This window comes from Mytilus californianus, unplaced genomic scaffold (genome assembly GCF_021869535.1).
Source record: "Mytilus californianus isolate M0D057914Y unplaced genomic scaffold, xbMytCali1.0.p SCAF_11, whole genome shotgun sequence".
Classification (NCBI taxonomy): domain Eukaryota; kingdom Metazoa; phylum Mollusca; class Bivalvia; order Mytilida; family Mytilidae; genus Mytilus; species Mytilus californianus.
Window position 1 is genome coordinate 36961747 of NW_026262593.1, and position 72089 is coordinate 37033835.

At 33.6% G+C, this 72089-nt stretch overlaps 1 protein-coding gene across 4 annotated transcripts; it reads right to left on the reverse strand.

The window, feature by feature from the left end:
- Positions 1–13965: 13965 nt before the first annotated feature.
- LOC127720017 (globin-like) lies at positions 13966–43808 on the reverse strand. 4 transcript variants are annotated; one of them, XM_052226428.1, is made up of 4 exons: positions 43653–43808; positions 19132–19267; positions 16092–16317; positions 13966–15177 (listed from the first exon to the last, which is right to left on the reverse strand). In XM_052226428.1, the coding sequence occupies exons 2-4, from the start codon at positions 19263–19265 to the stop codon at positions 15040–15042; spliced, it is 498 nt and encodes a 165-aa protein (XP_052082388.1). In that variant the 5' UTR covers positions 19266–19267; positions 43653–43808; the 3' UTR covers positions 13966–15039. The 4 variants fall into 4 exon arrangements, with proteins under 4 accessions (XP_052082388.1, XP_052082389.1, XP_052082386.1 ...); XM_052226429.1 differs by lacking the exon at positions 43653–43808 and adding an exon at positions 27262–27311; XM_052226426.1 differs by lacking the exon at positions 43653–43808 and adding an exon at positions 23065–23345.
- Positions 43809–72089: the final 28281 nt, after the last annotated feature.

Consider the following 72089-nt stretch of genomic DNA (forward strand, 5'->3'; position numbering starts at 1 on the left):
GCAACGTTATATGTAACGTTCCCATTCTGAACTGAAGTGGCTGCGTATTTATACATCTCACACATCCTCCTAGCGAGGGGGTAGTACCGATCAGACATATAAATTCGGGCCATATGAACAAGAACAACAATTGATGCTGTTCTGGAATATGATAATGCATTTTCAACTGTATTTTTTTTTTATTCCAGTTGTATTACAATTAATGTAACAAGTACCTGTGTTACATATATATAAAGCTACAATACTCACTTTCTCAGTATTAAGGCTGGTTTTGTAAACCTCATATGATCGGAATTAATGCTTTAAAAAAAGAAAGGAGGTTGATGATGGATTTTCCCAAAAAAAAAAGAAAAAAAAAGAAAAAAATTGATACATGTTTCAAAGATGGAAATCGAGTCATCATTTGGTACCTGAGAGTTAAAAGAACTGTGATATTTTCAGATTTTGTTTTACTCAAAATGGACCTAAATGTATATGTCCCTTAGTCTGTTATGCTCTTAAACATTACAAATTTCATCCTTCTTTGTTGGACAGCGGTGGAGACTGTATGATGTAACAGCAAGCGACAATAACACAAGTAATAAAAACAGCAAGGAATAAACAGATTTCTATATATACATGTACCTTGTACTCAAATGTCCAAACACACAGATATCAGAAAAAAATGATAAAAAAACGTCCATGTGGATTTTGATCCCCCCCCCCCTTTTAGTACCAGTAGGCAAGGTTGTGATATACCATATTTAACGTTAATCCATCTCAACATAGAGATTTAATAAAGTATGTCTTTTAAAAACATGATGAGAAATTCTTCAATAAAACTCAGTGATAGATTGTTTGGTTATCTAATATTAATTCAACCTTTGACCTATATCCTTACGAAGACATGCCTTTGGGATTAGTAGTTTTATTTTGCATAAATGATATAACCTAAGTGTGTTGTAAATCAAAATTATTGCATGTAGACATGCCTTTAGGATAAGCAATTTCATTTTGCATATTACCTGTGTTGTAATCAAATATATTTTCCCTCGAAACCAAATGTTAAAAATTTGATAAATATATATTTATATGCAAGAATTAATCAGATTTGTAAATTTAGAATTTTGATTTCTTATATGTATTAGCTACAGTCTTCTCATATCTGAGTGGCGTCAGCAGCCACTCAGATATGAGACAACTACATGTACATATTATTTACATAGAAGTAATAGGTAATTATTTGATCTTATATCTTAAATTATTATTCTAAAAAGAGCAATTTTGTTTGGCAATTTAAATCGTTGTTATGTCTTGTCTTTTTCTGGTTTAATTGCCACAACCTGATTTATTGGGTCGATACCGCTGTTGGTGGACTGTGAGTCCCCAGCTTGGTTGTCAGTGCATCTGTACTGACATGATTGATAACATGCTATTCTTAAATTCTCCATTGAAAGATTAAGAAATAATTTAAAAACTAAGGTTCCAACTCACTCAAACAAATTTGACCTCAGCTTTGGGCGATATAAAAATGTAAACAATAACATGTGTTTTGTAGGGTAGGGAGTTTAATATATATTAAACAGATAATGGACATTTTAATAGTCGTGGGAACGGAATTTATAAAAGTGGAAATCTACTTGTTTAACAATCTTTAAAGTGAATTGTACTTTGTATACATGCATGTATTTACAAATAAAAAATATTGTTAAAAATAAAAGTAAAAAAGACACAAGCTTATTAATTTACAATTATTCAAAATATTGTTATTTAGAGCGAAATTGTGGATTCTTGATACCAATAAACACATTTACTCGATAAATGAAACCGCCTCGGTGGTCTCGTGGTAGTGTGTTCGCCTCGAGTGCGGGAGGTCGTGGGTTCGAACCCCGGCCGGGTCAAACCAAAGACTTTAAAATTGGTATTTGCTGCTTCACCGCTTAGCACGCGGCATTATAGAGTAAGAGCAAAGACTGGTCGGCTCGGAGTCAAAATAATGTGTCCGGGTAAGGTGACATGTCTTCCTACAGACTGTTACCTTGTGAACTAGCATGTTAAAAATCTGGCTCAGCGTGTCGGTCTTGTACAAAGCAGGGTAAATTTTCATATCATATTAACATGTTCTCGTCCTGAACATGCATATTAACTTGCCGCTGGACGATAAGCAGCCATCCATCATCAGCATCATCGACAAATGGTTCTGTTATAGGATTTGTTTTCTCTATTTCACTTTAAATCATTCAAGTAAGCTGTACACGTGTGCGGCTAGTTAAACAAGATATGAGTTTTTCCTAGATTTTGTTGAGATTCATGAACCAGGCTGAAGCTGGCGAACAATAAGGCGATATATCTAAAAACCGGCAAAATAACAACAGACAGCAACGACTGTTTGAAAAGCAGAAAATTCCGTCCAGAAATTCCAATTTACAGCTCTGTCTTTAAAATGGGATTTACGAAATCTATTACTGAAACAAGCTCAATCCTTAGTTTTCCGTGTATTGTTATGCGTCATTTTATCCTTTTTCTTTTTTGTCATACTATTGTCTGTTTTTCTTTTTTTTTCTCGTGTTTTATCTGTTTTTATTTGACTTATGGAGTTTTTATTGCCGCATTTGTATCTTCTCCCTCTTATTTGTAGATATCGTTTACAAATAACGGTCAGAGAACTTCATAAAGTTGTTGGTCAATGAGAAAGCCGTTTCAAGCAAACATAAAAATTAAAATCAAGGTGCTATTTAACAGAAAAACTACCACATTGTAACCTTCTGGGTTACTAACATTTGAACTCATAAATCGATCTGAATTATTCAAAGGAGCGTAGCGAAAAGTATGATGATCATAATTTATTCTTGACGGAAATCTTAAATATTTATTTTGACCCATTTTTATTTTTTATGGAGGTATTTATTATAGGATCATAATTTCCATCCATGCATTGTAATATTTTTCTATTAACAAACATGTACCTAACCATTCAGATTTTAAGAACTGCAAGTGGATTGTTCATAAAAAAAACAATTCAGTAAGAAATTTAAAATATGAAAATAAAATCACCTCAAACACCGATTCGATAAGTTTTCGTTACAAGATGTGAAACATATAAATTCAGGTTAACTGACATCATTTTAGTTTCTTTACATGAAAAGATATTTCAAATAATACGTGTAAAAAAAATCGATCATTTAGACACAAAAAGAAAATGCAATGTAGGAGATTCCAATACAACTTAATTTTCATTTAAGATTTTCGAGGTTTTCATTTGGCGTTCAAACTTTGTCCTTGAAGCAGTGCCCTTGTAAAGGTTTTCTTTCGTAACCAATGCGGATGCAATAGTGTACACAATGCTCATTTCTTTTGTAAATTGATCAAATGTGTTTACTCAGAGCTTCTCAAACTGATCTGGAGTATATCTTAATATTAAATACTTCAAAATCCAATTGAATATTTGAATTAAACTGTTCGTCTACTCACCGTTGTAGCATTAAATTTAGTACAAGTATGTAATTAATATAATTCAGCACCACATTTTTAATATAAGATAAAGTCGCCAGTCTTATTGACACTTTTATGTATATATGTTCACACACGACACATGTCCTGTAGTTGCTCATATACACCAAGTAAAAAAAAATGCCAATGAATGATCATAATCGGATCTTAATCAGTGCATGTACCTGTTGCAACTAAGAATTTCCGGTTCGGTCTGAAAGGCTAAAAGAAAGTAGTACATATTTTAAACGAAATAGTTCCTACGCATAGATGTAACTTTGATGCTTTGGCATATTGCATCGATAAAATCAAAGGTTCTACTACAAAAGGCAGCTGAAATCTGGAAAGCTGAAATCAAAGCGCTTGTTTGTAGATGCTTGTGTTTAATCAAGAAAAAGACCGAAATTCGAAAGCACACATTCTCGTCTCTGTTTTAAAAGCCAATATCAAATTTTGAATAGATGGAATTTGATATAATAAGTATGAAATTTGATATAATAAGTATGAAATTTGATATCATAAAACGTTTATTCCCGGTCAGAATTTGGACGTTATGTTCGATACCTCATGCTTTTGAGTGAGAGTTTTTGTCAAGCATAAACTCCAGCAATACGTCGTTAAGGGTTACATCTGCTACTTGTCCAGTGTCATCCTTGATATTAGTGACCCACTTTGGAGAACCTTCTTAACTATATATAAAGTAAAGAGATGTGGTATGATTGCCAATAAGACACCTATCTACCAGAGTCCAAAATGACGCGGATATACATGTACAGTATATTTAATAAGATCTTCTCCTGAATAGTCATGAATACAATTGGGCCCGAAGTAAAGAAATTTTTTTTGGATAAGAACATGGTTAATATTTGTGTTACACAATAAATAACAAATCTTTAACTAACAGGGAGAAAGTTTGCATTTTGTAAATAGTTGGATGCAGGTTTGGCATTGATGATATAGTGTAAATAGTTAGATACAGGACTATTTGTAAAACGGAGGAAAAGCTCTCTTTGTATTTTAGAAAAATTCCGGTAATTCAAGAGAGCCGAAAGATACCAAAGGGACATTCAGACTCATAATATATAGATATAAGAAGATGTGGTATGAGTGACAATGAGACAACTCTCCATTCATATCACAATTTGTAAAAGTAAACCATTATAGGTCGAAGTACGGCCTTCAACACGAAGCCTTGGCTCACACCAAACAGCAAGCTATAAAGGGCCCCAAAAATGACTAGTGTAAAACCATTCAAACAGGCAAAACCAACGGTCTAATCTATATAAAAAACGAGAAACACTTATGAACCACATCAACAAACGACAACCACTGAACATAAGTCTAAAACAAAATTGACAACGCCATGGCTTAAAAGAAAAAGACAGACAAACAAACAAACAACAATACACAAACACAGCATAGAAAACTAAAGACTGAGCAACACGAACCCCACAAAAACTGGGGGTGATCTCAGATGTTCCGGGAGGGTAAGCAGCTCCTGCTCCACATGTGACACCCGTCGTGTTGCTCATGTCAGTACAAACCCGGTGATAAGTCAAATCCCGTAGATCACAAGACGGTGATGGGAATTTTAAATTTCAATAAAATAGAGAATTGAAATGGGGAATGTGTAAAAGAGACAACAAGCCGACCAAAGAGTAAAAAACACAGCCGAAGGCCACCAATGGATCTTCAACACAGCGAGAAAATCCCGCACCCGGAATCGGACTTCAGCTGTCCCCTAAACAAAAATGTGTACTAGTTCCGTGAAAATGGACGTCATACTAAACTTCTTGACATATAAATGAACTAAAATTAAAAAAAAACATACAAGGCTAACAAAGTGGTTGCTTATTACCATTACTGCATACATGCACAGAAAACGAACATGAAAACAATTTGAGACACATTTGAAAGATCACAGAGAAGTGTGCATAATTATGTAGGTGATGTTCATATCTTAAAGGTATGATCTGAATTAATTTTAGATAGTCAAACCTGCTATAAATGTCACCTCCATAATTATGTAGACAATTTCATCTATTATATTTTTGTTTTTAAAATATATTTAGGATTAAATAACTTCAACTAGGTAACTTTTAATGAGAGAGTCTTTAGTTTGTTTGACAGTGCAGCATGTATAAATACGTAGTAACGCCAAGCATGGTTAAGAACTAAATAAAAGGTACGCAGTTAACAGCAACGTCATAAACAATACTAGAAGACAGAAAATAAATTTTAATGCATGTCCACTATGGATAATCTAAAATTTGCGGTCAGTTAATATCTGTTCAGTCCTTTTATTCCTGTATGATCAGCTGCTGTCATTTAGAAATATGTGCTAAACTATAGATATTTGATTATTTGAAAAATAACTTATATAATAAACTCTTAAACAGTATAAAAAAGAAAAAAAGAAGAAAAACATATTGTCAGATTATTCCGTTTACGCTATAAACTGTGCGGGATACATTTTGCCAATGTGGCGTCATTATTTATTTGTGTATATGAACGAGAGGAAAAATGAAAAGATTTTTATAGCATTTATTCATAGCACAGTTTCCGTATACATAAGCAAAGCTATTAGAAGACTTAATATTGTGTTTTTGTCCCTATAAAGAATGATATATTATGTAATATATAGGTTTTTGACAAGTTCACGTAGATTTTTATTTGAAACATAAATATCAAATTCTGTACTATTATTCAAATTATATGAAATTAAATATATTAGAATAATTTACATGTTAGTGTTTTTTTAAAAAGAAGTAATCTAAAACTGCGGTGAAGATAAACATGAATAAGAAGGAATACCGTAATGTTACATCTAACATGTGTCCAATGTTGCCTGGAAAGTCGATTGATGGGGAAATTTCCGTAGTATATAAACAATTCGGAGTCAAATATTTTCTGCAGTTATTTTTTCAGTTTCTTTATAAGTTGAAGCGTAAATTCTTGGTCTTAAGGATGTACTTGGGGGAGGTTTAGGAATTTTTGTCAGATGTTCGGACTCCTTGGTTTTTATCCTATGATACAGGGTAAAATATTTTGCCCCATAACACCAATTTTTCTTTTCATATAAGACTTCAATAGCTCATAAAAGGTCATTAACCAAAATTTAAGCAAATTCTAGATTTCCTTTCTTTTGATTTGAGACCAAAATAATACCAATGCAAATATAAGGTAAAAGTCCGAGTCAGTCTTTTCCGCCATTTAAAAAAAATTGAATACCTCGAAAAGGAGCTCCATAACCTACCAATATTTTTGGCTTATTTTGTTCCTTAACTAATGCTCTTCTGACTTATAGTATCAATTTTAGATTCTAGATTTGTTTAATTTCACCTAAGTACATCCTTAAATACTCACAGTCAAGCTGTCATTTCTCCTAGAGTCAATCGAATAGACCCCTCAAAAGAATAATTCAAGCTGACCCGTTATCGAAATTTTCGATGATTAGGTTTATCATCTTTTTGGCACCTAATTAGTGACCTCCATTGCAAGGTCAATATCATGTTTAACCGATCTGGATCTATTTGACTTTTTCTTTTAATATCCATTCTCACAGGGCCTAGTTCGTCATTACAAAGTTCCATGGACTTTCCCAGTCCGACAGTAAAACCCAAGCTGCGGAGAAGGGGATTGTGTCTGATTGGCCGTGAAGGATTTACAAGTACGAAGTCACATTTGGTTCGAATTGGGACGTTTAATCCGATATCTCGTGTTCAGAAATCTGACGCTCTCTGCACGTTAAAAGTTTTGGAGAGAACTTTGATGGTCCCTATTAGCCTGTTTTATAGGAAGTTTCCGCTGATCAGGTAATCCCTTTTTTATCAGTTGCAATCCGAATATCCTGCCTTATTACCGGTCGACCCATTTTGCTTTACCTACTTATTCGATTTGTTGTTTAATTTGTTCTTGTCCTGAACATTCATGAAATATTTGTCACTGGACGTTAACCAAGAAACAGTTAATCAATCCAAACAAGATCATCATTTTTCTGTGAAAAAGTAAAATACCAGGTCTACCAATTACCAAATGCCCATTCAAATACGTGTAGGTTGTACAATATCCTCTTAATTCATTTCCACTTACAGAACTCATAGTTGTAGTTTTGTATTACAAAGAATGATATATTGTATAATACATATGATTTTTGACACGTTCATGTAAATTTAATCATAAATATCAAATTCTTTACTATTATTCAAACAGTTTGAAATCAGATATATTCGAGTAGTTCTAAAAAATGTCTGTTTTGTAAAAAAGAGGTCAACTAATTTGCGGTGAAGATTCACCTGAAAAAGAATGAATGCTGTAATGTTACTACTAAAATGTAACTAAATAAATGTTGTCTAGATTAAGAAAGTCGTTTGTTGGGGACTTTCAGAAGTATTTAATCAATTAAGAGTCAAACATGATCAGCAGTTATTTCTTAAATTTTCTATCAAGTTGAAGCGTTAGTACATATACACACAAGCTTTCATTTCTCCTTGAGTGTATCGAGTAGACCCCAAAAAGAAAAGAATAATTTAGCATGGCCCGTTATCGAAGTTTTCATTAACTAGTGCTGCGTTCACACGTAATTTGAATTCGATTCGCATTAACTAATTTGCATTTCGTCTGGACGTTAGTTTTAATACGAATTGCAATGCGTGTCAAATTCGCTTTACTGTCCGAACGACGACGTTAACTTTTAATTCGCATTATCAATAATTATTAATTTCATTATTTTTTAATCTAAACCAAAACAACCATTTTAGAGCCAAAAACATCTCCAAACTTGATCTGATATGGCATTTATCAGAATCATTTTTCCTTCTCATTTCAATAGCAGGGCTAGGGTTTTCCTATTATTTCCAAGAACATTGTTTTCTTGTTATTTTGAACAAACCGTTGTTAAACGAAAAAAAAATCTTTTGGTTTGTCTTACTCATACTCACCATTCACAGTCACGTCTCAGTCCTTACAGCTGAAAGAACGTGCTGGATCAGCTCCTGGTTATCCGTTAACTACAACATGTTACGCTGCTCAGATGGTTCAACGACAAACTAGTTTTTGAGGCTTTCGTACAGTAAACCCGCGTTAGCGACACTCTGAAACCCATTGTGGATGGGTGAGTGTCACATGCTGCCCTGACGTCCGAGGGCTATACGTATTGAAGTTTTATTGCAATTTGCAGTCATCTACAGGCGGAAACCCAGTTGAAATAGAACAAAAGAATCGAAGCTCTTTGTTAGAGAAGGCGATAAATGCTTACTGTAATGTTTACTATAGTAACAAAATTTTCAAAAGTTAATAGAAACAAATAAAATGACAGTTTTCGGCTAAATTACGAAGTATTTTATCATAAAAACACAATTTGCATAAGTTTTCAATTTATCTATTACATAATTAAGCAGAAAAATTAGATATCAAGTCGACGACATGGGTGTCTATTCAGTTGGATCTAAAAAATGCATAACCTCCGATTTTTATTTTTGTTTTACCACGGACGGAGAACATATCAATCTATGTGTTCCTTAATTTTCGTTTCTGCCCTTCCATTATTTAACTCAAGAAAAAGTTCAAAAAAATGGGTAACAATTGCATCGAAAAGATAAAATCGAGTGCACCTTTTTATGTTAGGGCGTGTTTGAGTTCAATATTTTGTCTTGAAAACGTATAAAGCAAAAGTATTTGATACATCATCTCGCTTCAGATTGACTTTATAACATCAAAAGTTCACAGTACTAAACAATTAAATATATGGGTCAAGTGAAATACCTTTCTAATGAATCACAAAAACGGGGTAGGTGTGTTCGAATAGCAAATTTTTACTAAAAGTACTTGACGACTGACTTTTAAGTTGGATCTTAAAAATGCATATCTTCGAAAAAACTTCATTTTTTGTGTGTGATAATTAGGGTTTATAGTCTTCAACCACTGAAAATGTTTAGTCTGCCCTTCCACGAAATATTTAATTAGAATTTTTTTTAAATGTTTATGAATTTCCGAAAATTCGACCTGACAACCGATCCGACAATAGTTTTAAGTTGACTGAATGCAGACAAGTACATTAACTGATGCTCATTAGCTAGTAGATACATTTGTCTTTTAAAATACACCTGGCATATAAGGATCGTAATGGTGCTATGTGGATAAATTTAACGGTTTTCAAGAGCTAAATTGGAAGCGCGTCATCCCTACAATGGCTTCCATTTTTTACGATTGTAAAAATGAATTGGCGTAATGGGGAGATAATTTTGACGAAGTAAAATCGTGACTGTCTACTACTGAGTCAATGATTCATCTACCAGCAACACATCGTCGAGGTTAGCGGGCTGCCCAGCTGATCAACCTGGCCTTGAAAGCAGCCGTTGTGGAGTCCAGATTGCAAAGAAAACATCAAAATAGTAAATAATCAAACCAAAACATCTCACGTAAACCAAGATGGCCGCCTACCAAAATGGCGCCTTTCACCTATTCCTGACCAACTACAACAGAAAATATTCAATGCTCAACAACCGCCTCCGGGCACGAGCCGACCATGCGAGGGCTGTATAGCCAGTCAAGGTCGTTAAAAACTCCTATCATCAACAATGAAACATGTAGATTTAATCATAAATTTCATATTCTTAACTGTTATTCAAACAATGTGATATCAGATATACTCGAATAGTTTTTCATGTCAGTGTTGTGTAAAAAGAGGTCAAATAAATAACTGCAGTGAAGATCAATAATAATTTACTCCTACTTCCCAAATGTGTCAAATGATGTCGTCAAGAAAGCCGTTTGTGGGGCAAATTTTCATTGTATAAAAAACATGTTTTTAACTTATTTGTTTTTAATTTTCCTTAATTCGGAACGTTATAACACACAATCTGTCATTTCTCCTTGAGTTTATCGAGTAGACCCTAAATGAGAATAGTTCAGGATAACCGATATAAAGTTTTCATTAACTAGGTTTGTCATCTTTCTGTCACAGAATAAGTGACCTCCATAGCAAGGAGAATATAATTTATAACACATGCGGAGTTTTTTTTATCTTTTTTTTTCGATTTTCATTCTCCCTGGGCCTGACTTTCCAAACTACTTCGTCATAAAAATTAGATTAATGGACTTCTCGATCCCGTTCTTTATTAAAAAAATTACTCTTTGGATATCTCCTAATGATTTTGATTCACTTATTTTCGTGGGTACCAATTTTCGTGGATTGATTTCAACGTTTTGCTTAAATCAGCATATGTTCCTATAGAATATTTGTAATTCGTTGAACATTTAAATTCTTGGTTTTCTCGTACTAACGAAGTCAACGAAAATTGGTATCCAACAATTTATAACGAATACATAGTAGTCCATGAAAGGAGTACTTTATTTGTATAAGAGTATACCACTCTCCAGGGGCCAACACGGGGTTATCAGATTTATGTACAGATCAGATACAGCAATTGTGAATGGCTATTTTGATATCTCCTAATAGTTGATGAAAGGGGTACTTCATTTGCATAAGAGTATACCACTCTCCAGTGACCAACACGGGGTTATAAGATTTATGTACAGATCTGACACAGCAATTGTGAAATATTCAGTGAATGTCAACAATTTTGCTTTATCATCTCAAGTTGACTGTTTTGATGTTGTATCTTGTTAGTATTAATTTTATCTCAAAACATGACAAGACGCATATGTAAGTTTTTATTTACATTGTATTTTTATCATTTCAGAGATCAGGGATAAACTATTTTTATCTACTTTGTACCTGAATGACCAATGGTACTCATGTTTGTCAAGTTGAAAAATGAGACGATTTCTAAATATGTCTAAAATATAAGGTTAATTGCGTTATTTTCATATAATTACGTTAAGTGGTTCTTTATTAACAAAAGTGGAATGAAATTGTTGCTTGGTGGGAGAAGAATTTCACAAATAATACATCAGGTATATGTCATACGTGTTAGAATACACTTTTGTTTATATTAATCAAACTTCATACAAAGGAATGCAGTACTCTGAATGAGGGGTCCTTCAATTCTGACTCTTTAATTTTTTAAGCCATTTTTCTCTATTCTTTGTAATTTTCCCCCATTATTCTCTTTTGTTTTTATTTCCGCGCCATAGAATTTAACGTCCCCATTTCAGTCGGACGTGAATGCGTACATGTATTTATACATCCCATACACGAATGCGTATTTATACATCCCACACAGGTAAACGGACACCTCTTCATCATGCATATATGAGGGTCTGGGTTTTGGAGGGAGAGGTCCTTCATTTCTGTATTCTTTAATTATTTAGGTCATATTTCTTTATTCTATTTTTGCCCATTATTCTCTATTCTTTATATTTTAGCACTTCATTATTCTCATTCTTTATTTATTTTGGTCCATTATTCTCTATTCTTTATAGTTTTTGCCACTTAATCTCTATTCGGTAAACCCCCATCTACACCCTCATATATTCTGTTTTTAAATCAGTAAAAGAGTTCAAAATTTTTCAAGGTGAGTACTCGTCAAAGAGCCCGTCATATTAAAATCGTAATTTGAATTCATATTTAGAGGAGATATCGTTCGATTCCTTAAACAGTTCATACAAACTTTATTGTCTAGAAATTCAATATGGATGCACTTGCTTTTTATACCCCAACCACTAAAATATAATTATCTTGGTATTATTTCTGTTTCCACCAATCTTGACTATGACTTCAAATTGATTGAACATTTGTTCGCTTAGTGTTAATAAATGTATATGGTATAAAGTGTGAGGACGATTGCTTTTATAATTCGTATTCAAGTGTTTGGTTTTCTCTGAATGTCATATATACTTGAAGATGTAAACACTGATTCCAATTTTAGAAATGACCGCTGATTGAATGATGCATGCTTAACGTCCAGTAGCAAATGTTTCATGAATATTCATGATGAGAACCTAGATATCAAACAAACAAAAATACAAAAATACCTCAAGCAAACACAATTAAAAATACCCGTTGAAAAAAGACACGAAAAGTAATTTATGACTTCCTAGGATACAAGTTTGTACTTTTAAGTGAATATTACACTTTAGTATAGCAAGAATAAATTATGCATTTTTTAAAAGGTACACTTGAAATATACAAATAAAAAACTAGCTAAAGGATGTATATCTCATAAATCTTTTCGTTCGTAATTATGCTAATGTATGTATTTTATATTTCAAAGCATTATTAGATAGTTTGAAATAGGAGATAGACATACTCAAATCTAAATAACGGTGTATTTTTAATTTCGGATTTCATTTTGTATATATAAGAAGAAACAGAAAGTCATGAGAAAATTTGTGAACAAGATATGCAAGTCTTAAAAAGAAACAATTTATGTACACGGCGTTTAAAAATTCCATTTTAAGTCTATTATCAATTCAGCGAACGCACATTGTAGTTGTATTATTGCAACTTACTCTGTTTGTAAGGTTGAACTTAGTCTAGCTTCAATTTGCCGTAATTAGTAGTCATATGTTCTATTGATCTCAATTTCACGTATCTCTATTTACCTCAATTTCACGTATCTCTATTGATCTCAATTTCACGTGTCTCTATGAAACATCTATAAAGTAACAGTGAACAATTTATAAATTCCTCAATTATCACCATTGAGAATAGAAACTAATCATCATGATCAAAATAATAAATGTTAAATATTGCTTCAGAAATGACTGACTTTGAGAGCCGATATGTAACTAGTAGTGCCTTCAGTTTCTATTTTTGCACTAGTGTGGCCAGGGCTGAATTGCAATCACGTTGTTCGTCCGTCCGTTCTTCGAAGGAGTTATTTTGCAACACGTTTCTAAGAGACTACAGAACAGAAATATTTTGTCAGCAGCTTGACAGTGAGGGGTTGTAACGTGTGATCATTTTTTGTATCTGTCGGATACCTATACTTCCTGTTTGCCGATACTTTGAACGTTTTAATATGCTGAATGAGCAAAAAATATCGTCAGACATTTCTCCAATACTACTGAACAGAATGACTTCATAGTTGATCAGCAGCTCAACATTGATGAGTTATAACACGTGTTTGCTTTTCAGACATGTCAGACACCTACTTTTTGTGTTCTGATACTTTGAATTACGAATAGGGGTATTCTTGGTACGACAACACGCGCATTCTTGTTTTAATCGGAGTAAAGTTAAAAAAAAAAAGATATGAATATTTAAGGAATGACTATAATATTTTTTTTTGTCTATGAAGAAATAACATCAAAAATGTGGTGTACACTGAATGATCCGCGTAGCGTGTTATTTAAAAGTGTGCACCACATTTATTTAGGTTATTTCGAATAGACAGAAAAAATATTTCAGTCATTTCTTATAATTTGATTCTGAATTCCATTTTAAGGAGTAAATCATGATAAAACAACTGTTGATGACGTCACGGTCACATGACAAAATTATGTCTATGAGCTGATAAACAAAAACTTTCAGCCAATCAAAAGACGTGTTGCATCCAAAATTAAATTATTCACTGATAATGTATGAGCAAATTAACGATAATATATTGATTTATTTCCAAAGTCATATAAAATATTGTTAATACAACATATCAATAACAAATATAATATAATACATTCATATAAAACATATCTCATTTACACATTATATATACAAGAGGTAATTATAATAAAAATATCAAATATGCCAGTTTCCATAATGACCAGTTCAATAGTACATTATCCGTTTTGTTCATATGACAATAATTATTATGTTATGTTCATTATATGGGATGATTATGCCAACCTTTGTTTGTAGCATTAATCGTAGATGTACAACGTTTGAGATTTTTTGTTATTTTCTCATTTTGACTCTTGAGAGTTCCCGATGAATTTTGCAACAGGTGTTGCGTAAAAAGAAATAAATCCAATGTTATATGTTTAAGTCTTATTTCATTGATGGACGTTATGGCAACAAACAGGTTTATAAACGTATAAATTCGTGTCATGACGTCACGTGTATGCATTATTATTCAAACAAAATGTTCTGTAACTGTTCATGAAATATTTGAGTTGACATAATTTTTTGAGCATTTCTTGGGGAATTATTAGTAACGTTTATATGATTTTTGGGAGTTTATTGATGTAAAAACTTTTACTCCCAAACTTAACATTAATAAAGGTTCTCTAGACATCATTGATTTCGGTTGCGAGTGAGTCTGCCGAGTTTATAAATAGATAAACTCCTGTAAGATAACCTTATTACTTAAAAGTCCAATATAATAAAACAAAGCCGGAAGTCAGAGGCCAATAAAACAACGACGCATATAATCAATCACAAACAAACAAACAAAACAGACTAATACAAACAGAACACATTATCGGTAGCTATGGATAATACGATTATACTGCTTTGAACGCGACTCATATGCATTATAGTGCAATTTTAGTAAAATCTCCTTGTTTATTTTTCATCGATTGGCATAATTGATTTACGCAAACCTTCACCTTTCACCCTGAATTAATTACAGGAGTCGTTCAACCGTCACATTCAGTTATCATATTCGGTTAATGTCTAGGAACCTGAAAAACTTTAACACTACATACAAAATGCAGCTATTTATCTGTTTATTTTGCTTTTTCAACTTCTTCATCTGATATTGAGGCAATGACATCAAATACTTTTGTCCATGCAGTTTTATGTAGTTCTGTCACTTTTCCATTCGTCTTTTCTTCAAGAAGTTCAACGAATGGAGGAACAAGCCACTGAAAAATATATCATCATGAATCGAAATGTTCATAATAAATCGATACATTTTCATATAAATCGATACATTTTCATATAAATCAATATAAATCGATTCATTTTCATATAAATCAATATAAATCGATTCATTTCCATATAAATCAATATAAATCGATATATTTTCATATAAGTCGATACATTGTTTTACACCCAAATATGTTGTCAACAAAATTGAAATTAACAAACACGAACATAGATTTGAACCATTTGTAAATGTTAAATGCTGCTCACTTACTGATATATGCAACCGTTCACTCAATATCTACTTTTCTGTGTAGTGTTTTGTGTTTTGTTGTTGTTATTCGTTTTTTAGCCATGTTGTTTTCTTGTGACTTATGACTCTCTATGATCCCTTGAAATCTTATCCCTTTGTTTGATTTTTGAAGTATTTGCTAGTACTGGTGTCGTGAAATCGATTTATCCTGTCGATATTTTATCTTGTAAATTCCTGAACAAAATCTGGAGTATGCCAATCGTTTGTTAATTGTTTTTTTTTTGTTGTATTTGAAATATATTAAGTATACATGAGAAAATCCCAAGAGAAAAGTTGTTCCCCACCAAAATATTGGATGAGCAAAGAAAATAGAATCGGTTTACCACACTGCCTATTTTGGGGTTCTCTTCGCGGTTCTCGTTTAAGCCATGTCGATTTCTTTGAAAATCAAGACAACTTAATTTTAAAATGTTAAAGTGTCAAAATTAAATTGAAGGATAAAACATAATATGTACATTGTCGGGAAACATAAAATGTATTTGTACTCGTTACAAATTAGGAGAAAAGCTCAGCGAGCCTCGCATTTCGTCCTGTTTCTAAAGTTCGTACAAATGAATGATATATTTGCCAACAATGTAAAGATATTGTTTATGTACTCACCTTCACTTCTTTTCCACCAACATTTCTATCTACATGATTCCGCGCATTCTTCCGAATTAACTCTGTCAGCGTTTCGAGATCATCTAGATGGTCAATATATGATTTTATAGCATAGAAAACCGATAACGCATGCGCACGTAATTTTTTATGTGCTTTCACTTCTTCAATTGTTAATCCTTTGAAGTCTTTGAATTTATCTTGTGCTTCAGGAAATTGGGTGAAAAATCTGAAAAATAAAAATATCTTATTGTATATGCAACAGTACTATTATAACATTTTATGAAGAATTGTTGTAGTTTTCAGCATTACTGACTGAGGTATATTAGCCGATGAATTTTGTGTGTCATCATCATTAAACGAATTGACAAAAAAAAAGACAAAACAGCAAAGAATACTACGAAAATCTCTTTACATTACAATTAAAATACTTTTTTGTACGTACTGATGATGTCATGTTCTAGAAACTATGATATTCGATAGAATATATATTCCGTACCTCCTCTATGTTTCTTTTGATTTCCGAACGGTATTTTAATATTGCTTTATATACAATTGCGGTTTGACTTTTTTTCGTTTTGGTTAACTGTTCTATCACGTCCATATGCAATTATGCTTTGCTATTATTTAACTTGATGAATTTTATAACAATTAAAGACAAGTGTCGGATTTATGGATGCAGAAGGTTGTTGCACTAATTAAAGAAATTTATTTCCACACGAAATCATATATTAAAACATTCATAACGGGTTCCGCGGAACCCTGTGTCTCGCCTGCGATAGCTGCTGTCAGTGTTAAAGTGTAATGTCGACTTAAAAAGTGAGTCAATTTATCAGTAAAATACAGAATTTATAAAAAAATTCAAACTTTTTCTTTAGATGCTATCTTTTGGTCTTGAAGATGAGCTTCTGTACAAGTTTTATAACAATCCATTAAGGTTTACAAATTTACTGTCGACTGTAAAAAATGAAGTCCATCTATCAGAAAAATGAAAAAAAAAAATTTCTAAGCTTTGCTTCAGACTTTACAAATCTCTTAATCGTTAAGAAGCTACTGCCAAAGTTTCATAAAACTCTATGAAGGTTTGACAAAGTAATTTATGTGTAACAAACTTTAACCACAGACTGTACCTACTTGACAATGTTAACTGTAAAAAAACTAAGTCCATTTATCAGTAAAATACGGAAAAATGAAAATAAATAGTTGCAAAGTTTTGCTCTGGATACTGTATTTTTGTCATAAACAAGCTTCTGTCCAAACTTTATAAAATTCAATGAAGGTTTGACAAAGTTATTGATGACTGAAAAACTTTAACCTCAGACAAAATCTGAAGTTAACTGTAAAAAAAACTAAGTCCTTTTAATAGTAAAATACGGAAAAATGAAAATAAATGTTTTCAAAATTTTGCCATGGATACTGTATTTTGGTCATAAACAAGCTTCTGTCCCAATTTCATAAAATTCCATGTATGTTTGACAAAGTTATTGATGTCCAAAAAACTTTAACCACAGACTGGTCCTAAATGTTGACGCCGCAGAGTCCACGCCGACGACAGAATCTAAGATCGCTATGTCTCGCTTTCGCGTAATAAATTTCGCAAGATCGACAAAAAACCATCATTATCATTGTGACATTTGCCTCGTTCGCCTTGGTACCTTTTTTACCATGATGCAGTCACAAATCCTTGTGCGCATTTCTGCGCGCACGACACGTGTTTATAAAATAACCTGGTTTGGTCGAGAAAAATTTCGAAAGCTAAAAATATAAAAGATTTTAGAGCATACGAATCAAAAGATTCATAACGTTAGAGGTGAATTTTCCTGAGGAAGTTAGGATTTTTTAGCTATACTTTTCTTATCATATATCTCTTTTTCAATGACAGCCAGAACTTTAAAAAGTAAATCTGTTTTTCCTATACGCGTTTCTGTAACTGTCATCTAGGCACGAACAAGGTGTATTTAAATAAATGTGGTTTATAAAATGTCAGCATTGTTTATACTTATCGGTATATATTTGAAATATTGGGCTGTGGTTCAATGCGAAAAGGATTACATTACGTTTAACAAAGACCTCTGTCATAAAAATCTCTCTCATAACTATCTTGATTCTTTACCAGCTTGGAGTTGTAGTATACCATATTTAAGTAGACTTTTTTAATTTGGTGGATATCATGTTTGAAAAATTATTCTAGACAGTTGGGTCAAATCTAACAAAGATAACGATATGAATAATTTTATAGTTAGTTGGAAATGCGATATTGGGTGTTAGTTTAGATTGGTTTTGTCAAAGCGTTTATATTACATCATTAATTCTACCTTGTCGGGCAAAGCTCCAACAACCATGCAACTCAAGGCTTACTTTAACCCAACATTTTCTTCGTAAAATGCATGTACCAGTCAGGAATATGACAGTTATTTCCCATTCGTTCAGTTCATTGATAAAGTCTAACGTTTGATTCTGTCAGTTTTTATGGACTTCCCACTTTATGAATTTACGTGTTGGAGTTCGGTATTTTTGTTATACTTTTTTATTATATTTAAGAAAAGGACAACTCTAATAATGTTATTAATATAATACCTTCATACGAACGTACTATACAAAAAACGGTGAATAGTGTCTCACAGACACCCTTTTGAATATAGAACGTGCCTTGCTTTATAAGTAGTCATATCAGGTTAAACTTATAATAGCTGTAACTTCCAGAATATGTCAAATATTTGGGTATTTTGGGTACTTTATGAAAGATTAAAAGGACTTGGGTTCACTGTCAAACCTTTGCTGCGTTGTTTATTTTGAATGATAGCAAATGTATGCAGTTAATATAATGGGAATATTTTTCGTGTTTTTCATATCATTACTTTCTTCAGAACATCCGGCAACCAGTGCGTTCTTAATGTGTATGTTCAAGTTAAGTTCTATGGACGACCGTATCATTATGATAATTTATAGTCTTAATAAGTTTTGCGAAAGTGCGACATGTAACCCTTTCATTATCCGCTTACATAAAATTACAGTTAAAAAGGAATTTATTCTGAAATCTTACTTTACAAAAAATTCTATTCCATTATTTTTCTTGTCACTCCAAACAAGGGCCCAAGTCTCATGAATGGCATTAACTTCCTCTTTAGTCAGCGGTGAATCGGAATCAGATCCATTTGTTGATCCGTTCTCTGTCATTTCTACCTGAAAGAATAAAATTATGTTTAAAACAAGAATGTGTCCATAGTACACGGATGCCCCACTCGCACTATCATTTTCTATGTTCAGTTGACCGTGAATTGGGGGTAAACACTCTAATTTGGTATTAAAATTAGAAAGATCATATCATAGGGAAGATGTGTACTAAGTTTCAAGTTGATTGGACTTCAACTTCATCAAAAACTATCTTGATCAAAGACTTTAACCTGAAGCGGGACAGGCGGACGGACGAACGAACGGACGCACAGACCAGAAAACATAATGCCCCTACTACTATCGTAGGTGGGGCATAAAAATAACATCTAGAAGGCAACATACAGTAAGTGGGGCATAAAAATGTTTAAATAATGTTGATTTCTATATAAGAACAAGGAGATGGTGTATTACTGCCAATAAAGTAACTACCCATAAATGAACAAATATAAAAAAATGTCAGCAATATCAAGTGACTTTAGCAATGAGCAAACTCATAGCAATTAAAGGCCTCGGAACGACAATATGTTAAACGGATCAAAAGTAAAAATTGATCACCTGATTGATGCTGCAACACTAAACAATCGTGTCAGACAGAAACCAACCACTATAACACAGGATTCTGATCTGCATGAAAAACGCAAATAGAATGTGATTGTGAGCGATCAAACCTCTCCTAACCTGAGACAGTTGATGTAACAAAATTGCATAAGAACAAACTGTAAAAAATCAATCGGAAAGACATATACTCATCAGAACGGTACTAAGCCAAAAAACAAATAACAAAAAGACTAAAGGCACAAAGTACCAATCTTGGAGTACTCGGAGTTACTGAAAGCTAGTTCAAAGACCAATCTCACTCCTGTTTTTTCTCAGTATCACTGATATGTTTTAGTCTATTGGTAGCAAAGCAAACCTAACTTCTATTATATAGAAACATAACCGAATATCTGCAACAGTTGGCTATCAATAGGTGTCAAATCAGTTAGCTTTTGGTCATTTAAATTGGTCAACTTGTATAAACGGAGATAACTCTTTAAAATCAGTGACGCGTTTGTAATATCCAGTTTCATGGATGCTTTTTAAGCATTCAATAAAACAGAATTAAGATAGTCTGTGTTACTTTAAAGCTTGTAATATACCAGTGATTTTAAAGAGTAATGTTCGTTACCAAAGTCTATCCTTTTTTGGTGTGGATAAAAAGTCAATTTCGTGCGTTACCCGCAATCACTTTATCCTTTCCGCAAAAAGTTCACGTAAAGTTGTTGAATCTTTTGACAAATTTATGCGAAAGTCTACAAAAAGGATTATAATGACATGATACACTTTAAGAGCTTGGAGTATGATTCTAAGTAGCAGGTGGAAGTTAACCGTGGATGACAAATTGTCCATATTATTCATTAAATGTCATTTGTTCTTTAAGAAGTAAATATGCTTTTATATACATGTCTAACATAACATATAGAGATAAGTCAGATAATGCGCGGGAAAAATTCCTGTACAAAATGAAAATAGTGTACATTATAGTCAGTATAATACTAGTAAAATCAGGTCAGTGCGTTTATTTTAGACCGTCAACACACATTATGTTTAACGCGGAAATATATAAGCATGCGTAGCAACTGATGAAAATAAATACTTTAGTAGTCAATCCACAAAAAAAAAACTCCTGGCCTATCCAAAATATCAAATGGTCATCCCCTTATATATTTTGAAAATCATACAACTCTAAGGTGAATCATAATTGCTTAAAATTATCATGAGAAGTTCATGGATCTGCGCGGATTTTCTTTGGTCGCGTTTCTATGGTTCAATTTGTGTTGGTTTATTGGTAGAAATGTCGTTTAAATAGTATGCATACAAGAAAACCTCGATTAGGTCTACCACAAAACAAGCAACTACGAGTACATTCAATTTTTAAAACTTTATTTAATCACATAAATGAGATTTCAACGGTTTTTTTAAATGCGATGTGAAAGTAATGTTTTCTCAAAGAATACAATACAGACCAGAAAAAAAGACACAGTCCACTACAAGTATATTGTACTTGCACGGTGTGCATACGTTGCTTTTCAAAAGTAAACGTAATATCCTATTATTATACTGGGGTTGTAAGTGTCATTTAAAGTTATATAAAGTAATGTTATTTTAGACATCCTTTTATTGACAAAGCTAATTGAAATAATTTGAAATTCATTTTCATCTTTATACCTCATTATCATGACATATCTAATAACGAGATCTGACGAAGATAAAATCTTCAAATTTAAATAAAGTTTGGTATACATTTATCATAATATCTAAAGAATAAAAACCTAATTGTAGTATATACACGTACAAGCAATATATATTATTGATGAATAAAGATAAATAAAATAATGAGCTTCAATAATCAGAAAATTATTCCTAAAGCCGTGTTGTGTGCGATTAAAATATTTGACAATATTAAAATAAGAAGTTTATATTATGTTAGTGCCTATGATATAAGAAATCTTACTTGTTTGAAATATATAATAAAAGATTACCAAAACCGACTAACAGTCAATACATTTATTAGAATATTTGAAAATTCGAAAATTTTGACAACATCCGAAATGCACTTTTAGATGGAAAAATGTCAAGAACTCAAACAACATAAAAAGATCAAAACAGCGGATACGTACAAAAAAATGAAAAAAAAATCAATTAAAACTCCAAAAATGTAATGATAAGAAATACAGGTAGTATAATATAATTTATCAAATACCAGCAATTGGGTTGCACGTATGTTCAAGATTACTCTCATAGTTAACTTCCAATATACATTCCAGAGATCATACATTAAAGGAGTCATTCGAAATTGTGATTATCCATTCCCCAAAAATTTAAAAGACCACCAGACGTGAAATATATTAGATAAAATCGTTTGTCGAAAGGCGTACCGGATAATTGATACAATGATTGTATTAATAAGTGTTCCATAATTCACATACGGGCCAGCCTCTGCAGCGCACTTACATGTTCCAGATCAGTATCATCAAAAATAATAAGATTCTTTATACGAAAACCATTTTCTGGCAATATGATCATAGCTAGTTTTAAACCATTCAATATTTAAGAGTACATATTAGGTAAACAATACTGAAACTCGATTTAAAAAGACACCTGTGGATAAGTCCAACTGTAATATGTATATTAAACAAAAGAATCAAGATTTGGAAACGGCACACATGTTGTGTCTAAGATAATATCTGGTGTAATTTTAAAGTCTTTTATGACGATCATTCAATGGTGAAAAGTTTAAAAAAAATACTTACAAGCGAACATAGTAGTACTATAGAATGCATAGACAACTTGACAGTACAAATGGTATGAAAAGAGCGATGTCATTGAGGAAGTATCCAAGTATTTCTACATCATATATAATGATAACAAGATGATTTTGTTCGTTTTTATCTAAAAAGAATGTTAACAAAGCTTCAAGATATTTTAAATGGTGTTTTTGTGTTTTAAACGTTTAATATTATCTGAGTGAAGAAAAACTGCTTTCTTTACAATATAACATGATTTTTAAAATTAGATTGCAAGATTGCATTTAAAATAAACCTTTAATTTAAAAAAAAAGGCTTTTTAAAACATGCACATTACAAGTACGGAAAACTCGAAAAAAAAACCTGAACACATCAATCATTAAAACTTTCATGACTATTATTTTTAACATCTTGTCAAATACACTTTATAAAACAAGATAACCTCAACCATGCATGTAAGATAAACACAATGTAAATGGAAATAGAAAAATATAAAACAATAAATTAAGACTTACCCGATTAGAGATAATCCTGGTTAGTTATATATACAATGGTGATAGTTAAGCCGAGTGTACAAGATTTTTTTAGGTTAACCACCCTCTTATATGTCCCTCTTATACGTATCAGTAAAACTAAATAGCCTATGGACAGGTAGCTTTGACAGTAATCTGATCGCACCGCAATGTTTGGGAGATCTTTTGTAAGGAGATACAATTTGTTAGGTAGTCGGCATAGAATGGATGTGAAGGGTTATATTCACAAACCACCACAAATTACCCACTAAATTACAATGAAATGTTGGTGAGAAAATTGATATATTAACATAGTACTATAAAATTATATATAGTCATACCTATCACATGTATAGTATACTAAGTAGGTAAAAAACGCGTAAACATATGTTATCAGTTCAGAGTAATTAAATACATTATTCTCTTATTTGAAATTCAATTTTACAAGAAACTCTGAATAAATGCATCTTATTTTTTCCTGAAATAATTGACCGTCAAAAAAGACTTTACGCTAAAAATCACAAGTAAGCACAGTTAGTCATTTCCTATTAATAGAGCGCAGAAAATAAAAAAAAACTCTCCAAAATACTAGTATTTGAATGTTTCTGATCCGCATGAAGCACCGGGCGAGTTATTCGTTAAAAACAATTATAATGGTATGTGACCCAATAACAGAAAACGGGAAAATCCGTACGGATTACAAAATATAGTGTTTTTGGGTAATATTGGTATCTTTTTATAGCTGATTCATTAGTATATGGTATGGGTTTGCACTTTGATGAAGGCCTTGCGGTGACCTATAATTGCTTGAAATAAAATTATTTGGACTCCGTTGGAAAGTTATCTCATTGGCAATTTGGCGACATCTTCTTATTCTATATACGAGAATTGAAATAGAAAAACCACACACACACACACACACAGATAAAAAACAAAGAAAATTTGAAAATTCGTTTTTTTTAGAGAATCGAATATAATACCCTGAAATCTCTGCATATTTTTCGTGACAATAGAACTGAGTTATGATTTTTCAAAACAGAAAAATTAATATAGATAACTAGATATAAGAATATGTGGTATGAGTGCCAATGAGACAACTATCCATCCAAGTCACAATTTTTAAAAGTAAACCATTATAGGTCAAAGTACTGCATTCAACACGGAGCTATGGCTCACACCGAACAGCAAGCTATAAAGGGTCCCAAAAATGACTAGTGTAAAACCATTCAAACAGGAAAACCAACGGTCTAATCTATATAAAAAACGAGAAACGAGAAACGCTTATGAACCACATCAACAAACGACAACCACTGAACATCAGGTTCCTGACTTAGGACAGGTGCAAACAAGTTTGTATTTACGAAACAATGCTAAACATACGCAAGTATAGAAAATAGTTAAACAATTCACGTTTGTTCATTGTCATTTTTTGATCGTTGCTCAGTATACTATGTAACAGTGCATTGTTTATGTTGGAATATGAAAGATGAAATAGATCATATTGTTATTATAGGCAGAAACTTGTAATATTTACAACTATATTAATAACCCGGTATTCACCTGTGCATTTCATTTCGCCATTAATCATAACATTATTTTAGGGTTACAAAGGTCAAGGACATATTAAAAGACATAAGAATTCACCTGTGCATTTCATTTCGCCATTAATCACATCATTATTTTAGAGTTAGAAAGGTCAAGGACATATTAAAAGACATAATATTGATGAAAAGATTCAGTTTGCCTAAAATCTACCGGAGGATTAATATTTTGTTTGTTTGTTTTTTTATACTGATTTTTAGTTTTTAAATATTATATAAAGTACAACTTTTATAGGATTTTAAGTGCATGTGGTTAATAAGAATATCTCATAAATACTTTAAAAACTCAGTAATTTAAGTGGAATCCAGTGTATTAAACAAATGCCCGTAATGAATTTGTCATTTATACTTTTTTTCATTTTTGGTTTCGTTTAAATTGTTACTCTTTCGATTTATATTTCTTATCATTCCTTGTTTTGTCAAAATCCGAAGTTTTAGATAAGAAACTATAGTAACGAATGTAACTAGGACAAGAATGGTGACCTTAACACATATCAACTACTCCACCGTCATTGGCTGTCTGGGGCTTGGTCAGTTAATCTGATTTCATAGTTATTAACAGTGATGATAAATCCATTATTGACTAAGGATGTTCGCTGATCTTGATTTTGACTTTTTGTCAGATATTTGGATTCCGCTGGTTTTATCCATGTAGTTGTTTTAGCGATATTTTTTAACATTGTCATAAAGCGGGAGGTTTGGCATGCCATGAAACCAGGTTCAACCCACCATTTTTTCTTAAAATGTCCTGTACCAAGTCATATATGGCAGTTGTTATCAAATAGTTCGTTTATATGTGTGTTGGCGTTTGTTTTTGTTGCACTACGGTGTTCCTGTTGTTCTTTTGTTTTCCTCTTATAGCTGATGTGTTTCCCTCAGTTTTGGTTTGTAATCAGGATTTGTTTTCTCTCAATCGATTTGACTTTTGAACACCGGCATACTACTGTTGCCTTTATATATAGTATAAACAGCCTTTTTAAAAAATCTTATCAAATTCTTGTTATTGTTTGTTAGTTTTTGAAAGATAAAAGGTGCAAATGTTACATGTAAAAAAATCTACAGAAAATCTTTTCCCGCCAAATTTTCAATGGTATATATATCTCTGAAACGAGGACTCAGACGCTCATTTTTTCTGCTCTTTTATTAGTTTTGTTATATTTAGATAGTCAATTTGATATAAAAATCTTTCAAAAAGCTTGTTATTTTGAAACAGGGCAGCGAACATCCTTTAACCAGATTTTGAAAAAAAGGACAAGGATGTGTTTTCTCTCACAGACAATTCTAGAGAAAGGAGTGCATAGTGTAACACAATAAAGAAGAAATATCAAAAACGAGTCTTCTCTCTTCTGTGTTAAGTTTAATTATTGTTTTTAATAATTTTTTTTTAGAAAGTTGACAATTAAACATTTTTTAAAGTTTAATTGAAACATAAGAAAAATTCTTATAAATATTACATATCATATTGTTTTATTAGTAACCATTGCTATTTACCTAATTATAAGCAATATCACGAGTTCTCCAGCTACTAATAAAGAGATCTGTGGATATTTTGAAGTATTGGAGACTTTGTGATAATAACGCTTTACCGACAGTGAGTTCTAAACTACAGCTGTTCAGGACATTGACCAAGAAACGGATTAATGTTTAATCCTTAAGATTTCTCTCCAGTTTACACAACATGTTTCATTCAATAGATTGCATTCACAGTTTATCTATCTTCAATGTAATAGTAGATATGCGCCAATACATACTATTATTTGTATAATCATACTTGATAAAGTTTATATATATCACCTTATATGTCGTGTGCCAATAATAACATTTGTTAAATTGTACGTCAATGAATGAGTTTATGCATGCACAAGTTTTTACACGTGAATAAATTTGTTATTATACTGGCGGGATTTATAACTAAATTAATAAAAAAAAAAGGGGGGGGGGCTGCATGGGAATCAAGGAGAAAACAATATTTTTCATCTGTATTTTGTCATGAGAAAAATAGAAAGTATCTTAACGATTATTGAACCTGCAAGATTGGTAGTACTTCCTAGTATGTCCATTTCAAATTCATTTGTGTGTAAAGAACAATTTTTGAATACATGGAATTCTTCGTTAACAACCAAGATTGATAAATGAAACTGGCAGCACTCTACATTTTAACATATGTTTACAACGGTAACAATGATAAAATGGCTAATGTAGCCAGAGTTCCAACTCCCTTGAAGGCAAAGTTAACCCTGGGAACAGTAAATCTAACATATATGTTCCTGGTTAACCTTAGATAAATTTGACAATTCTTTTTATGTACTTTTTAAAGTCATATAGTTCCTAACATGTCTACTTATTTGTACACCCCTGGCTTTCACGGTAAATCCAGAGAAACGCTTCGGAAGCACTAAATTAATCATGTGTTATTTTCTTAATCTAATACAATCCATTCAATTCTTACTTATTTTTAAATCATTCGCTGAACGTCCACTGTGATTTACAATGTTGCTTTGTTACAGAAAAAAAATGTAAAAAAGGATAACCGAGCAATTGAAATACAACAATAAGACTAGTAGCCATTATGAATAAGCAATCTAAACTTTATTAACACCTACCTATCTTGTTGTTCACAGAATTGACCAGGTGGTTCTGTTTATGAGTATTTCGGTTTGTAGATTTTTGTCCAATACACATCACACATTTCATAAGATAGATTAAATCTTCATTTTATCACCCTTAATGAAATAATTCACTGTGTACAATACAATGTTTATCACAATTGATAAAATTGTATACAATTTAACCCTCTATGAGGCCAGTGACATTAATAAACGTTAAATTGCTGGCTATTTCATATTGAATTAGTTACTAGCAATGTTTACTAATATGCTTAATTATTTTGCATAATCAATATCTTTTATTTTAATATAAACTGACAACTTTCAAAATGTTCATAACTCTTACATAATTTTTTTAAAAATCTTTATTTTCAAGGGACAAAATGATTACAGAGTAAAGTATATATTCACCGTATCAAAAAAGAAAAGCCTATCAAAATCAGTAAATAAAAATCTGACTACAAAATCCTGCCACCATCAAGATACCATGAGGAGAAGACTCTATGTGAACATGTCAAACAAAGACTACAAAATACCAGACATCATCACGACACCATGGAAGAAGACACTTTGTGAACAAGTCAAACATAGACTACAAAATACTAGCCACCATTACGATACAATGAAGAAAAGACACTATGTGAACATGTCAAACAAAGACTACAAAATACTAGCCATCATCACAATACCATGAAGTGAAGACACTTTGTAAACATGTCAAACACAAACTACAAAATTCTAGCCATCTTCACGATTCCATGAAGAGAATACACTATGTGAACATGTCAAACAAAAACTTCAAAATACAAAAATGTACTAGCTATCATCACGATACAATGAAGAAAAGACACTATGTGAATATGTCAAACAAAGGCTACAAAATACTAGCCATCATCACGATACCATGAAGAGAAGAAATTATGTGAACATTTCAAACAAAGACTACAAAATACTAGCCATCATCATAATACCACGAAGAGACACTATGTGATATGTCAAACAAAGACTACAAAATGTCAGCCATCATCATGGTACCACGAAGAAAAAAATACTAGCCATCATCACGATACCATGAAGAGAAGACACTATTTGAAAACATTAAAAATAACTACAAAATACCTGCCATCTTCAAAATTCCATGAAGAGACACTATGTGAACATGTCAAACAAAGACTACAAAATACCAGTCATCATCACGATACCATGAAGAGAAGACACTATGTGAACATGTCAAACAAAGACTACAAAATACCTGTCATCACCAAGATACCACGAAGAGACACTATGTGAACATGTCAAACAAAGACTACAAAATACCACCCATCATCACGATACGACGAGGAGAAGACACTATGTGAACATGTCAAACAAAGACTACAAAATACCTGCCATCATCACGGTACCATGAAGAGACACTATGTGAACATGTCAAATAAAGACTACAAAATACAAGCCACCATCATTAAACCACAAAAAGACACTGTGTGAACATATAAAACAAAGACTATAAAATACCAGCCATCATCACGATACCATGAAGAGACACTATGTGAACATGTCAAACAAAGACTACAAAATGTCAGCCATCAGCACCATACCATAGAAAGACAAAACAATTAAAATATCAAATTAAAGACTAAAACATATCAACCATTAGCACTATATCTTGTGAAGATGATTTGTGGATATATCAAACAAAGACTACAAAATATCAGCCATCATCACCATACCGTTTAAAGCCACTCTGTGTATACGTAAAAAAAAAAACAACAAAAAAACTACCAAATATCAGCACTTTACCGTGTAAAGACAATCTGTTAATACTTAAAAAAAAAATTGCAAAATAATCCATAAGCGCTGTACCATGTAAAGACACTGAGTGAGTATATAACACAAAGAAAAATAGACTACAAAATACAAGCAATGAGGGTTATACCGTACAATGACAATCTAAATATAATAATACAAAGGAAAGACTACAAAATATCATCCATCGGCAATCGTTTTTAATCAAGTTTTGATCTGAAACGGTAATTTTGGTCGGAACAGCTCTTAAAACGCTGAACAATCATGTCATTTTCAGTCTTTGTTTCTATTTCCAAACATATCCACCGCGGTAAGTTCAGTACTGTTCAGACAATTCGGTTGCAGTCAATAAAGATCTGCTCAGTCTTTGTTCAAACTGTTCAGTAGTTGTTATTTACCTGTACACACCAACACCATACAACATTATCTGAATTTACCGCAGTAGATTTGTCTGAAAAATTACCGAAATAAAATTGAGAATGGAAATGGGGAATATGTCAAAGAGACAACAACCCGACCAAAGAGCAGATAACAGACAAAGGCCACCAATGAGTCTTCAACGCAGCGAGAAAATCCCGCACCCGGAGATGGTCCTCATCTGGCCACTAAATAAAATTGTGTGCTGGTTCAGTGAAAATGGACGTCACACTAAACTCCAAAACATATAAAGGAACTAAAATTAAAAAAACATACAAGACTAACAAAGGCCAGAGACAAAGAATGAACATGACTCAATAATTTATTGTTCAGACTTTTCAGATGATGTTGAGATCAAAATGACCGTTTAAGAATAAAATTAATTTACTAGTGACTACACCATGTAAATAAAATGTGTGTATATATAAAACAAAGACGACAAAATGTCAGCAATCATTACTGTATCGTGAAAAGACAATACGTGAATATATAAAAAAGAAAGACTACAAAATATCTGTTATCAGAACCATAAAGAATATCAGTTATCAGAACCATAAGTGTAGACGCTGTTTAATTAAATTAATCAAAGACTACATAAAAGCTGCCATCAGCACTAAAGCGTGTAAAGATTATGTGAGAATATAAAAAAACAATGACTACAAAACGTCAGCTATCATCACCATACCGTGTAAAGACACAATCATGTGTTTGGTATTTACAGAATCAAACTGGCCCACATGTGTTTGGTATTTACAAAATCAAACTGGTCAACATATGTTTGATATTTACAGAATCGAGCTGTTCCATATGTGTTAAGTATTTACAGAATCAATCTGGTCCACATGAGTTTAGTTTTTACAGAATCAAACTGGTCCACATGTCTTTGGTATTTACAGAATCGAACTGTTCCACATGTGTTTGATATTTACAGAATCAAACTGTTTCACATGGGTTTGGTACTTACAGAATCGAACTGTTTCACATGGGTTTGGTATTTACAGAATCAAACTGATCCACATGTGTTTGGTATTTACAAAATCAAACTGGTCCACATGTGTTTGGTATTTACAGAATCAAACTGGTCCACATGTGTTTTGTATTTACAAAATCAAACTGGTCCACATGTGTTTGGTATTTACAGAATCAAACTGGTCAACAAGTGTTTGATATTTACAGAATCGAACTGTTCCATATGTGTTAAGTATTTACAGAATCAATCTGGTCCACGGTAGTTTGGTATTTACAGAATCAAACTGGTCCACATGTCTTTGGTATTTACAGAATCGAACTGTTCCACATGTGTTTAGTATTTACAGAATCAAACTGTTTCACATGGGTTTGGTATTTACAATATCAAACTGTTTCACATGGGTTTGGTATTTACAGAATCAAAATGATCCATATGGGTTTGGTAATTACAAAATCAAACTGGTCCACATGTGTTTGGTATTTACAGAACCAAACTGATTTGCATGTGTTTAGTATTTACAGAATCAAACTGTTTCACATGGGTTTGGAATTTACAATATCAAACTGTTTCACATGGGTTTAGTATTTACAGAATCAAAATGATCCACATGGGTTTGGTAATTACAAAATCAAACTGGTCCACATGTGTTTGGTATTTACAGAATCAAACTGATTTGCATGTGTTTAGTATATACAGAATCAAACTGTTTCACATGGGTTCGAAATTTACAATATCAAACTGTTTCACATGTGTGTGGTATTTACAGAATCAAACTGATTTGCATGTGTTTGGTATTTACAGAATCAAACTGGTCAACAAGTGTTTGATATTTACAGAATCGAACTGTTCCATATGTGTTAAGTATTTACAGAATCAATCTGGTCCACGGTAGTTTGGTATTTACAGAATCAAACTGGTCCACATGTCTTTGGTATTTACAGAATCGAACTGTTCCACATGTGTTTAGTATTTACAGAATCAAACTGTTTCACATGGGTTTGGTATTTACAATATCAAACTGTCTCACATGGGTTTAGTATTTACAGAATCAAAATGATCCACATGGGTTTGGTAATTACAAAATCAAACTGGTCCACATGTGTTTGGTATTTACAGAATCAAACTGATTTGCATGTGTTTGGTATTTACAGAATCAAACTGGTCCACATGTGTTAAGTATTTACAAAATTAAACTGGTCCACATGAGTTTGGTATTTACAGAATCAAACTGATACACATTTGTTTGGTATTTACAGAATCAAACTGGTCCACATGTGTTTGGTATTTACAAAATCAAACTGGTCCACATGACTTTGTGTTTGGTATTTACAGAATCAAACTGGTCAACATTTGTTTAATATTTACAGAATCAAACTAGTCCACATGTCTTTGGTATTTACAGAATCGAACTGTTCCACATGTGTTTAGTATTTACAGAATCAAACTGTTTCACATGGGTTTAGTATTTACAGAATCAAAATGATCTACATGGGTTTGGTAATTACAGAATCAAACTGGTCCACATGTGTTTGGTATTTACAGAATCAAACGGGTCCACATGTGTTTAATATTTACAGAATCAAAATGATCCACATGTGTTTAATATTTACAGAATAAAAATGGTTCACATGGGTTTAGTATTGACAGAATCAAACTGGTCCACATGTGTTTAATATTTACAGAATCAAAATGATCTTATGTGTTTAATATTAACAGAATCAAAATGATCTTATGTGTTTAATATTTACAGAATCAAACTGGTCCACATGTGTTTAATATTTACAGAATCAAACTGGTTCACATATGTTTAATATTTACAGAATCAAACTGGTTCACATGTGCTTAATATTTACAGAATCAAACTGGTTCACATGGGTTTAGTATTGACAGAATCAAACTGGTTCACATGTGTTTAATATTTACAGAATCAAAATGATCTTATGTGTTTAATATTTACAGAATCAAAATGATCTTATGTGTTTAATATATACAGAATCAAACTGGTCCACATGTGTTTAATATTTACAGAATCAAACTGGTTCACATGTGTTTAATATTTACAGAATTAAAATGATCCACATGTGTTTAATATTAACAGAATCAAAATGATCCACATGGGTTTAGTATTTACAGAATCAAACTGGTTCACATGGGTTTAGTATTTACATGATCAAAATGATCCACATATCTATTATTTGTTTGGGATTTGGAGAATAAAAGTGGAACTACTGTCCTTTATATATTTTACATTTACACCTGTCACCATCAAACTAGTGCGCATTACACGCATTTCTTAGTACAGTCCTAAATATGTATACAACATTCGTCACTATACGCTGAACTAACAAAAAAAAAAAAACCAAAACAATACAATCAACAATATTTATTAATCTTTGTTAAGCATATTCGAATTGTTTAAAGTATGAATCAAGTGTTACTATAAATGAGTATTTCGGTCGGTGGATTTTGTCCAATTCACATTACACGTTTCATAAAATAGATTAAATCTTCATTTTATCACCTTAAATATATAATTCACTGCGTATAATACAATGTTTATCACAATTGACACTTTATCCCACTTTGCCCCGTGACAATAATAACACTTATTATATTGAACAGATATATCATGTTAAGGAGGGGTATTTGCGAAAAATACCAGTCGAGAGAATGTTAAATATCGCGAGCCGTAAGGCGAGGGAAATTCATTCTCAAGACTGGTATTTTTCGCAAATACCCCTCAAGAACATGCTATATCTGTTTAATTACACCGAATGTTAACGTACAAAACGCATTGATGATCGTGACATTACAAGCGTCCAGTCGGATAGAGTATTTTTTGGCAAATACCACGGCAGAGAGGGTAAAAAAGGCATATCCTTTTTGCATATACCCCGGCACTGTTTGAAAATGAACGATATTCATTTGATAAAAGTGAATTGGTGAAAAATACAAAGGCTATCAACCAATCAAAACCCAGGATTCTTACATAAGGTGTAATTATGCTGGTAATTTCACATTGAATTAGTTTTAAATGTTTACTTGTAATACATGTATGCTAATTCATTTTGCATAAACATATAGCTGCATTTTTTGCATAAAAAATTGTACATTTTATCTTTTATATGTAAAAGATACTTGAGTATACACGTAAGATAATTTCCCCGAGGGAGGGTATCACTAGCCAAGTAGTCAGCACTTTTGTGTTGCCAGGGAATATTGAGGTATTCATTGTATGTGAATTTTCTCTTTGTCAGGAAGAAAAGATCAGAATCAAATGTTTAAAAGGCAAAAAATTCAGAAACCTTAATCTAAAAAATAAGACCCACTTTTAAACATAGTCTTATCAGTTTTCAGCAAATGTCAGGTTTTAAAAAGAATCGTTAAAAAAGTATTAAAGCAATATACCGATATTTTTTTCGAAAATTAGAAAAAAAACAGTGTACTGTCCTACAGTGAAACTTGTCATGTAACATATGACTACGCATTTTCTTTGACTATACTACGTTTTCAGGCTGGTTCTTTTCGTCCTTCTTTATTATTGAAATGCGAGGTCATATCGGACATGGCAATTTCCTATATAGCACTTTCCGCCCTTCCGCGATGATTTCAAGGCGGAAAGAAAATCCCTCAAATTAAATATCTACCAAGTATTTCAAAATTTTATTTCTTACAAACCAGGCACACAACTGTGCAACATAAGCAAACACAGTTTATTGTAATATACAGTATACAAAAAGCATTACAATCTATAATACACAGAGTAGATAGTAAAAGCATGGGGATAGAGAAGATACAGAAAGAGTCCAGGTTTAAAACTGTAGACTATTTTTTTATATACAAAAACAAGTTTGTAAGTTACTGTAACTCTGTATGACAAAGCATTACATGGATTATTTACATAATATTGTGGAATGTATCTTTTTCGGAGGTCCACTATCTTGCCATTTTGACAAATAAAAAGATAGTGGAACCCATTTCCAACTAAACCAAATGCGCATTTTTTGAATATTTCTCCAACGACCAGTTTCAATCGGGAATTTGAGATTTGACTATCTCAATTTAGTGATATATGTTCTCTGATACAAATTAAGTCGTAATAAACATGGTTCTATAATAAATTCTGTTTTGAATGATAGGTGGAAACGACCCCTAGAAGTGTTTGTCAATTCTGCATTCCACTTCTGAATAAACTGATCTCGAAGTATTTTTTTTACATATAACTTTAGCAATTCAGTGCTTACATGTAACTGGTCTGAGAAAATAAAACTGAGCCCAATTTCGTCAAAAGTAGACTTGATAAAATATATCCGCTTCTTTACATGCGTATCGTCCGAAAATAATCTAAAAATTAAAGTAGTAAATTTGGGCGATAGTTTGTTGGAGGATTAAAGACTATTCCAGTATGTTAATATTCTACCTTTTATATTAATTGTCAAAGAAAAACGTCCCAATTCTCTATACACTAAATCATTTGGTGTGGTGGTTTGTACTTTTAGTATTCTCTTTAAAAATTGTAATTGTACCTTTTCAATATTACATTTTCTCAAAACCAATAACTTCACAAGAATAAAGTAAAAATAGGTGAGACTAGTTAGTTAAATATCTTCAACTGTAAACCTATAGGAATATCTATTTTTCAGTACCAGTAATGCGATAAAGTTTTTCAATTTTTGCAAAATATTTATAATTTAGAAAACACTGATATATAGTACAATTTTAAGTTAACGGAGAACCAGAATTTAAAAATTTCTTAAAAAATAAATATTTTATCCATACTAAATGGAGATTTATGTTGAGATAAATTCAATTATCTTGATTTAATTGCCAAAATAATTTGATTTGGTCATTATTATATAATATTCAATGTGATAAATTTTCGGATTTTGCTACGAGAAAAAAACCCAAATGATTTTTAATAAGACCTCGGATTCGGCAATCGTTATCTTCCGAATATAATGTTGAATATATAAAATATGAACCCAATGTCCTATCAAAATAGGACTAAAATTTATGTAAACCTATACCCTTCAAGAATAATGATTGTGTTATAATTTGTCAGGAACTGTTGTTCCTTTACACATTGGTATATTTCCGATATATACACCAACGGATTGGTTCTAGACAAGGTTAAATGAATTAACTTTGTATGAGGATGAATTTTATCGATACAGTATTTTTATTGTGTATCCCCGGACTGTGAAGTCAGTTCAGGAAGAGATCCATTGTAGATGTGATCAGACTGAAGTTGATAATATCTTTGTAATTGCCCACATCAAACGGTAAATTAGATTCTTTACAGAATTTAGGTCCCTTTCTGTCATATATAGCTCTATACGTGTTTCGGCACTTGTACATCCCGGACTTTCAATTGTTTGGCTATGAGCGTTCCTGATGATGGTAAATCCAAAAAAGTGCTTCAGACACATGACATTTATTAAGTGCTATTCTAACTTTTTTACAGACAGCATGACGACATCAGTATACTTCAATGAGAAGGGAAGCTGAATAGCTGATATATTAAAAGATCAACGTTTGTGTTGCAATTAAACCATAACATTTAGAATGCTTATTATTTTTTTCAAATCATTGTCAAATATTATTTTTTTTTTATCGAAATGTTTCATATTTTGAACTTTGTAAATGCCATATAGATATTGAAAAAACGTATCTAGTACATACTACAATTGGTCTAAAAACAAATATGCGTAAAATAAGTAAATATATATAATTTGACAATAAATTCGTCCTTAAATGCTTCGTTTGTTAGACGCGCCGTCTATCAGCACCCAACATGATGCCACCAGATAACAGCAATTAGATATTTTATTAGACCAATTTACAGATAAAGAACCATTAAAGCTATGATTGAACAATCAATGAAATTGGTTTACATATGAGGCTACCCAAGCATATATATTGACATAGGTCATGTATATATTGGACAATGTCCAATAAAATGTCATGTGAACAAAACATATTACAAGTTGAAGAAATTTACATACAATTGTTCTCAGAACGGTTGAACAGTTTAGAGCTTGTGCAGAACTTGTCTATTGTTTGCGATTGTATGTGAACCTCTAAGTTTTGATCATTTGGATTCTTGTTTCATTTATTTAGATCAACAAATCCTTTAATTCAATCCTTAGATGTCTTTTCATGTTTTGTGTCGATGGCAGCTGGCTGTTTCATTGATGTTAACCCCGCATATCCTTTAACCCTACAGTGCATCTCATTTTATCAATTCCTTCAGAGATGTCTTTTGGTTTCTTGTTTCGTTAGGTTGTTGTCTTGTTCATATATCATTACTACATCTCTAATTCAATCCTTAGATGTTTTTTTCGGTTTTTGTGTCGCTGGGTTTTTGTCTCATCGATGTATACCCTGTATCTCCTTATACGTTTATGTATTTTTTTGTTTCCTTGTGTTTTTTTCTCTGGGCTACCTCTTATCTACTTTAATCTCTAGATGTATTTAGGAATTTTATTTATCTGTATGTATTGTGATAGAAAACAAAGGATATACCCCACATCTGTTATTTACATTATTATCAGTAGAAACAGGAGTTCAAATGAAGTGGATGTACTAGTTAATATTGTATTTTAAGTGCAGATTTGTAAACCGGTTTTGGGTTGCTCAGTGTAATGACCTAGTTAATGGATAAATATTTAATCCACTACATTGTTCTGACTTTAATTCAAGATAACGTACTTTGTGTCAGAGGTTATTTTCACTGTTTATCTTTCATTAATGTAATATCAGACAAAACTACCGTTTGTGTTATCGTAATGAAAAAATCATTTCACATAACCTTTTATGGTATACATTTAGAACCACTTTTTCGAGCCCGGTCAGAAACTGGTACACACCAAACAAAATATTTCTATGCATAGCTGTAACATACAAAATATGTAAACAATTTGAGTAATTTGGTATAACTTGAAAGCTTTAGGACCTGGGATCACTGTTGAATCCTTATTGAAAGTTTAATTTGAAAACTAAAGATTGGGTATGAAGATAAAACAGAAAGACAAAGTGTGCCTGTTTCACAGATCAGAAGTAGGTGCCTTTTTGTACTTCAGAAACTTCCAGGAACCAGTGGCGGATCCAGAAATTTTCATAAAGGTGGGGGGGGGGGGGGGGGGGGGGTGGGGGGGGGGGGAAGGGGGGGGGGGCAGTGACTGCCATAAGAGGGGGCCCGCTCCCTTAAATCCACCTCTGCACTCCTACATGCATATATTTGAGCATAAGCTAGACTAAGGTATTGTTCCGATATGAAATGACTTACTTTATTTAAATAAAGAAGAAATGATTATGTATGCAGGAAATTAAAGAATTTAACATAGAAAGCAATGGGGACATAAACAAGGGGTTGTATACCTTACATTGCATGTCAATGAAAAAAATAACATTAATCTTTATTTTAATATATAGATAATTCATTCTACTTCAAACTGTTATGACTATCAATTCTTTTATGCAATTATGGTATACAGGTGTTAAAGTTCAACATTATTGATTTGGTGTTCTGAAATATTGCATTGTCATAAGATAAATGTTTATCAAATTAGATCAAATATGATATCAGTATGCTATTTGTGGTGATATAACTGGTTATTTTTAAGCGGTGAAAGTTGTGTATTTTGGTTTTGACTGTTCCTGTTAATGCTTTTAACTATGGCGTTGTCTGCTATTCTTCAACGTTTGGTTTTTCGAATGCCCTTTGTTTTCCCCCCTTGTTTTTCATACGAAATATTTATGGAGAAATATGTATGTGATGCTGTCTGAAGAGTTAAATTACAAAAAAAAAAAAAGAAAAAAAAAAAAAAAAATAGGAAGAAGCAAGGATTTTGGAAGATTTGTATAATTTAAGGTATACCATTTGGACTGATATATGTTAACATTACTAACAGTGGTGGTTGCCGATCCTGATGGACTAATGATACCATTCACCCAGTAAGCTTTAGAGGATATTTTGATAGCACATGTTCAGTTATTATATTTTAAAAATTCAATTGCAGTATTGCACACACTGTTAACAATTTCTCCACTGGCACATGTATATCAGAGAAGGTCCTTATTTTATTAGTTCAGGGAATCTTCAGTTAGATAAACAACTAGTAATTACCCATTACAAAATGAGCCTCCTCATGGGGTTTTTGATTATGTGATTACTTGGCCGTTTTTATAGTGATTATTTGATTACAGACCAAATATTTCATGATTATTTGATTATTTGATAATCTAGGACTGTACTTGATTATCTTGTTTAAAAAAATAATTAATGATTATGTGATTATACTGGCAAAAAATTTGTGATTATGTGATTACTTGGACACCCCCATGAGGGCATCCAAAATATCAAAACAACATCTATTATTTAATATGGCCTCCGTGGTTGTCATTTGTTGATGTGGTTCATAAGTGTTTCTCGTTTTTTATATAGATTAGATCGTTGGTTTTCCTGTTTGAATGGTTTTACACTAGTCATTTTTTGGGCTCTTTATAGCTTGCTGTTCGGTGTATGCCAAGGCTCCGTGTTGAGGACCGTACTTTGACCTATAATTGTTTACCTTTACAAATTGTGACTTGGATGGAGAGTTGTCTCATTGGCACTTATACCACATCTTCTTATATCTATTGTTTAAATATATATAATAATATTATCTAGCGTTATTGAATTTGGTTAACTAATAGTTAATAAATTTGGATAATTAATCGTTTATAACTTTGGTGATTGTTCCTAAACTATGACTAGAATACTTCACTCGAAGGTGGCCATGGAATACTTTGGTTGTTCTGTTTAAGCCTTTTTAGTGAAATAGTTTCAAAAAATGAGTCTCGAGTATACCTGTCGAACAAGACTTAGTATCCTACTAACTGAAATGACAAATAAGCTTAATGTCCTACACACTGAAATATCGAATAAGACTAAGTGTCCTACGCACTGAAATGTTAAACAAGACTTTGTGTTCTACCCACTGAAATGTTGAACAAGATTAAGTGGCATACGCACTGAAATGTTAATCAAGACTTTAGTACCATACGCAGTGAATTATCGACAATATAATGTCCTACGCACTGAAATGTTAAACAATACTTCGTGTTCTACGCACTGAAATGTTGAACAAGATTAAGTGTCTTACACATTGAAATGTTAAACAAGACTTAGTGTCCTACGCACTGAAATGTTGAACAAGACTAAGTGTCCTACGCACTATTACAGAAATGTTGGTCAAGACTAAGTGTCCTACTCACTGAAATATTAAACAAGACTCAGTGTCCTGCGCACGAGTACTGAAATGTTGGACAAGACTAAGTGCCCTATGCGCTGAATGGTGTACAAGACTTAGTGTCCTAAGTACTGACATTGGTATAAACATGCACCTTTATATTTATTTGAAAGGAAAATCTGAGTAGTAGCACATTACATTAACGATCTGTGAAATATAACGATACACTGAGAAATGTTCAAGTAATACAATTATCTAATTTGCATATTTATCTTAATATGAAAAATAAGGAGATGTAGTATAATTACCGATGAGAGAAATATCCACCACAGTCCAAATGACTTGGAGGTGAGCAATTATAGATCACCTTCAAAATGAGGAAAAAACCATACCGTATAATTTTTGATCGAGTTAAGCCATTTCAATAGATATTTCATTGTTTTTTTTATGTTGTAATGTTATACCACTGTTTCAGGTTAGGGTGAAGGTTGGCGCCTGTTAAAACGTTTAAACCCGCTGCATTTTTATGCACTTGTCCTAAGTCAGGAGCCTGTTGTTCAGTGGTTGTCGTTTGTTGGTGTGGTTCATAAGTGTTTCTCGTTTCTCGTTTTTTATATAGATTAGATCGTTGGTTTTCCTGTTTGAATGGTTTTACACTAGTCACTTTTGGGGCCCTTTTTTGCTTGTTGTTCGGTGTTAGCCAAGGCTCCGTGTTGAAGGCCGTACTTTGACCTATTATTGTTTACTTTTTACACATTGTGACTTGGATGGAGAGTTGTCTCATTGGCACTCATACCACATCTTCTTATTTATATTGACATGAAAAAATGTTTAAAAATTCAAAGGTAAAAAACAACGGCCTAATTAAAATAAAATCAATAAACGTAAAACGAAAGCTAAATTAAAACCAATTAATACTTATAAATAATTTATATTTTCCCATATTGAAATTTCAATCAGTAAACAATCAACATATTAAGTACAGATACGCCATTTACAGTCTGAGAAAAGCACTAAATTGTACAAGTCAAAAATGAGTATCGACAGGATATAAGGTCATAAACACAGGCACTTGTCGCTGAAAAAATTACCTATCTACTTTAATTTAACACAAGGTACCAAACTCGAATATTTGAGAAATGTCAACCAATCGCAAACTTCTGTTACATTTCGATTTTGCGGTTGTCTATTCCACTGAAACTTGTTACCCCGTAAATCTACATTGAATTATCTACAAAATGGTGTATAACACGCCTATTTCTATTATCGGAATCATTCGTAATAGGCCTTCCGAGTATGTCAACCGTATTTATTCCGTCTTTGAGCAGTGAAAGATTAATTATAAAAAGTATTTCCCAAAAACCTGTTAGTTTTTCTTTAAATAGAACTTATCATCCAGATAGTAAACTTGTAAAAGATTCTTTGAACAAATCTAATAAGTGTTATTTGTGATGTCTAATGATTTACTTTCTATATTTATACACAAATTTTCCCATCCCATCAATGTCTTTCATACTTTCTCTGGACTTTACATATAAAATTAAGATAACTCAAAAAACATTAATTTTTACCAATAAGATTTGACCAATAGGAAACAGAGATATGTATAAGAGAGGGGAAAGATACCAAAGGGACAATTATAATTAACCATTTACTGCGAGATTATTATTTCCAAAGAGCTGTGAGAAGACGAAATAATTACGGTTGACATACTTGGGAGGCCTGCTACGAATGATTCCGAAATCAAAGGTAGGCATGTCATACACCATTGTGTAGATAAATCAATGTAGATTTACGGCATAACAAGTTCAACTTGGGGTAGACAACCGAGGAATCGAAATATAACGAAAGTTCGCGACCGATTGTCATTTTTCAAAAATGCAAGTTAAGTACCTTGTATTATATTAAGATATATAGGAAAAAAAGTTTCAGAGACAAGTGCCTGTGGTCATAAATGTTCATAACATCATAGCAATAGTTTAGTTTTAGTAATAAAACAATTACTGTTAGAACAGATAAAGATAATATTCATAGATCTCACCACAGTTTTGAATTTATAACATTTTAAAGAATAGTTTAATCCAAGCATCAATACGTTTACACGGATCCTATTTGAATTTACAAGCTCTATTAATAACATTACCCGAAAATATAGGATGTGGTACCAAATGATTTACCAGTTAAAATACATAGGTTTCGTTCATAGAAATCTAAAACGGCACTACATATTTGTTTTTCAACGTTATATATATAAAAATAAGAAGATGTGGTATGATTGGTATGATTGCCAATAAGACAACTCTCCACAAGAGACCAAAATTTTTAATGATATAGAAATAAACAACTATAGATCACCGTGCGACCTTCAACAATGAGAAAAAGGCCCCGAAATGACAAATGTAAAACACTTCAAACGAGAAAACTAACGGCCTGATTTATGTACAAAATAATGAACGAAAAGCAAATATGATATATAGCAACAGACGAAAAACACCGACTTACAGGCCCCTGATTTGGGACAGGTACATACAGAAAATGGCGGGGTTAAACTAGTTTGAAGGCGCCAACCCTCCTCCTAACCTGGGACAGTGGTGTAACAGTACAGCATAAGAACAAACTATAAAAATCAGTTGAAAAGGGCTTAACTCATCAGATCGATACAAAGCAGAAATACATCTAACAAAACCACAGACCGGACGTGGCAGGGTACTTATACATCCCCAAAACAAAAAAGACACCAAGTACAGATCTGAGAGTATTCACAGTTACTGACAGCTAGTTCAAAGCCAATAACAACTAAATTAAAAAATCAGTCATCTAACACTAAAATATTCATTCAATTTGGTTGAAAGAATTCATACAAAAAGCTATAATTCATAGTAAATTAACAATAAAAACAACTGTATACACCGTATTGCTTATAGGTCCTTCTTACATTTACAAAATGTAAATTGTGATGGATTGTCTTTTTTTTTATGAAATTCACATGTTTAATAAACCTATCTGTTTGAGCAGATGCTTTCCTCTTTTGTTGCTAATTTAAATTAGCGACATTGTGGTATTTATTATGTGTTGTATTTCTAAACACATCCCCGTAATAAATAAAAACGGGGAAAAGACGAGTAAATGAAGGAAATAACAAATAAAAGAGGAACAAGACATGGCAAACTCTTTATCTGTAACAACATAGGATTAAAGCATGAACTGAAATCAAATGCCTTGATCATATTATAGTTTATTGTTACATTTCAAAAAGAAAAACAATAGAAGGAAATGACGAAAAGAGAACGATTTTCAGTTATTTTTACTGTATCAAAATATTATGAAAATAAATTAGCGACATTTTGGTATTAAAAAACAACAGCATAAAAGCGAAATAAGATAAAAAAAAAAACAAAGAGAACACAAAATCACAGATTTTGCAAGACATCCATAGAACAACAGTAAAGCCATTATGTATAAACACAACAATAAAAATCTATTATCAAAATCTAAAAACAATAACAAAATGTAGAAGGTTATAAATGCACACGTACAAGAAAAAACACTTATTTAGAACGTGTATAAAGGCACGTTTTAACTTTAAAAAAAAGGATATGAGATGTGATATGATTGACAACGAGGCAACTAACCGTCAGATACAAAAGGACGAGGATTAAAGTTAAACTAATGAGCAAAACCCATAATGTATTATAAACTCAATTATTTGGTTATCGAAAGTAAATTTATTTGTACTCGATAGCGAATAGATGTTTTTATCAAACCAGTGAGTTTGACATCTGTTGATAATTAACAGACTCCCCCCCCCCCCCCCCAAAAAAAAAAAAAAAACAAAAAAAACAAAAAAACAACACACAATTCGGTTAATCCTACGAGTGCCTAGAGATACAACTTATTTTCAGATAAAGAAATTCAACTGGTATTTTCACACGCTATGTATTTATTCAATCAGTATCACCTACCTGCCTTTATTCCTGCTTTTCAATTGTAATACGTAATAGTAGTTCGTAAGTCTGGGATCCCATTCACATAATACGTCTCAATAAATCATTTAAATCCACACTTTATCTCATCAAATAGTTTAAATCCACACGTTATCACCCGTTCATGAAAAAGTTCACACCTGCCAATGTAGCTTCCTTTTATTACAACCTGTAAAATATTATGTACTTTGACCCAGTACATTTCTATTGAGTAATAACACTTTTTCAATCGCTGGTCATTTTAAGTTTAATTAGTTCTAAGTGTTTATTTTTAAGATATTTTATTGTGTATGATTAAAATGTTGTTCGATTTTTCCTCCCTTTATAATATTTATACAAGACAAAGTTTTTTAACCATGTTAACCGTTCTAATATAATTCCAACGATTTTTTTATTCCTTAGTAATTCGATTCCATTGTGGACCTCGTAAAGCTTAAAAAATTACCATTTAATTGGCTTTCCTATAACGGATTAGTTTCTTTCACCCAACATAAGTTCGATGATTTTTTTCTTCTTCCAAAGTCGGGTAGAAATTATTTAAAGATAGTTTGAAAAGAGCTTTTTTGCATCTGTATAAAAATTGACTTATCATAATATTCGTTTCAATATCTGTTTCACCTTGGTGTACTTTTTGTGATTTCACTAGTGTATTATGTAGCTATGGTGTACTGTTTGTGGTTGTATTAGTGTTTTATGAACATTAAGTATACTGTCTGGGGTTGTATTAGTGTTTTATGAACATTAAGTATACTGTCTGGTGTTGCACTAGTGTAATATGGAACTTTTGTGACCTCTATGTGGTTGCACTAGTGTATTATGTAGCTATGGTGTACTGTTTGTGGTTGTATTAGTGTTTTATGAACATTAAGTATACTGTCTGGGGTTGTATTAGTGTTTTATGAACATTAAGTATACTGTCTGGTGTTGCACTAGTGTAATATGGAACTTTTGTGACCTCTATGTGGTTGCACTAGTGTATTATGGAGCTTTGGTGTACTGTTTGTGGTTGTATTAGTGTTTTATGAACATTAAGTATACTGTCTGGGGTTGTATTAGTGTTTTATGAACATTAAGTATACTGTCTGGGGTTGTATTAGTGTTTTATGAACATTAAGTATACTGTCTGGGGTTGTATTAGTGTTTTATGAACATTAAGTATACTGTCTGGGGTTGTATTAGTGTTTTATGAACATTAAGTATACTGTCTGGTGTTGCACTAGTGTAATATGGAACTTTTGTGACATCTATGTGGTTGCACTAGTGTATTATGGAGCTTTGGTGTACTGTTTGTGGTTGCAATAGTGTAATATGGAGATTTGGTGTACTGTTTGTGGTTGCACTAGTGTATTATGGAGCTTTAGTTTACTGTGTGTGGAGGAACTATAGTGTATCTTGGAGTTTTGGTGCTTTATATGTGGTCATACTAGTGTATTTTGGAGCTTTTGTATACTTTTTGTGGTGGAACTAGTGTATCATGAAGCATTGGTGTACTGTTTGTGGTTGCACTTGTGTATTATGGAGCTTTCTTTGATTAAGGGGAGGGTTTGGCGCCTGCAAACATGTTTAATCCCGCCGAATTTTGTATGTACTTGTCACAAGTCAGGAGTCTGTAATTCAGTGGTTTTTGTTATTTGCTGTATATCATGTTTGTTTTTCGTTTATTTTGCACATAAATCATGCGGTTAGTTTTCTCGTTTGACTTGTCTTAAATTTGTCATTTCGGGCAATTCGAGGCCTTTTATAGCTTGCTGTGCGTTACGGGTTTTGCTCATTGTTGAAGGCCGTCTCATTAGTAATCATATTCCATCTTCTTATTTTTGCATTCGGTGCTCTGTATGTGGCTGCATTAGTGTATTATGGTACATTGATGGATTGTGTGTGGTTATACTGGCGTATAATGAATTTATAGTTTACTATTTATGGTTGCATGAGTGTAGTATGGTACATTGATGGATTGTGTGTGGTTATACTGGCGTATAATGAACTTATAGTTTACTGTTTATGGTTGCATGAGTGTAGTATGGTACATTGATGGATTGTGTGTGGTTATACTGGCGTATAATGAATTTATAGTTTACTATTTATGGTTGCATGAGTGTAGTATGGTACATTGATGGATTGTGTGTGGTTATACTGGCGTATAATGAACTTATAGTTTACTGTTTATGGCTGCATTAGTGTATTATGGTACATTGATGGATTGTGTGTGGTTATACTGGCGTATAATTTATAGTTTACTGTTTATGGTTGCATGAGTGTAGTATGGTACATTGGTATGGAACGCCACAGCTGCCTTATGATGACGATAATCATATCATTAAGGGTTGAGATATAACATGAATATTTTATACTATTACGCATGAGTGTAGTATGGTACATTGATATGGAACGCCACCGCTGCCTTATGATGACGATAATCATATCATTAAGGGTTGAGATATAACATGAATATTTTATACTATTACGCATGAGTGTAGTATGGTACATTGATATGGAACGCCACCGCTGCCTTATGATGACGATAATCATATCATTAAGGGTTGAGATATAACATGAATATTTTATACTATTACGCATGAGTGTAGTATGGTACATTGATATGGAACGCCACCGCTGCCTTATGATGACGATAATCATATCATTAAGGGTTGAGATATAACATGAATATTTTATACTATTACGCATGAGTGTAGTATGGTACATTGATATGGAACGCCACAGCTGCCTTATGATGACGATAATCATATCATTAAGGGTTGAGATATAACATGAATATTTTATACTATTACGCATGAGTGTAGTATGGTACATTGGTATGGAACGCCACAGCTGCCTTATGATGACGATAATCATATCATTAAGGGTTGAGATATAACATGAATATTTTATACTATTACAACATTTGACTATACTACTCTCAGACTGTCAATTTTCTATATCACTAAGATTAATTTATATACTATAAAGACGTTTTGATATAACATGGAGCTACCTTTTCATACTATTCTGTCATTTTACTTTGTCATGAAGTACTATGAATACATCTTGATATAACTTGGAGCTACCTTTTCATACCATTTTACCAGTTTACTATACTATTATGCGATATTACTTTATCATAAAGATACATTTTATACTATAAAGACATCTTTATATAACATTGAGCAACTTTTTCATATTATTTTGTCACCTCACTATACTATTATGTCATGTTACTATCTTATAACGATACATTTGTATACTATACAATCATCTCCATATAATATGGAGCAACTTTTTCAAACTATTATGTAAGATTACTATCTTATGAAAACATACTTTAATATCAAGCTACCAATTTCTTATACCAGGAGGTGTCATTTATATACCAGAAGACTATTTGATTACACTACAAGACCACTTCATCGTACTATCAGAACACAATATAATATTTCATATTTTTCAATTATTTTGTATTTTAAGTTAGGTCCAGTAAGGCCACATCAAGTTAATTTGTAGATGATCATCCACATGTTTTAAGCAAGTGAGGGGGATGGGGAAATTCTATTAATTTTTAATTCTTAACAATTTCTAGGAGGTTTACATTATTTCTCCAAAATACAAATTAGAAAATTGAAGAAAGTGTTCATGGGACATAGATGCCCCGCCCCTGCTTCCACATAAGTTCTAAAGGGGCGTAACTCTTGAACGGTAACAGTTACAATACCCAAATTCGAACTTGATCTGTATATAGTGGTAATAAGCATTGTGTATAAGTTTCAAATAATCGGCCAAGGCTAAGTAAAGTTAGAGCACGGAAACCACAAAAATAAAAAAAGTGAAAGTTTTCAAGGGATGTAACTCGTGAGCCGTAAAAGATGCAAAACCCAAATTCGAACTGGATCAATATCTTTTGTGGTTATAAGCATTGTGTATAAGTTTCAAATCATTTGGTCAAGCCAAACTAAAGTTCAAGCATAGAAACCAATTTCAAGACATATGTACGTGCGTACGGACGGACGGATGGACAGGGGTAACACTTAATACCCCCTTCGCCTAGCGACAGGGGCATACAAATAATATTTACTCTAAACAAAGTTGGGCGGTTGAAGATGTACGGGCAGCGAGATGGCTATTAATCAAAGCATCATGGATGTTGTGATCCAGCCAATTTTATAGCTAGTTTTTCTGACCTTTCACAAATCCTTAAATAAACAAATTATTTGACATAAAGACATATTTAAGTCTTAGATGCATGATTTTTTTCATTAGTTGTTATTGGCTTTAGTCTAGCTGTCAGCAACTGCGAGTACTCTCAGCTCTGTACTTAGTGTCTTTCTGTTGCGTGGATGTATAAGTACCCGTCCAGGTCCACTCTGTGTTTTTGTTAGATGAATTTCTATTTGTATCCATCTCATGAGTAAGTCTTTTTCAACTGATTTTTATAGTTCTTATTTTGTACTGTTACACCACTGTCCCAGTTAGGGAGAGGGTTTGGCGCCAACAAACTAGTTTAACCCAGCCACATTCTGTATGTTTCTGTCCCAAGTCAAGAACCTGTAAATCAGTGATAGTTGTTTGTTTCTGTGTAACATATTTGTTTTTCGTTCATTATTTTGTACATACATTATGCCGTTAGTTTTCTCGTTTGAATTGTTTTACATTTATCATTTCGGGGCCTTTTAAAGCTGACTATGCGGTATGGGCTTTGCTCATTGTTGAAGGCCGCACGGTGACCTATAATTGTTAATTTCTGTGTCATTTGGTCTCTGGTGGAAAGTTGTCTCATTGGCAATCATACCACATCTTCTATTTTTATACATAACAATTGATGAACTTCAGTGAGCGTAAACCTCAGTTTTGATTTGAAGTGGTTCTGACAAGAAATCGAGACGACATCCAGGCGATATCAATTTTTATGTGCAATTTTACAAGACCCCCTTCCAAAAAAAGAGGTTCCTCATTTCAGATTTTTCTGAAAATCGAGCTCAACGCAGGTTTCCATGAGAGTGAACCTCAGTTTGAATTTAAAAAGGCTTGGACAAGAAATAGAGACATCAATTTTTACAAGTCCCCCTCCCCCAACAGTGGTCCCCCATTTCAGATTTTAGAAAACGGACAGGAGCAAAATACCAAACAAGAAGGCTGCTAGGACCGCCTAAGGACCATTGCTGCCAAGTTTGGTTTGAATTGGTCTAGTGGTTTCAAAGGAGAATATCTTTAAGTAAATTGTTGACAGACGGACGGACGGACGGACTGACGGACTGATGACGGACGCCAAGTGATGACTAAAGCTCACATGAACTTTGAGGTCAGGTAAGCTAAAATTTGACTCAAAAAAAAAGAAAAAGCAAATTGAAAGAAATATAGAACTTATTAGCATTTTCCAACTTGTTATTTATTTAAGTTCATAAAAATTACTCGTAAAAGCATAGTCATAAATTTGAAAGAGATCCCCATCAACTGTTAATGTTGCATTTTGGGATGGAAGGGAATTCTTTTAAATGAACAGATGCATGTATTTGCAGTTGGTAAGAAGGATGTCTCAACTTCTGAAAACTCAATGCATGGATGCATCTTAAACCCCATTATGGGCTCTTCTGTTTTTCCGGTCGCAAACTGTAACACTTTCTCCGATGTCATAGGATTTCTGAAAAAAGAATAATAATTGTCAACTTACATTGTTTCTCATTTCTGCTGGCCAACTATTCAGTGGTTTATTATTCCTATTAAGGAGGAAGAGCAATAACTCGTCTGCTCTAAGAGTAGGAAAAATGCGTCCTGGAAGTGTGAAATATCGTCTTTGTTCCTTGTGCACTTAACAAGTATAAAATCCATATCAGCGTGTCTGTCTTGTACAAAATAAGGTTCATATTTAAAACACCAGAACCTGCGTCTGTTTCGATATGCATGTAATATTTGTAACTGAACGTTAAACACTTATTCGTCACTTTCATCCAAGTTTTTCTAATTAACAATCCAGTCTAAGACTTAAAATGCAACGGGAGATAATATATATATTTCGTTTCGTTGTTATAATATATATACGATTAATTTTTATTTCGGTTTCTTTTTATTTCATTTCGTTTCGTTGATTTCGGTTTCTTTTGATTTCGTTTCTATTTCGTTTCGCACTTTATAGGCACCCCATTGTATCGTACCTGTCTGATGTTGGTACGGGGATTACCGTTCGGTTGGGGTACGGGGATCAAAGATGAACACTTCTTTTTTAAAACACCTTCCAATCTTAAAAAATCAATACACAAATGCTTTAAATGTGTTGTCACCTTGGGGGTTGGGTGGGGTGGGGTGGGGAGGGGGGACTTTCTATATACAAGGTTATAGGACGTGCTGCTTGAATAGGTCACATTTTCTAGCTTAAATATATGTGAATAGTTAGGGGAAAACATCAGAAATATATGATAAGGTCAAACAAATTCCCATTACTTGTTGAATGAAAACCCCGGTACATTTTTGAACAGCCGAAAGTCTGGGTGTTCAAGGCTATGTTGTTATCCACACATTTTCCCTCTTCGACACTTTGGTATTCCACTATTCCAACACACCACACGAAACCCAACCAATATGGAAAAAGGTTAATTTTTATATACGCAATCTAAATTATATGAAAAGGGTCGGTTATCAGAACCCCAACGGCACTGCTATCAATTAAGTATTGAAGTGCCCCCTCCCCCCGCCGAGGTTATATATGTCAACCGCGAGATAAATTCGTAAAATTTGGATATGAAAAGAAAGAATTGTCAATTTTAAGCATTGATTTGTTAACTTTATTTTACACATTAGTATGATTTTAACAAAAATGTCATTTCAAACATCTGCCAATATGGACTATCTTTCAGCTTTAAGTTCCCCATAATATTCAAGAATACGGATAAAATGTGATTTTGATACGGGTTACCCATTTTGTACCGTACCGGTAAACAAGATTTGCAAACTCGTGCTTTAAGTAAATTATCTAGAGAACAGTTTTTTTTTTATTTCTTGAAAAGAATATACTTAGTAGGCCATCTTTTTGTATTATGTTTGTATGTTATTTTGTTTGTTTGTTTACTTTTTTAGGGGGTACTAACCTGTATTTGTCGCCTATCGTTTCGACACCAAGTCATTTCAACTCCATATTGCTGAGGGTAAACGTAACATTACAGTCGATCGATTCTTTCATCTTGAAAGCGGTTCACTAAGGTCTGCAAACAGATTTCCTCCAGGGCTTTTTTTATCACGTCGTTATCACAATCGATGTTGGTGATGAATTTTCGCGGAATTTTTGCCGTATTTTTAGAATTGTTTTCTGATAGTGCGATGAATTGGTCTTATAGTGTAATCAAATAGCCTACTGGTGTATAAATGACACCTCGTGGTATAAGAAATTGGTAGCTTGATATTGAAATATGTCTTCATAAGATAGTAATATGACAGAATAGTATGAAAAAGTTGCTCCATGTTATATCGAGATGATTGTATAGTATACACATTTATCGTAATAAGATAGTAACATGACATAATAATATAGTGAGGTGACAAAATAGTATGAAAAAGTTGCTTAATGTTATATTACGATGTCTTTATAGTTTAAAATGTATATTTATGATATAGCGATATCACATTAATAGTAGTAAAATGACAAATCAGTATGAAAAGGTAGCTCAATGTTATATCAAGATGTCTTCATAGTATGAAAGAATATCTTCATGACAAAGTAAAATGACAGAATAGTATGAAAAAGTAACTCCATGTTATATCAAAACGTCCTTATAGTATATAAATGTATCTTAGTGATATAGCAAATTGACAGAGTATAGTATAGTAAAATGTCGTTATAGTATAGAACATTTGCTTCATGATATATCTCAACCCTTAATGATACGATTATTGATATCATAAGGCAGCTGTGGCGTTCCATACATTGGTGTATTTTTTGTGGTAGCAATAGCTAGTATTTTATGGAACTTTGGTGCACTGTATATGGTTGCATTAGTGTATCATGGAACATTGGTGTATTGTGTGTGGTTATATTGGAGTATAATAGATATCTAGTTTACTTTAGTGGTTGCATTAGTGCAGATTGGTGTACTGTATGTGGTTGCATTAGTGTGTTATTGAACATTGGTGTACTATGTGCGGTTACATTGGTGTATAATAGAAATAAGGTATACTGTATGTGGTTGCGTTAGTATAAACATTCTGTGCTGTTTGTGGTTGTATTAGTGCATTACAAAACTTTTGTGAACTGTTTTTGGTTGCAGAAGTGTGTAACAGAACTATTGTATTCTGTATGTGGTTGCATTAGTTGACTATGGTGTGAGTCAGATCTTAATGTTCATACAATTATGTATATTTTTTTTCAATTATTTCGAGTGCTGTATGATATCTTTTGTTTTACTCTATTGATTTTCGAATAACTGATTTTACATTTCCTTAAAATGAAAATAGCAAGAATATGTCCATAGTACACGGATGCCCCACTCGCACTATCATTTTCTGTGCTCAGTGGACCGTGAAATTGGGATCAAAACTCTAATTTGGCATTAAAACTAGAAAGATCATATCATAGGGAACATATGTACTAAGTTTCAAGTTGATTGGACCTCAACTTCATCAAAAACTACCTTGACCAAAAACTTTAACCTGAAGCGGGACAGACGGGCGAACGGACGGACGGACGGACGAACGAACGTACGCACAGACCAAAAAACATAATGCCCCTCTACTATCGTAGGTGGGGCATACAAATTTACAAAGTTGGCTCGTCCGAAGCGCTTTTATTGGTTTACCTTCATCGGGAACGTTCAAAACTAACTAGAATCATGTGCAAAACAGTGTAGCCGAGACCATTGATTGGCGCGCTAAAATATCCCATTGACTGGGTCAGATTAGGTGAACGTTCGTCTGTAACGCCCACAACTCACGACGTATTTATTATAGACATTTAAACTGTGGGGTCACCAAAGGGTCTCAACGCCTAAATAAAATAATCCGAAAAACTAATCAGGAATAACCTTTGTGTTTTGATTTATATTGAATACTTAAACGTTCTTTACTTGTGTTTTTGTTATGTTTTGATAATGAATTTTTATGATATCGGACGTTCTTTCAGCAAAAAAGGATTTAACTGGCTTTAAAAGTTACAATGGATGTGTTGATTATTATCTTTTTTTCGGACGTCAAAGCGATTTAACAATTGCGGTTGTCCAATTATGTCATCTTTTAACTTTTATCTGGTCAAAATTTTATTTTAGAACGAATGCATGATCAACTTTAAAAAGTGTGCAAACACAAAACATATAGACAAAATATACTTCTTTCCTGTCTTTTTCATACTTGCAAGTTATTAGACAGTAAAAAGGCTATTTGGATCAAGCCTTGTGAAATTTGCATTTACGTTTTTGAATAGGTACACTGAAATGCAGTCAAGTTTAGCGATTGATAATTCATTGATAACATTCTGGCGTATCACAAACAAACAACTTGTAACGTCTCATTTCATTGGCCGAAAGATTTAAATACAACAACAATTGTAGTGTGCACGTGAATTGACACAGGTGACCGACAATGGAATGTACTACGTTACTACGAACGTAAAAAACAATGATTTTTGGTCGAAATAATTAAATAAGTATTTTGTGAATTTCAAATAGTGGGGTCGAAATATTATACTAATAATTTATGTCAAGTAATATTCTTTATGCATGCAGCACTTGTACCGCACTATGAAAAATATAAGGATAAAATAAAATACATGTGCCGCTTTTATACGGATGAATGTATGAACCACTTTAATTTCTTTCATATTGACGCTAGGTTATTACCCTGACAATGTCGTAGTTACTTATAATAAGGATCTCATAATACTGATCCATTTCAAATTTATGATGGGTTGCACATTCCTCTTTTATCGTTTTCATGCTATAAAACGAAAATAAAGTAGCTAAGCGTTTGGTCATTCAGAAATGACGTGTCATAAACGAGCAAATTGTCCCCAAAAGATCGTATCATGTGTGCACGTGAATATAGATGTACTATGCAATGTACTATCATGGTCACCACGAAATTCAAATGAATTCAGTGAAGGCATGTTGGTGTAAAAAGGTTTGAAATGTTTCATCGGCGAAGATTTTATTTTTGCATGTGTGGAACTAAAAAATAAATAAATACTTGTGAGAAATGTCGTAGTTTATAAGGAACTATATAAATGTACTGTTTTCGATTTTAATTGGTTGAAAATGTATCCTTTAATTTCATACCGTAAGAATAGAGCTTTGCATAACATTGTTGAACTATCCGCCAAAGTAACGCGTGGCATGCGTGCGTATTAAAATGAAATACATGTATGATAAACTTATAATCGAAATATTAAGAAATTAAGGATGACTACTGTAAAAGTATGTACAAAAATGGAGTCACCTTTTATCAATACATTTAGTGAATAACCACACTGTTTAAAACTGATTGTTTTCTATGCAACTATTTAAATATTTACAATATATAATTTTCAACCGAGGATAGCAAAACAGTTAATTATAAATTAAGAAAGTATATCGCTGGAGTTTATAAAGTACATTTCCTTCCACTGTCCCATGGTTTGCCATCTCCATTTTTTCTCTAAACAAAGCATGGCTGGTTACATGTTCTGAATTTACTTAGAATTTCGGGATTTTTTTTTCAAAATCAAGTAAACTAAATCAGAAAAAAAATCACACTATCCTAAAACTTATGAAAGAATATGAATAATGAACATGACAGTTTATAACACAAACCCATTTACTATAAAAATCGAGCAATATCTTTAGTATGTAATTTGGTTATTTTTGTAGTTAAGTACGGTTTCATTTCAAGTACAACGTTAATTCATCAAGTCCATTGAATAAAAGATAAGGCAGGGTGAGCAACTTGACAAAAAAAAAGGCAGGATGACGATTTATGTAAAAAAATCAGGATAAACTAATAAATATAGTCAGGACCTAACAGACTGAAAAATAGAAAGACAGGACAGAGATAACAACTAAAAAAAATGCGGGACAAAATGTTTCATCCAAGTCCCCCACCCCCAATCAAAATAAAATGGTAGCTCCCTTAATCCAGAACCAATTGAGAGGAGACAGTTGAATTAAATATTTCGACGTGACTGTTAAGATTAAAGTTTAAAATTTTACATGCACATGTATAAAAGCTAGAATTGCCATGGGATAATCAAGAACACAATCATGTACGTGAATATGACGATGGAAGTTTTTAACGACCTTGATCGGCTACGTGAATACTGATCAGTCCATTCGTCTAGGTTAGTCTATGGAAAGGTATATACTATGAAATTTAGAGCGAGGGGCTTGCCCCGAGCTCTTAATTTCATAGTATATACCTTTCCATAGACTATCCAATTTAGCACATACTTACAACTCGAGTAATCTTTTAATTGGTCTATTGATAGTTTATTTTGGCTGACTACTTGTATCACACGTGTTTGTAAAACGGAGCTCATTAACGAATTTTGTTAATCTACTCACTAGTATCATTGTAAAATATGTGATTTCAAAAGGCCCTTCACTCCAGAATGAAAAGATGGTAGCTGCTGGTGTAAGTATGTATACTGATATAAAGCGGTGTTTTATTATACATGTTCTTCTTACAAGGTAAGATGACAAAATAAATTGACCAAAAGCAGGCAATAATTAAATTGCAGTGGAAGCTTTACATGTTTTGAAAACATTTTTTTTTAATTTCACAGTAAAACTGAAGCTATAATAAATTTGAAACATGTAGATAGTTTGTCCCAAAAGATATAGTCTAGCAAATAGGCATTAAAAAGCAACTACAAATAGATCAGAGATTATAGGTTTTGTGTGTTTTTTTTTTATTAGTTCAAAGTAAAAACAAAAAGATTTATCAGAATATGTTTATATATATAAATATATAGGTGGCACATTATCTTCAGACATAATCACAGTTTTTCAATTCATGACATCGTCCTGAACATGCATGAAATATTTGCCACTGGACATTAGGCAACCAATAATCAATAAATCAATCAATTCATGACGAAATAGATCACTTTCCTTAAGAAAGTTTAAAAAATTATCACCAAGGTGCTTTAATTTGCCTTCACAAGGTTTCATAGTACACACTTTTCTGTGTACAAAGTAATTGCATGGATGATACATTATCATAATTTTAAGATATCGTTGTACTCTAATCAAGGTATAAAGAACCATATGTATTACCATTTATTTAAATGATAAAATTTGCAATTGTCAAAAACATTTTTAGATCCAAAGATTTTAATAGCAGGATATTTAAAAATCAATGTGAAAACTAATAACAAACTATTTAATTTAATTTGGAACACAGCATTTTATTTCAAAATAGCCAATGGCAATTTTTGTTTTAAATATCTTGATTACGATACAATGAAATCTTACCCTTGTGGTCATTCATGCGTAGTTACTTAGTACACAGGAAAAGTATGTACTATGAAAATTAGAAGGCAAATATAAGCAATTTGATTGGACGAGAAGTTGTAAGTATGTGCTAAAGCTTTATAGTACGCGTGTTCTATTTTCGCAGGTGTGAGGTCGAAGGTTTGAATTGACCAATGAAAACGATCGTTCCTTAACGAGTTAATCTAATAAAGTTTGTTTGACTGATTATTGTTGCACGACCTTTCGCTAAGCTTGGCCGCAGTTCAGTATAAAATGTATAGTTTGATGATCTTTTCTGCTAACTACTATACTTGTGAAAAACCCTTGGCAACAGAAACATATTCAGCTTTTTTTTTAATCGACCCAATTTACATAGTAATGGACGACTTCGTACATTTTATGATCGCAAATAAAATATGTATATAATATACTGTGCACTGTAGTTCGTATATATACTGAGACCCTTTGGCAACCCCACAGTTTAAATGTTTATAATAAATACGTCGTGAGTTGTGGGCGTTACAGACGAACGTTCACCTAATCTGACCCAGTCAATGGGATATTTCAGCGCGCCAATCAATGGTCTCGGCTACACTGTTTTGCACATGATTCTATGTTTAAGGCCCGGGTGTATAAGTACTTGAATTCTTGAAGAGTAATACGTCCAAAATGGACTTTTTCTCATTGTTGAAGGCCGTACGGTTGTCTATAATTGCTTACATCCACTTCATTTAAACTTTGGTGAATAGTTGTCTCATTGGCAAGCATACCACATCTCCTTATTTTTATATTAAAAAAAAATTAGTGAAATCCACCCAAGATCAACTTTGCCTATGGTGGGAACTAAGTTTCTTAACAATTTTTAAAATTATCGACGTAGAATTTAATCTTATCTAATCTAAAGACCAGCGACAGATATTACAGATATAATCAGGATGTTAACATATTAATTTCATAAAGAATGTAATTATAACATTTACGGTACCAATTTTTGTGCACCAGATGCGCATTTCGACAATAATGTCTATTCACTAACCTGCTTTCACTTTCACTTTCTAAGACATATATTTGTATGCAGCTTTTTCTGTAATTGCAATTATTATTTTAACATTTTGGTCTGTCATATTGAAATCGCAATTATAGATGCACGCAATAATTTTTGAATTTACAGTATTTTATTCATAGAAATCTCTACCAATCCCTCGAGCTCCTTGTAACTACTGAGTCAAATGCCTAGCTTGTATATAGCTTAACAGTTTGATATGACCACGGTAAGATCCGTGTTGGATCGACACAATTATCATAACCATTATTAAGTATCAATGTTAAATTTCAACTGACCTATTCATTTTTTTTAACGTGTGGTCTTATATACATTTTGTACTATTGTAGCTTATACTATACAACATAGGCTTTGCCCATCGTTGAAGGCTGAACGGTCATATGTATTTGTTAACTTTTACATCATTGGCACTAAGTTTTTTATGGATTGCTGTCTAAGTAGGTATCATGTCACCGCGCCTTATTTTTTTTTTCTGTTTGCGTTTTTAATGAAATTGACCGTAGAATACTTTAAAAAAATTATGAGCATACCATTATGCCTCCTACGCTAAGCATTATGTTTCGATTACATGTAATTAATTAGCTTTCATTTGTAGCTGTTTAATTTAATTTCATCACGTTTATCTTATTACCATTTCCATTTCCTTTAATTTATCATATTGTCTTAGCCATTAATATATCCTGGATATACGCCTTCTAACTGGTGCACATTACACTGCTTTAGAAAATACCATTCAGAGGTCATTTCTATTTGAAGGTCAACACCAACTGACTGCGCTTTTTGCCACTTGTCAATATAATACTTCCATGTTCTAATGATATTATTATTATAATGATATGATTGAATAAGTTATATATATATATATGTTTATCATATACTTGTATAAAATATTACTTAAATTTTACAGTTCAATAACATTTAAAAATATTAAAAGGCTATGAAAGGATTACTATGTTTATTAACCAGATTCCTAAGAGTTTCTTCGGCGGGCTGATAAACGAACCTTTATTGACTGCTTCCGGAATGTTATCACATGCCTTTCCGTTCATGTCCGTGACGTTTATCGCATGCAACTTCGTGAATTTCCGGAAATTTGTTTGTAACATGACAGACTGTGTTTGTCGAGTCTTTGAAAAACAACAACACAGTGCGTAAAACCGCAAGTTATTTAATACTTTTCACAAAATGGTTGAGAACCAACAATGAATTAAGATTACAGATGTTTTGAAAGACATATCAAAGTTTGAGTCTAACTCTAGACAGGTTCCAGCCCCAACACATTCAGGCATAACTATGCACATGTTATGGGGGGCAACCATCACAGGAAAGGTGACAATAAACTTTTCAAACTAAGAACATGATAATTGTTGTGATATGTCACAAGATAAATAAAATGCTTGTATTATCAATAAAAACAGTTAAAGTTAAGAAATTTGTATTTGGCTGTCTGGAAATTATTATCTAAAAGTTCAAAGAAAGAAAAAAATAGTTCTTGTCTGTATTTCTTCTGCTGAAGTATATGATTAAAAGATCATTACATGTCATTTTTCATATCAGACCCTTTATCGGCCCTCGTTCATGATATCAGCCCTCGAGCCTACGGCTCTTGGGCTGATATCATGACCTAGGGCCGATAAAGGGTCTGATACGGCTCTTGGGCTGATATCATGACCTAGGACCGATAAAGGGTCTGATATGAAAAATGCCATGTAATAATCTATACTTATCGCACCTCGGATATATTATGACGTTATGATTGGTTTAACGCCGTCACGTGGTGACCCCCTATGGATCCCTGGGGTCAGTATATTTCATATAGGGTTCATGACGTCACATTTACTTTTAATGGTGACGTCATCGATTAATGCTATTGTATATCATTGCTTATTTTTATACATAACTTAGTAGGAAAATTCCCGTGTGCGATAAAGTCGTTATACTGTTCACTACTGACCCCCTTCGGATCCATAGAGGGTGAGTAAAACCCATAGGAGAATCGGCCTTCAGCCTCACTCCCTATGGATTTAACTAACCCTCTATGGATCCGTAGGGGTCAGTAGCAAACCATATAACTTATAATATGTACTACCTAAGGACCTACCATTTGAAAAAGCCATACAAATACTGAAATCATAGTCTAAATTTTTTTTACAGTTTCCTCGCACCTGTTTTCTTCAATACACAGGTGAAACTTTATCGACTTCGCTCAAACCGGTGCTAGAGCCTATATTGAACCTTGCAATCGGATGAGATCTTTTGCTCTGTGTAAAAGGACCGATTGTGACATTGAAATGAATAACTGCAATAAAAGCACGGTTCCTTATATCAAGGTTCCTTTTGGTTATGTTATTGCATTGTAGGTATCTAGTGTATTAATACACGTCCCTACTTTTCAAATACAGTGGTATTCCCGTAAGCGTATTCCATCATCCTTTTTATAATAATTACACTTTATATAAGTAACCTAGATTGGTTGTTAGCAAGTGTATTTTTTTGCCATGATTCCTTTACCAAATGCATTTCGTTCATATTTTATCACCACTGGGGTATATGCTCACGAATATCTCTATTTAATCCCCTCTGTGGTGGCATTTGCAAAAATGTCTTTGCCTTTTTTACTCTTCACAAAGTCGCCTGATCATTTGTGTGCTTTATAATAGCGGCTCAGGAAATTTTTTCCTCTCTCGACTGGTATCCCTCCCCCTTAGAAAATGATATGTCTGTTCAAAATACTCAATTACATTGGAAATGCAGAATGTATAGTTACTGTACTAAACGATATTCATAAATAAGGACATGTGATATCGGTACTTTATTAGAATACAACTTTATCGCAAATGAATAATTTTCCTTTTTAACCGATCTTAAAATAAGATAAAAGGATATAGATATATAGATTCCACCACTGCTACAAGTGTGTTACGATATTTCACTACTCGAGACATTGTTAAAGCACGAGGCTTGCCGAGCTTTTTAAATAATTAAAATTTAACTGATAAGAGTGGAGAAATATCGTAATACACGAGTTATAGTGGTGGAATCTGTTTCTCTAATGATTTTTAACCTTCCTTTTCAAAGATTTGCAGAAAGTTGTGTTCTTTATATGTGACGTCATCAGGCATACTGGTTCTTGGATTTATGTGACAAATAATTCTGCAAACTATTGAATACAGTAAGCCATTTTTATATCTTAGAGAATAAAAAACACAGTTTCTCATTTCATAAGAAACTCTCGAATGTTATTTTGTATCTTACTATTATATTTTTTTATAAGAAAAAAAGTGATATAAACACCACTGGTTTATTCATGGTTCTCCATCATTTGAAAAATCCAACTCGCGTTTATCCAACAAGTGTCAAACAATAGATGGGCTTAGTGTTTATACAACAATCAAAATTGTTGTTTTTAGGGAGGTATGGTGAGCGGGGCTTTGCCAATTGGCATTTCATTTGCGCAAAAAAAAAAATCTTTCATTTGCGCCACAAACCATATTTCATTTGCGCCAAAAAATAAAACATTTCATTTGCGCCAATATTGCAGGTAAATACAGGTTAATAAGAATCAAAAAGTAGATTTATTAAAAAAAACTTATAATAATGAGACCTGTATATGATGCATGAAATAAAATTTTTAATAATAAATGTCAAATAATAAATAAATAAATTCGGAAAAAATACAAAAATACATTTTATTAAGTATGACCATTCTCCTAATACTGTTTATCTTCCGATTATAATCTTAAATTTAAATATATGTTGACTTGAAATACATATATATTTTTATAAGTAAACAGCTATTTTTTTTAACAATTTGTTCAAGACATACTTGAATTTAAAAAAAAATAATAATGAATTGTGATTACTATATTATGATTAAACGTTGCCTTTACACTCAAGGCATCTGGAGAAAGGCACTGCGTTGTGTGAATCTTTTAGTGATGTATGTCCACTTTTGATAAAAATGGAGATAGCTATATATTTGAGACCCAAGTGTAATGGTCTATCTTCCTATGCAACTATTATACGAGATTTCTACACTATACAAATTTTTGTCAGAACTACACGGTTCTATGTCCACACTCACAGTGTAGTATAATGGCTTATTCATCAAGTAAGTTCAGTAAAAAAATATTTTTATAGTATTGTTTCTCCACTATTTCTCATGTTTTTTTGCTGTTAAGTAATCGTTGTCAAAATCATCTTTGGTATTACCATGATAAAATTATTTGCATGGTTTGAACTCAGTCTATGAACAATTCTTAACACTCTACGAATTTTTATCAGAACTACGCTGTTCTATGTCAACACTCCCATTCAGAACTCGCAAATCAAGAAAGATAATCCTGCGCTATTGCAGGTTAAATCTAAACATTGAAAATAAAATTCATAAATACACCAAAAATTATTTCTTTTACATGTTATATGTGCGATACCAAACCTGTGTCTTTGCAACTGTAAAAATTGTCAGTGTAACCTTAATCTTATCACTTGATCTTATACCGTACAGTAGATTAATATATACACCTCGCAAAAAGTTAAGCAACACCTATGAGTTTTTGCTTCTATTTTTTGTTTTAAAATCAAATTTGATACTGCTTTGTTTCCATAGATTTATTTAATCTATAGTTAATCGACAGGTAAGAATTCAGGTTGGATAAATATTCTGTTTTGGAAGATGCCTAGACGTAAGTTAACAATTGCACAGAGATGGCAAGTCATTGGTATGCGCACTACTGGTTTGAGGCTGCTCAGAATAGCAGATCAATTTGGGGTTGCACACAGTGTCATTTCGATGTTATTAAAGCGCCATAGAGATAGTGGGATCGTTTATGAGCGCGAACGTTCTGGTAGGCCACGTAAAACATCTACAAGAGATGACAGGGCTTTTTCAGTCAGCTCGTCGACATCCATTCACTACTGCTCGCCGCGTACGCGACAACTGGGGAATACATTGTCGCGTGAGTCTACGAACTGTTAACTGCAGACTAAGTTGGGCCCATTTACGTGCCCGTAGGTCAGTCAAAAGAACATTGCTGACTCGTAGGCATCGTCAAGCTCGCCATCAGTGGTCTCGTGTTGTGATCACCGCAATTGGACTTTGAGACACTGGTTGGGAGTCCATTAGTCTGACGAGAGCAGATTCCTCCTACATCCTATTGATGGGTGCATGCGTGTATGGCGTCCTCGGAATACAGCATACAGGGAACAGCACATCCTTGGAACTACAGCGTTTAATGGTGGGGTTTTGACAGTTTGGAATGCTTTTTATTCGACTGCAAAATGGACCTTTATGTTCTGGATGGGACTATGACGGGCCAAAAATATCGCAATAACATCATCAGGGATATCGTTATGCAACATTTTGACAATCACAATCTTGCAACTAGACCAATATTGATGGACGATAATGCTAGGCCACACAGAGCACGCATTATTTCAGATTATTTACGTCAGGAGGCAATTGACACTATTCCTTGGCCAGTCATGTCACCGGATATGAATCCCATTGAGCATGTCTCGAATGATATTGGTAAAAAAATCAACAACAGGGTTCCAGCTTGTCAGAATTTACATGAATTACGAGCAGCCTTGATTGAAGAATGGCAAAGAATTCCTGTTAGAACATTACGAAGCTTAGTTCAAAGCATGAGACTTTTCCGGAAGCGTGAAGGTTACACTCGCTACTGACCTAAATTGTACTTGGATGTATTTACAAATTGTCACTCTCGAGTTTTGAAAAGAATTCTGTGTATAGTGCAGAGCAAATTTGTCAAAAACTTCAGTATAAGTTGAAACTTTATCTTGTCTTTTTTTGGGGCCATTTAACAACCATTTGCCCAAAATGTAACAGTCAAAAATTCAATCATGAAAACAGTCCAAACTTTCACTTGGCAATTAACATTCTGTATGTTATCTAATCAAAACACAAATTCAGTTCATTTTATCGATATTTCGATTAGTTATGAATTCAGTAAAACACAATTCTGAAAAAATATCAGGTGTTGCTTAACTTTTGGCGAGATGTATATAATTTTTTACAGACAATGAAAGGATTTTGAGAATATGTACCGACGGTTACATGTTGGAGAAACGTGAACGGGCGTATGACATTTGCGCCGATTTAAAAAATTTTCGATCTTTCATTTGCGCCGATTTGATTCTTTCATTTGCGCCGATTGTGAACAGGTAAATTACAGGTGAATTTTATTTTTTATTTATCATTATAAACCTCCTTCGTTAGACAGTTGTTGTTTTCATCTGGCTCAGAACTGGTGGAGGAAAATCACAGGTCTGTTGGGCTAAGCACAGAGTATAAAGACAAATCAAATGACACTGGTAAATGGCTATAGCAATTTTTCGGGCTACTATTCCTTCCCTCGGATGAAATCGAGGACTGCTTCACGTTTGACATTATTATTATGTCTGACGCTCCTTCCTTTAACTTATTATGTCAAAATGAGAACTCTTGAAATGCCCGCCAGAGAAAGAAAAGATGGACTTCGCTGATGGCAAGTACAACAAGTATAGAAGAGATGAAATTACAAGGAAGGAATATATCAGATATGTAGCATATTTATAAATACTCGGCAAGAACAAATTTATAAATCATTGTATTCCGTTTTTATGGATTTTAATCATTGCGCTTTTGAATGCTGTAAATAGATTTTTACTCCACAATTTAAGTGGATGTAAAGAGAGTGCTTTTATCTTTTAAATTGACTTATCCTGATTAAAATCATACTTCCACCTCCCCGTGGTGAGCAGGGGACAGAAGTTATATACATGTTATTGTTGACAATTCATAACATTTTTACAACTGGCTAACGAAAGAGGTTTATAATGATAAATAAAAACAACATTCTCCTGTAATATTTACCTGTACAAAATCGGCGCAAATGAAAGAATAAATCGGCGCAAGTGAAAGAAAAAATCGGCGCAAGTGAAATGCTCATCGGCACAAATGCAAAACGCCGACGTGAACCACACCACTTCTGCTATTTACTTTGTCCAAAAAGAAGCAAAGGCCATTTAAAAAAAAAAACTAATAATTATAAATCGCCGAAAAATTTGACGCAAGGTTTTTCGATTTAAGGTCATCAAATTTTGCTTCGAAAATCTTTTTTTTACTATGTCCGAGTAATTAAATCCATCATACTACCGAGGAGATCGGATGTAACCTCAATCGATATCCTTTTGGAATGTATCATGTCTTTCCTCAGTTCGTAGGTTTGTCGTGCAAAGCGCAAAAATCTTTTTTTAAGAACTTAACATTGAATTTGATGGCTCTCAATTAGAAACTTTGTTTTCCCTTCTCCCTAGTAATCAGAAAATTTATAAAGTTATGAAGTTAGAACAATGTTTAAAATGAAAGAACCAATTGCAAATTCTTCCTAAATCACTCAGCGAATCTTTCAGTGAAATATTGGACTATTATGGAGCGATAAAATACTAAAATACTACAAAATACTAACTTCATAGGCATAATTCATAAAATATTATAACATTTATTAGTCGACACCGAAAGAACGCTTTGCAGAATTTGTTGTGTAATAGTGATTATACTTTTAAGTTTTCCCTATGATTATGCATTTTCCTGGGCAAATTTATGTGTTCATTACCATTACATAAGTTGTCGTATTTATTAAATTTAAATACTGTACGTGCCTACTCTAAAGTTTATATAATTGCAGAATTTTTTGTGTAATACTATTAAAGTTTAATGCATTTTCCTGTGCAAATTTGTGTCAGAGACATATAATACATTATTATACTTGTCGTATCTATTATTATACTTTTTGTGTTTACTTTAAAGTTTATACGGCAGAATTTATTATGTAATATTTATAAAGTTTTCCTGAGTAAAAGCATTTTCTTGTGCATATTTTCAAGATTTGATAGTGTATTTGTCCTTTAGTGCTTATATTGTTTATCATAAAGTTGTTGCGTTGTAAAATACCGTCGTTTGTATATAAGTGTTCTTTGATGAAAAGGATAGATTTTGTTTTTCTAATAGTGTATTTTTCGAAAGTTAGTTTTAGCTGGATTGACTGGTACAGTAACTCAAATTACAGGTACATTTCGTTAATCCCTATTATCGAAAATCACGTTGCACAAACAAAAAAGTATTTATCTGTATACAAAAATATCAAATGTTGGAGAAACGTGAACCACACCACTTCTGATATTTACTTTGTCCAAAAAGAAGCAAAGTTAGCAAAGGCCATTTAAAAAAAACCTGATAATTATATAAATCGCCGAAAAAATTTGACGCAATGTTTTTCGATTCAAGGTCATCAAGTCTTGCTTCGAAAATCTTTTTTTAATCACTTTTAAATAAAGCACCAGAAAAAGTAGAAAAATAAAATTTATCTAGAGTATATGTGTACTTGACAAATAAAAAACAATACAATTAAATAAAAGCTGTTGACTTATTGAATTTCTTGGTCGGTCAATTTAATTAAATCAGAAACGTTAGATAATATTCAGACCCCTTTAAAATAGAAGTTATTTGAATTCCCCTCAATATTTTTTTCCACGAAACCCCAAAACATAACCAATTTTTTAATTGTATAATGTGTAAAAGACGAAGTTGACTCCTTTTAAAAGAATATCAAGCCGTTTAACAAATTATAAAAACGATGAATTTCTCTCCCCGTCTTGATAAAGACTTCCATCATAACTGCTACTTCAATATAAATATTTAACCATGCTTTCTTGTTTGCTCTAATTTAAGAAACCTCGTCATTGGTTAATTCGAGTTGTCTGTGGAGTTGTGTAAAAATAAGGAAAAAATGAAATGTGACATTGAAAAGATGTATTTTCTATTTTCCTTTTTATTCAAATCATCAATATGCATTTGACCGCTCTTGAGGAAAAGACCAGTAACTATACTGCAAATGCTAAGAATACTGTAGACCAACTAATTTTTGCGAGCGATTTATTTTCGTGACTTTTGCGAGTAGAAAATAACGCGAATATAAATCGTCGCGAATATGTAAAACTTGGAGGATCTTTCCTTTTTTAACTACATCAAGTAAATTAGAAAATCGCGAAATTAAATCGTCGCGAAGTGGACAAGAAAGGGCTAAATGCGAAATAAAGTATCCGCGAAAATAATTTGGTTTACAGTAATTTGACCAATAATACACGACAGTCTTACTGGAAGAACGCACAGTCTTTCACCTTTAAGTTGTCTCCTGTAAGTGTTTTTGAGGCTTCGTAGTTACCCGTGTTAATATCTTTTAAGTTTGCTTTTTGACATTTCAACTCATAGTGTTTGTACACATATACAAGCCCTGGTACTGATTTTATGGGAACTGTATTCTCATAATATAGTCTGCCCTAGTCGAACAATGGTTTCAATAACATGGAAACTGGCCGAAGCTTCAAATGCTTTGGCAGCCATTGACGATCCCATGTGATAACAGACCTCAAATTGAACCACAAGAGCAGTTTCACTCGGGACAACGCCATATTCACTGCAATTATAGCCTTCTTACAAGAATTGGGAATAATTTGGAATTGGTTTTTCCTACAAACTATGCAATTTTGTTGTTAAGATTTATATAAACCATCGACCAATTGTTACTACCCTTGGGAGACACCTATTAAGATAATACGTCAAAGGGGGAAAAAATAAAATGCAAAAAACTATTAAAAGAAAAATTTCAGAGTGTCGATCGAGTTTAATTATGTTGAACTAAGACGTTTTTAAAAATCATGCAATACAGTTACAGGGGAGGTAATGACTTTGCTAACGTAAAATGCTATTGTTCGCGACGTCAAACAGTGACATATCGAGAAAAGATAGAACACAACGTTCATCTTCTGACCATTGGATTCAAACTGCAGGATTCGGTCGGAAATAACAAGTGCAAACACTTCGGTGTTGGCTGGAACATTGCGGACGAATTCGGCCCGGTTTTGAATGTCTACCATAGATTCTTTGAGACGTTCAGACTGATGAACATCGATTACAAACAAGGGGTACAAGTCGATGAAATCGGAGGGATAGATACCACCATTACTGAGGAGAGTGTCCATGTTATAGAATTTCTTTCTGAAGGAGGAGGCTTCCTTAAATACTCTGGCGATCCTATTTTCGTTGAAAGCTGCATTATAGTCGACTGCTGGATAACGTTCAGCGTTGAGGGTGACATGAATATTTCGCAATCGACAGTGATCGAATACGGAAGCATTATGGGTTTGGTCACCACTTCTGTCGGTTTTGAAGGCAACGATGATATATCTAGGCTTTTCGAGGCCACTCTTGGCAGCTAGGCGCCAGTTAAACTGTGAGGCTTGGAGAACGGCTATGGAATCGCACTGTCTCATGCGAAATCCACAGTGGATTTTGGATTTACTCTGGATGGTTTTGTACAGTTGCATCTTATTTTCGTCTGAGAGGGTGACGTGAGGGACGAACCACGATAGTTTACTCAGGACGATCTTTGCCGCATCGTTGGCGGCAGCTGCTCTCAGAATGGCATTGACATCTGAATCGCGAACGAGTGAGAGTTCGTGCCTGAACCCATACACTATTTTGTTGTAATCATCTGCGAATCCAAAAATATGTTTCAGGGGGATGGCAAACGAAAACGATCCTATGTTGTTGGGCTTGGTGATAATGTATCCATGGCGGGCTGCAAATCCAGTGTTCTCAGCCTCGACATCGGTGGAAGAATCCTTATACCACAGTTGGTTAAGACCCTGCGATTTGGAGAAGTCGTCGGGGTAGTTTAACATTCCCAACGTAGTGATGGCGATGCCGGGGTCGTTAATATGTTCGATCTGCTGACCGGAAAGCTTGTAACTGATGCTCTTGAAGAGATACATGATACCATTATGGGCGAGCGACACAAGATCGACATTGGCATATGCTGTGTTATCATTCTTGAGAAGTCGACCTTCCACCACGAGATAACTCTCGGCGGGGTGTAGGAACAAATCCTGTGTTTCGATGTTGATTCGGATTTCAGCACCGGCATTGTTCAGCTAGGCACCGGATTGTGGTTCGTATTCTCGAACCTGATATTCCTGGAGACTTTCGTCGAAGGTCAACCCTTCGGTGATTGTAAGGATGTCAGACATAATGTATTTATTTATAGCGTTGGATGAAGTCGTGGATAGTTTTGATACCAGAGCCGGAGATTAGATTGTTCAACCGAACTTGCTCTGGCTTCTTGCGTTGAACACTAGAATGTTGAGGGGTTTTACTACGTTTCCTGTGATCGCGACGGATATGGTCGAGATTCTTAGCATCTTGCTGAAAGAGACTAATAAAGTTTGCATTCTCACGGATCGATTGTCGGGGCAGTTTGAAGTAGTTTTGGCACAGGTAGAAACAGTCAATATTATTGTGACGACCGCGAACATAGTAGTCTTCTCACGTATTTTGCTTGCTCAGCATCAAATCATCAAACACCATAAGGTTTTTGCGGGTGGGATCCAACTCTCGTAGATCTGGCACATCACTTCCTTGCTCGAAGAAAAAAGGATCGATTCCACTGGGGCGTTGGGGTGGTGGTAAGAGATCAACCACATCGGTCAATGAATAGGGTGATTCACACTTCAGCAGGTTTCGAATATCTTCGTTCGAGATTCCTTTTCCCAGGGCTCGCTGCAGGAGCTGGTAAATGGGTTGGTGAAGCGATTTTCCAAACACGTACAACCGATTGTAGTCAAGCCATCCATCTCGCAGGAGAAGATTGTTGAGCAGGGTCGTTTTACCACAATTCGATTTTCCAATGATCAACCCTCGGATCGATCGCTGTGGTAGGAGATAGTGGTTGCTTCTCTTGGGGGTATTATCGCTGTAAGAAAGGTTTTCAACGTCAATTTCTTTAAAGAAAGCAATGTTTTGTGTGAAATGTCGAAGGAAGACGGACACTGTGAATCTAGGTGAGACATTGACCAGCAACGGACGTCGGAGGAAGGTTGGTAACTGTAAGGTTTGCGGTGCCAAAAAGTCCCAGTTTATCGCTACCACAGGTTCCGGGTTCATGAACAAAATGATTAACCGGTTGCCTGTAGAAATACACTTGCCAGGGCATAATTTCACCGGACCGGGAACCAAGCTTATCAAGCGACTCCTCCCCGATGGTACACCGAAGTCTTGGTCCAAATCCATCAATCGAGTCGATCAGGTTGCATATCACCACGATCTCTGCTATGCTTAGCATAAGAATACCGCTTCACGAAACGCCATCTGTGACAAAGCGATGCTAGCTTCACTCGATACTATTTCCAATCCCACCCTAGGAGAAAAAATGGATCTTAGCATCGTCAGACCCATCATCGGTACCAAAGCACGATTCGGGCTGGGTGTTAAAAAAAAAGATCGCTGGACCGATGAGTTAGCTGAGGAGTTGCACAAGAGTTGCACAAACCCGTTCGACGCAAGTTTCAGAGGCGTCGAGTGGTGGTGGGTGGAATAGAAGAAACTTGGGCTGCTGATCTCGTTGACATGAATGCCTTCTCTCATGATAACAAAGGATTCAAATTCATTCTGATCATTAATGATCTGTTCTCCAAATACGGTTGGTTAATACCCCTCAAGAACATGAAAGCTGTGACGGTGCGGGATGCCTCCCAAGCAGTGTTCAAGGAGCGCGTTCCCAAGAAATTGTGGACAGATAAAGGTACCGAGTTCTACAACAAGGATGTAAAGCAGCTGCTCCAAAAGCATGATATTAAGCTCTACTCCACTGAGAATGAGGAGAAGTCGAGTGTTGTCGAGCGCTGGAATCGCACCACAAAAGAGAAGATGTTCAAATATTTCTCGGCCAACTCAACACGCACCTACATCAATGTTTTGGATGATCTTGTTCACCAGTACAACACCGCCAAACATAGATCCATTAAAATGACTCCTGTGATTGCAAGCCTAAAGGAACATGAAAACAAGGTGTATTGGAATTTGTATGGAGACCTCCCTCCTATACAGCAGGCACGGTTTCGTATAGGTTATAAGGTTTGAATTACCCAGAAGAAAGGCACATTTGAGAAGGGTTACACACCTCGGTGGACCGAAGAGATGTTCACCGTCTCCCAAGTTTTGGGTACGAAGCCGCCCACCTATCGCCTCGAAGATTTCAACGAGGAGCCTGAGCTTATGAAAACCGATCAAGCCGTTTACCGCATCGAGAATGTCTTACGCCGGCGAACCAGAGATGGAACCAAGGAGCTCTACGTAAAATGTAGGGGGTATCCTGCTTCGATCAAAAAGTCAAATGTACAATAATGTCAAGCTTTCAAGCTTTCCCATCTTTTTAATCAGGACGGGAAAGGTTGTTGAGGTTACCCCAAGAGTTCCTTAATCCTATCAATGTGTTTATCCCCTTCAGACACAACATCAAGCTCACGCCGTGACCTTCCTCTCTTAATCTTCTTTTCGAGATCGTTTATCTTACCGGTGAGGCTCATGACAAGTTCCTGCCAGTTCTTTGCGTACCAGCCTTTAGTCACAGGTTCATCGGCCGATTTTGGAGTTGGGAGATTGGTGATTGGGTGTCCCAGCATATCTATTTCACCATTTACTCTTCCCCCGGTCGAAGGCAAGCACTTTGCCATATCTTTTTCGATACCGTTTAAACGTTTCTTCTCCACCTCAAGCTCTTTCGAGATTGATTCGAGCGCAGCCTCTAGCTCATTGATGTCTTTTATACCGTCTTTCAACTGTTGGGTCACCAACCGTTTTGTGAGGGCATCCGAGCTGTCCTTGGGATATCCTTGGCTAGTAATGCGATTGTCGTTCATATCCAAATCCTGCAGCATTCGCCAAAGGGATGCGCGCTTTCTTGCATGAGATCCAAACTTATCCATTTATTTATAGAGTGAATTAATTCCAGCAATTTTCCAGTCACCAACACTTTCAACACGAATAGGCAAAAGTGACCACACACCACCGAGCCTCGCTGCTGTAATTCATCGGTGCTATATCGAATTTCAGACTGTAAGTAGTTCACCATCTCTGAAGGCGGTGGCAATCCATAAGAGTCAAAGTAATACTTTACCGGTCCACGTTTATACCAGCAAGTCCAATGCGTTCCAGGACCCTCCCAGCTATCGTGATTCAAGATTCCACATTCGATGCGGCGCGGGCTGGGTGGTAGGGTATCTCGCATAAACACCCCTCTGATTCTTAAGGCTGTGACGGCTCTCTCCAATTCCTTATTCGACAGAGGCTTGTGGGGAAGAACTAAATTGTGCACCTCGAGGTATTTCATTCTTTTCTGAGTTTTACCCATACTTTATTTATAGCAGGCAGTGTTGCTCCTCGATTTTATAATGTCCGTGAGCAAGGGTGCTAACTCCGTCGGGGAGAATGTGTCGCTTGGTATCTTTGGCCGAGAGAGCGACTTTGTTAATTTCCTGGGTGTAGATCTGATGATGGTGACTGCGGATGATATTCATTGACTTGTGAATCTCTTGCTGGGTGTTTAGACATCTATTATACTCATCGAATGTGATGTTGCGTTCAATCACATTCCTCTTGACCCCTTTGCTCTCTTGGTGGTGCAACCATTATCCATCTTGTAAGAGTATAACTTGGGTCGGAGCCCCACGAATTCAGTCATACTTTTACCACCACACTCGTCCTTGAACATACCGATCACCTTCTTGCTCATACCGAATGGAATTCCAAAGGGGTGGCCGGCCGGGTAGTTTGAGGTGTCAAATTTCTCCTGGATGTAGGGGGTGATGTCCTTGTAAAAATCAGCTGTTGTGATCTCATAGGCCAAACTGTCAGTGTCTGTGAATAGTAGGCGCGCGTTGTCACCGTACGTCTTCCGCATGAAATCGTAGTGGAAGTCGTACATCAGGATCTTTGAGATGTCTAGGATGCACGCCCTCAAGTAGATGGGTTTGTCGAACTTGAGCTTGTTCCTCTTCATTTGGACGGCTGCCAGGTTATCGTGAATCACAACCCTTCG

Excerpts from the sequence above, each read along its gene's own strand:
- LOC127720017 (XM_052226428.1), bottom strand. The coding sequence starts at position 19,265 with ATGACAGAGAACGGATCAACAAATGGATCTGATTCCGATTCACCGCTG. Across the intron at positions 16,318-19,131 it reads GGAATAGAATTTTTTGTAAA|ATTTTTCACCCAATTTCCTG; the intron begins GTAAGATTTCAG and ends TTTATTTTTCAG. Across the intron at positions 15,178-16,091 it reads TTGGTGGAAAAGAAGTGAAG|TGGCTTGTTCCTCCATTCGT; the intron begins GTGAGTACATAA and ends TATATTTTTCAG.